Below are 72,089 nucleotides of genomic sequence, written 5' to 3' on the forward strand. Positions count from 1 at the left end.
CTACCCCAAGGAAACGAAAGGTGAGTACTTCTTTGATCCAAGTGAGAATAAAGTGTTTGTATCGACAAATGCTACCTTCTTAGAAGAAGACCACATGAGGGATCATAAACCACAAAGAAAAATTGTTTTAATTGAAATTTCTAATGAATCTACTGAGACTTCAACTAGGGTTGTTGAAGGGGCTGATACATCAACAAGAGTTGTTGACATTGGTTCATCTAGTCATTCACATCCATCTCAAGAGTTGATATTGCCTCGATATAGTGGGAGGGTTATGAACCCACCTGTACGCTACATGAGTTTAACAGAAGCCCAAGACATCATAACTAATGATAGTGTTGGGGATCCATTATCTTATAAGCAAGCAATAGAAGAGGTTGACAAGGATGAATGGATTAAAGCCATGAAAGAAGAAATGGAGTCTATGTACTTCAATTCTATTTGAGAGCTTGTAGATCAACCTCACGGGATAAAACCTATAAGTTGTAAGTGGATCTACAAGAGGCAAAGAGGTGTAGATGGAAAGATATAGACCTTTGAAGATAGACTTGTGGCAAAAAGTTATACCCAGGTTGAGGGAGTATACTATGAAGAAACTTTCTTACCTAGTGTTATGTCAAAGTCATCAGAATTATTTTGTCCATAGCCATATATTTTGACTATAAAACATGACAAATGGACATCAAGACTGCCTTTTTTAATGGTAATCTTGAATAGATTATCTACATGAATCAACCAGAAAGATTCATTGAGCAAGATCAAGAGCAAAAAGTTTGCAAGCTTAATCGATCCATTTATGAACTGAAACAAGCATCTCGATCTTGGAATATAAAATTTGATACTGATATCAAATCTTATGATTTTGGTCAGAATGTTGATGAGCCTTGTGTTTACAAGAAAATCATCAACAACTCAGTAGCTTTCCTCGTACTGTATGTGGATGATATCCTACTCATCGGGAATGATGTAGGTCTTCTGACTGATGTAAAGAAATGGTTAGCTGCTCAATTCCAAATGAAAGATTTGAGAGAGACGCAATTTGTTCTAGGGATCCAGATCATCAAGGATCGTAAGAACAAAAGGTTGACTCTGTCTTAAGCATCGTATATTAACAAGATGCTTGTCAGATATTCGATGCACAATTCCAAGAAAGGTTTATTATCTTTCAGGCATAGAATTGTATTATCTAAAGAGCGGTGCCCTAAGAATCTTCAAGAGGTTGAGGCAATGAGACGAATTTCCTATGCATTGGTTGTTGGTAGTTTAAAACCTATTATTTTTTGTTTTGTTGTTTTTCTTTTTTTATTTAAATGGAATTCAAAATATTCTAAAAGGCCAATTGCTCGGTTCCCGACAACGACGCCAATTTTTTTGGTGTAAAGTAGGTGTCATTAATTCTATCTACACAAAACAAATGAAATTTATAAAACTCTAACTACAACTAGAAATAACATATAGTAATAGGGGAAGTAAGAGGTCAATCCTAGGAGAACCGCAATTAATTGGCCTAAAAATAGACTAGTTGAATTCCAAAATGCAAAAGATTAAATGGGAGATTTCTTGTTTTAAGAACTAAAAACTAACCAAGCAAAAAGACAAGAATTGATATAGAAAATTTATTGATGAGAGAAATAAGGGCGAGATTGTGAGATAAGATTCAACAGAAATGGAATCTTGGGGATTTTATGTAACTAGGCAATTCTATCATTGACTTAATAAGAAATCATGCAATTAGATTATTCAATAGTTCATTAACAATAAGTTCCTAATGCCCTAATTAGCTAATTTCACAATTAACCCAAATCTAGGTCTTAATTGCTTCCTAAAGACATTTCACAATTAATCCCTAAATCGCATTAAACTCATGGGCTTTCTTAACTATTCCAATCTTGAAATCAAAAGATTGAAAATTCAAGATTGATTACATGAATATTCTGAATTAATAGCTTCTTTAAAGAAAAGAAGAAAAGAAGTCTACATTTTCTATCAAGACTACTAATTCTTGCAATTACAATTACAATTTTGTTATAGAACCATGTAATTTTTGCATACAAAAATTGATTAATCTTGAGTCCCCAATTCAATCTTAATCAAGTTTATTCTAAATCTCAGCAAGAAGATTCAAAAGAAAGTAATTACATGAAAGAAAATTCAAGAAAAGCCTAAAGAAAAATGCCTAATTACATAGTTCCCCAAGAAAAAGATTTACTACTCATGGAGGATGAAATTCTTTAAGCAATCCATTGATAGTTGCATATCGATACAAGTATGAGTACAAATCAACTTAATCTCACAGAAAATTTATAAGAATCACTCTTGGAAATCGAAGTATCTCTCTAAAGAAAATGGGTTTCTCTTCTTCTAAGTTTTCTCTCCAGAGAAAGATGGATTTTCTAAAAAAAAAAATGATCTCTCTATTCTGAACGATGTTTTGTTGTAGAACTGAACTCATTTATACCAGCAGCAAAGCGTCATGAGGCACGCAGACGAATCGCGTCAAAATTCGGAAAGAAGAATGAACGCATCGAGTTTTCTATTTCATACTCAATCCTCGATGCTCGATGGTCAATACTCGATGCTCGACTCTAGATGTCATTTACTTGATAGCTTTAACTTGATGAAAAATGAATAAGAAGAAACTTGATGACTCGATAGTTGATGGCTCAATGATATTTACTGGTACTCAATGGCTTGATCGACAGTCTTTATCCGATGGTATTTGACAGTATTCTGCTAAATACTCGATGGTCAATGATCCAACAACCTTACTCGATGCTCTCTTGGGTGTTTACTCGATTCTCTTCAATTTGTTGATTTTCTTGGTCATTTTTTTTTAATCTTTTTGGCATAATTTTCTTGTAATGACTCTAAAATGCTTCGGGGATCGTTTAATCCTACAAAATTATCTATTAAAGCAAATAATCAACACAATTTTGGGGGAATTAACATAGAAATTATACATCCTTTAAAAACCTAACAGTTCACATCCAAAGGAATGGAGGATTGCAACTGAAATTCGTGATTCAAAGGTACTTCAAAGGTTAGTGTTGAAACTCTATTTTTAGTTTATGAGCATGCTTAATTTGAAGCCAAAATTAATGAATTATAATGCTTAATGATCCTATTTTCTTCCGCTGCTTGTTTCTGTAATCCAACATGTACCACATTCGTCCTAATTGTTTCAATCCATATAATGACCTCTATGACTATATTGAATACAATTCCTGGAAATTTGATTTATATGTTTCAGGTACCTTAAATCCTTATGGGATTCTCATAGAAATATCATTATCAAGAGATCCATATAAGTATATCATGAATACATCTAGAAGATATATGTCCAGATTTTCATACACTAGCAGACCAATTAAATATCTTAATATAATTGCATCCACCACCGGAGAATATATGTCCTCACAACCAATATCAAGTCTTGAAAAATCTTATGCAACTAGTTTTGCTTTATATCTTATGACCTCATTATTTTCATTTATTTTCCTCACAAATGCCTATTTGTATCCGCACAGGTTTGACATCTTCTGATGTTTGAACTACTGTCCAAAAACCTGACATTTTGAATATGAGTTTAATTCTACCTCGATTGCTTCTTTCTACTGAAGCCAACATCAACATTCGTCAATAGATTTTGGTTCAGAATCCTCATTTATAGAAATAATATCAAGAGCAACATTATACGCAAAAATTTTGGTAATAACTACATTAGTTTGGTTTCATTTTTTTCTTGTCATGACATAGTTTATTGAAGTCTCGTTATTATCTTTAGGTATTTCACCTTCCTTATGAGTCATGTCATGAATTTCTTCATAAAGATTTATATCCTCAACCAAGTCTTCTTGACTATTAATTATTTTTCTTTTTCGAGGATTTTTATCTTTAGAACCCACTGGTCTATCACACTTCTGACGTGTTCTAGACTTATTAGTGACAACTTGCTGTGTTGAGATATCAATTTTCGATGGAACATTTGCAGCTGGTATATGTGATTTAGTTACTTTCTTTGCATCTTCAAATGCATCTGGTAATTGATTTGCTATATTGTGCAAATGAATTATCTTTTGAACTTCAAGTTCACGTGGATCTGTATGGGGATCGAAATGAAACAATAACGGCGCATTCCATGCAATTTCTTTTTTCCAACTTTTTATTGCCTCCCCCTAACGTTGGAAAATTTGTCTCATTAAAATGACAATAAGCAAATCGTGCAGTAAATACATCATCCATCAGGGGTTCAAGATATTTAATAATTGATGGGAAATCATATTTAATATATATTCCTAACCTCCTTTCAGGACTCATCTTAAATGCATTGTGGTGGAGCAATTGGAACATATACTGCACATACAAAAATTCTCAGATGGAAAATATTTGGCTCATGGTCATAAGCTAATTGTAATGTCGAGTACTTATGATAAGTTATTGGCCTAATGCGTATAAGTGACACTGCATGCAAAATAGCATGTCCTCATATAGATGTAGGAAGCTTAGCTCTCATAAACAATAATCTAGCAATTAACTACAAATGTTTTTATGAATGATTCTGCTAAACCATTTTGTGTATGAACATAAGCTATAAGATGTTCAACACTTAATCTAATTGACATACAATAATTATCAAAAGCTTGTGATGAAAATTCACCGGTATTATCAAGACAAATGGTCTTAATTGTATAATTAGAAAATTGTGCTCTTAACTTAATTATTTGAGCAAGTAATCTTGCAAATGCAAGATTTCGACTTGATAATAAGCACACGTATGACCATCTATTGGATGCAATTATTAATACCATAAACTACTAAATGGTTCACTTGGTGGGTTAATAGGTCCACATATATTATCATGAATTTGTTTTTAAAATGCAGGTGATTCCATTCCCACTTTGGATGGTGATGGTTTAATTGTTAATTTGCTTTGAGAGCAAGCATGACATGATAATTCATTAGATTGAAGAATCTCTTGGCTCTTCAATGGATGTCCATTTGAATTCTCAATAATTCTCCTCATCATTATAGATCTTAGATGACCTAATCTATCATATTGTAAATATGTATTAATTCATGAACTTCACGTTCATTGTTGCAGATATTTCGATTACTTGTATATGAGTATAATATAATCTAGAAGATAAAAAAGGCATCTCTTCTGATAAACGTAGATATGATATAAAAGATACTCCATATTATTCTTTCTATCAGTCTTAATATGATAACCATTGCAACGTATATCTTTAAAACCAAGTAGATTTCTCTTTGATTGATTAGAAAATAATATATTGTCAATTGTAAATTGTGTTCCTCTAGAAAAAAAAATGATATTTGCTTTTCCAAAGCCTTCAATCAGGTTTGTAGAATCTGATATTGTTGTCTTTTGCTTCCAGCATCGTCAGTTTGGAAAAATATTTTATATTTGTAAGTATTGTATGTGTAGTTGCACTATCTGCCAGACATACATCTTCTTTATTTATTTTTTAGTCACCCAACATATGAAAATGATCCAGATTTCTTTGTTAAAAGAAAATAATTATAATAAGAAAAATAACATTCGAAATATACAAAGGTTAACATCTACTAAAAGGGAAAAAAACATGGAAATGAATAAAAAACCAACATTAGGTCTAGATATTTTCAAAGTCAAAGGAAACACTGATGTTCCATCAATTTTATCGATTTTCTCTTCAGAAAATTCGAAGAAGTCTGCCACATCCAAATTTATCATATGGGATGGGTCAAATATGTCATTATTTTAGTATGCAAAATTTACTTCCACATTTTTTTCCTTTTTCCTTCAGAGATGCTTGATAGAGATCAACTAAGTATTTTGACGTACGACAGGTACTTGACCAATACCCAATCATTCCGCATCAAAAGCATTTATTTTCAACAATTTTTAAACTCTTATCTTGTGGAGTTTTTCCTTTGTGATCATCCTTTTGTGTGGTTCTTTTAAAATTTTAATTATTAGAATGACCACCCTGAAAATAATAATTATTTCTTCTTCTGCCACGATCACAAACTCGACCACGACCACAACCTCGACAAACGATTATTATTAAAATCCATAACATTCATTTTAGGGAATGGTGTTGTTCCAGTTGGTCGAGATTCATGATTTTTCACCCACGATTATTAAAATTTACAACATTCACTTTAGGGAATGTTGTTGCTCTAGTTGGCTTCAAATGAGTACAAAATACTTTAAAAATATTTCTCTCGATATTACTACTACAAAAACATATCTGAAATGTAGAAAAATGTCTTCTCAACATATTGATTTAAAATTTTAGAGCCTCAAGTGCATTCATTTACACGACGAGGTTTAAGAAGAAAAATTGTTTTCTAATGATCACATTTTTATGACATCCAAGTGTATTTTGGCATCAAACACTAATAATAAATAATTATTACCATGAATATCAAATGCTACAAATTCTAATTTTATAATATTTTTCATAGTAACATTATTACAAAATATTATATTTATATTAGAAATTCAATATATATCAAATATGTAAAACAACATTTAATTTATTAATTATAATAAATATGGAAAAATCGATATACCTGTAGGACTTACCTTTAGCGGAAAGAACAACAGAAGCACACGTTGATAACGTGTTGTGAACTTGAGAAGCACAACCGAAACACGGATATTAATAAAATATAATATAAATATATGGAATAAATTAATATTAAAATAAATTAAACCAAAATATATAAAATAAAATAAATAAAATAACAAATTATGATTTCTCTTCTTTCTTCAAATTTTTTGGAATTTGTGTGTCTTTCAAAACGCACCAAAAGTCCAATTTGAGGAATAGGGAGTGGACTACATAGTGTAACGTTGAGACACATTGTCAATAAATATTAAACATAATCATCTAATGGTATCTATTATCCTTTAATATTTATAATAGATACGTAATTTTCTCGAATTTATGTAAAACACTTTCTAAAGAAGAGTCAAAATTCCATCCATTTGTTAAAAAAACTCCCCTGATTGAAGAGAAAGGCGACAAAGTTCCATTGATAGCCATTTGGAAAAAGCTTGAATTTCATAGTTCAGCGCCGACTTTGAAAAGCTTTCTTCAATCCATCGAAAAATCCTGTATGAAGTTTCGGATTGAAGAAGGAATTCTCAAATTCTGGTGCAAAATTACAGTATGATTCATGGTTCCAATCATCATAATGCAGCAACAATCTTCTTCTGCAGTTTCCCCTCACCATATCACTCCTCCGCCTTCCTCTCTTAGGTCACCATCATCCACACCTCCCGCCGCCCACTCGCCACTGCCTCTCTCTTCTCTCACCACTCACGTCTCCAATTCCCACCGGGAGCCGCTGCCTCCTCCCCCATCCGACCATGTTGCCGGACCAGTGTTGCAATCCGCCGGTGATTCTGCTGTAACCATGGCTTGCCCTCTGGCCAGGGTTCGCTTGTCTGATATTGCCCCTTACGACGGCGCGCCTGGAGGCTCTTATGTGAGGGCGGTTGAGGCTTTGTCCGGATCTTTGACGAGGTATAATGCGGCTGTGATTGAATTGGAGAATGAAGCTGCTGCTCTCACTCGTTGCGGGCTTGAAGCGGCTAGGTTGTTTTTCAAGAGTAGGGCGCAGGGTGGTGGAAAGGGGCGAGGTGTTTATACGTATAGAGCTGGAAGGTGGTTTGTTTGTACTCTCTTTTTACTATATTAATTGATTAGTTCTCATTTTTAAGCCAGTGATATCTCGATACTTCCTGTGATCTACCTTCAAGGAACTGTTTGTGGAACTAGGAAAATATTCGTGCTGATTTATGCAGCTTTACATGAGCTCAAATAGACTGATTAGTCAACTAGTTTACTGTAATTAAAGGGAAAGTTCTTAACAAAGTGGCTAGCTGGTTGTGGCTTCCATCAGCTGGATTCTAGCTTGAGATTAATTTGAACAAAGAAAAATCAATTTTGTTACATCTCCCTTGAATTGCACACTTTACATAGAGTGAAATTGGCAATCTTGCCAAATATTAATGATAGGGTTCGAAAGAGAAGCCCGTTTCATGCTTTATCTCCAAATTGGTATGTGATGTGCTATGCGAAAGATTAGTCTCACTCACTTATTCTTATCATGCTCCTTTGCCTACAACGACTAGTCCATCTTGCAAAAAGTATCCTATTCATGCGGGCAGTGCCATCGACATAACTTTTATTTTTTGAGGTTATGGTTTGAAGGAAACCATGTATCTTCAAGATTTAGGAGAGGTAAGAATATTTGCATCAAGGATAATAAGAAAATAAAAGACACCACTTTCTGGAAAGAAAGAATTAAATGGGCAAGGAAAATTCTAACTTGCTGTCTTGGGCAATAAATTATTTAACAAACTTCCAGCTGAGGTATGATCAATCTTCCTCTTACATGTCAGGTTGCAGGTTGAAGTCTTTCCTACATTTTGGACTCTGACACTTGATATTGGGCATCCATCTTTTTGAACAATTCTGTCCTTTGAAAGAGAAGTTCCTGTTGCCCTTTGAGATTGGCTCCATTGAGTCTTAATGGGTCTACTCCTTGCTCCATGCTAGCTTCAATACCATTTGGTATGCTCCTTTAGTCTTTAGATACTTCGAGGGATCTACCTTGAAGAAAATGTTTATTGAACCATTCAGCTTCTCACAAGATTAAATAAATTTATTAACCTACTTACAATGATAAATCCAGGAGAAAAACTTAAAAAATTGGTTAGTTGATTTGTGACTTTCTGCTGTTGGGTTCTAGCTTGATAAATTCAATTAATTTGAAGAAAAGGAAAACATAGACATATCAATATCAAAGTACTTCTTTCCTAACTATCGTCCCTTCCCTAACAAGTGGATCCCAAATTGAGGAATCAATGGCACCTTTAGGAATCCGTGGAAGGCAATTGCATTTGGTTCTAGGAGATCTCTAGTTTTGTGAGGTTCTCAATCAAGGATGGTTTGTCTATTTGTCTATAGGAGGGTTATTTGTTAGAGGATAGCCCCTTTGCCATCTTTATCCCCATCTCTATCAATTGTGCAATTTTGGTTTAGAGAATTACTTCTATCCTTGCTTTTTTAGAGAATTACTTCTATCCTTGCTTTTTTAGAGAATTACGTTTCATTCATTTTTGGTTTTCGTTGCCTTTGTCTTGCTGCAAGTTTTTGGATATCACTTTGATCTATGGTGGCTAAATTTTGTCCCAACCTGAGGGTTTGGGATCTTCGTTTTTGGTCTTCTAATCCTTTTGGGGAGTTAACACCATTGATCGTATCCATGGGTCATCTTCTGTTTTACTGGGCCTTAATGGTGCAGCTTGTGTGCGATGGATTTGGAAAGTTGTGGATAGTTTATACATTTTTTTAGAGGCGTTTAGTTGGTGCATGTAAGGCTTTGTTGGAAGAGATCTTATTCTATCCTCCATTTTGAGATAGAGGCATTACTTTTTGGCATGCGGGCTTCTTTGTGATTTATGGCATATCTGACTTGAGAGGGAAAGAACAGTTTTTAGTGATGTGGAGAGCTATTGGAAGGAGGTTTGGGTTATGGCTAGGTTCAATGCCTCCCATCAAGTCTCGGTTACTAATGATTTTTGTGATAAACCTTTCTCTCTCATTATTTTGAATTGGAGTCCATTTTTGTAATTATTTAAGCTGGTTTGATAAACCATTTGGTGTTTGAAAAGTTTGCTTGTTTTCTTACAGCTTATTTACCATGATTTTCATCTTTCCTAACTGAGCACCTAGCCAAATTCCAAAAACATAAACAAGTTTTTTTGTTTTTAGTTTTCAAAACTTGGCTTAATTTTTTAAAATACTCCTGGAAAGGAGATTACAAAACAAATGAATCAATAGGTGAAAGTGATATTTTTAAACTTCATTTTGAAAAACAAAATGATTATTGAAGGGCTTTTGGTGTGTGAGCTTTTCTATTTTGTTCTCGACTCACTCTTTCTTGAGCTTTTTTTTTTTAAAATTTTTTTTTATTGTGTATGTGTATCCTTTCGTTTCACCTCAATAAAACTTAAAATTATGATGTCTGCTTGCCATGATATTAAGTATCCTATGAGTTTTTCAACCGAATAAACCCTAATTTAATAGGGTCAGACAGTTGTCTATTGATATTAGACTATTAGTTGTAATGGGCTTAACTCATTGAGACACTCATGATTATTAAGAACATAAAAGTTCAAGTTTTGTTTGTTTGTTTTTGTTTTTGTTTTTTTTTTTTTGGAATGGAAACAAGACTTCGTCGTTGATATAATGAAAAGAGTCAAAAGCTCCAAGTACAATGAAATAAATAAAGAAAGAATACAATATAGAAATCGGAATAACAAGAACAAATAGGGAAAGACTAATCCTTGAAATCAAAAGAAACTAATATACAAGCACCTAAAGAACAAAAATTCCAAAACCAGCAGAATAGTTGGCAAAGAACGAAGCTTGAGCCAAGAGTGACGAAGAATTTTGAAAGCAGATGAAAGCGGATGATGCTTGAAACTGAAAGCATAACCAAAATGACTAGAAAAATGCCAACGTAGGAGCCTTCTCTTAAACAAAGCCAGACATAGTTCTTAAACAACCATGGACAAAAGACTTGGGAAGAAAAGCCGCAAAAGGTTTTGACAAGCATTACTAGTATAAGTCCCTTAGAAAGCACAACCAACCGGACCTTCCAATTTGAAATTTCTGATAGACACATTGAGACCACTCGAACTCGACTTTAACTAGAGAATAAAACGTGAAACGGCAACCAAAACCATATTAAATTCCTTCAAAACAACGGATAAACACCAACCATCTGGAGATGCCACCAAACCTCTTGTGAACTATGGCAAGATCTTTAATGAAGACTAAACTAAATAACAGCCTAAAAAAAAGCACAATCATCTAAAAACAAAGCTTAACCAAGAACGATACCACAAGCATCAATTATTGAATGCAAATGCTGTGAAGTTACACTCTTATCAAGAGGAGTAAATAAAGGAACTTCAACCTTACCAATCGAATGAGCTTTCATTTATTGAAATAATTGACAAATATCGTTACCAAACCCATCAACTGTCTCTTCTTCATCTCGTAATTCCTCTGTTTTAGATTTTTCAAGCTCTTCACTGTTAACACTTGCTAATGAATCCCCATCCAATTCCCCATCTGAGTCATGTTTTTTGTGACGATAGTTTCTTGGAATACTAGTTGGGAGTCCTCTCACAAAATTTATGTTTTAGCTAGGGATTTTAAAATCCGAATGAGAAAACGAAAGATGAGTTGAAGAAGAGTTGTCAAACCTTTCCGGAGCCCTGGGAGTTGAACTTTGACACAACATTCCTCAAGTAGAACCGAGTTCACAATCGTAGACCAAGAGTTTAGGAGCGAAGTCTTTTTTCCGACAAAATGCTTGGGAAATGGCTTGAGCAAGTTTGAATGCTTCTTTGGTTTCAACAGTTGAGAGTCATGCACTGGGGGAGAAGAATCAAAATTACTTTTGCAGTGGAATAGGGAAGAAGGGACTACTGATTGAAGAGGGTCGTCGTCACTTGAAATTCTAGGAGAGAGACTATTAGTGCAAGCATTTACTTTTTTTTTTCATTGAAGAAGGAACCAGTAGCTTTATCCTTTAAAAGTGAGACTTCATTGGTTGGGGCAACGAACGAATTTGAAACAACTTCAGGCATGGGGCTGAAGTTCTTGGAAAGTGAAAGGCTGAGACAACAACATTCTTGGGGAAAAAACCATTTGAAAATCTTTTGAAGGGATATCAAGGGTCTTTTTTTGGCAAACGACTGTATCCCCAACGACCTTCTCACTCTTCAACAAATAATGCTTTGCGTTCACATCAGACTTAGAAGAATTCCCGATTGTCTTCTTTAATGGCAATGAAATGGAATTTGCTTCAAGTGAAACCAATTGACTAACTTCCGTCGACTTTTGCAACGAGAAATTTCCCCCTTTTATGTTGGAACTAATGGATTTCTTGAATAATTTAAGGATAGCCAAGATGGTAATAGAAAATCCAAATCAGGATCTAAAGATTCAAACTCTAATCCTTCATCCTATAAACTTGATTCAATCGGACTTAATCTATTGGGTTAGAAAAATCCTTAACAAATAAGTCACCTTTCACCCTTGAGGGAGGATCAATTAATTCAATGTCTCCAAAATTCAGAAAAATAGATCTATGCTTCTCGTCCGCAATTTCTATGGTTGATGGCATGAAAGCACATAATTTTTTTTTAACTTGAATCTTAGCTTCAAAAATGTTAAGAAGGTTCAAAGTATCTATTGCAATATCTTCCAGACCTCCAAAATAGGCTCCAATAGCTTCAAAAGTTTGCCTACACCAATAGTCTAATTGGAGATCCTTGATTGAGATCCATTCCCCGTAAACTTTCGAATAGGATGGCCAGCTATGCGCAAACTTGTTCCACTTATCAAACTCAGATGAACGAACCACAAATCTGCCATTTGCCCGATTCCTCAATCAATTCCTCAAGAGTTCCTTGGTCCAATTTTAGTGAGGCATTTTCCGCAAACAGAGGATTGACAATGACATCAGATTGAACGTAATCTTGTAATGTTTTAGCTATTTTCAACCCGTCATTGCTCAAACAATCTGGAAACTATCCACAAATTGCTAAAATCTTCTTGAAAAACGTTGAAGTTCTTTAGCACCCAATAATGGATCTTACATTGTTTATCGGATACTAAAACAGGGCCTTGCTTCATACGTGGAAATGCTGCTGATTCCATGTTCTGTTTCTTTGACGGGAAAACAGAGCTTTGTTGAACATTCGAAGTCTTCATAATATCCACATAGTATTCTCCGTGGTTTGGCAAAACAATATTTGTTGACTCCCTTCTCGGAATAAAAGGCTTCGTAGAAGCTTCAGAATTTTTTTGAAATTCCAGGAGCATTATTGCAAAAGAATACCATCCTTGCATCGATTCTCCGGAAGGAATATGAATAAAATATCTACCCCAAAAGATGGCCAAACAACGCATCTCATAATCCATCTTGAGGAGCTGTGGAACTTAGACAGAACTTAGACAATCTTCTAGCACCGAACCATCACAATTGTTCCTCACAAAGAAGCGTGAAGCAGAACCCTTGATCATATCTAAAATATTTTCCACAAACCAACTGAGCTGAGATTTCGAAAGGAGAAGGAGCTTGTTGATTTCCAAGCCTTCCACGTAAAAAGAACCAGAATTGTGCCAAATGCACAAATAGAACCCATTCACTTTACAACTTTTCACATCCATACTTTAGAGAAGAATGTTTGACAAGAAAGATGATCAGGTAGAAATGAAGCTGACCGGAGCTACTGATCAGAGGAGGAGAAGAGAAGGGAGAGGGGAGAGAGGAGAGAGCATACTTGCCTATTTTCTTTCCACCCTTTTTTTCCCCTCTTTTGGTGGTTACTTCAAGTTTTGTTTTAGTCCCTAAAATTTCACACTTGATCTATTTTGGTTGGTATACTTTCAAATATTTTGTTTTGGTTCTCAGAATTTAAGAAAAATCTCCTTTTTCTTTGTCAATAAATTTTCATATCGCATTTATAAAAAAAATATAAGACATCATTTTCAATAGCTAATGTGAAATTCCTACTTAGAAGTTGCTTGATTACAGTAAATTTTATCATTTTGTTAGGATGGTAGAATGATTCAGAGGGGTTTCCTTTCCTATAATTCTCTTTTTCTTGTTTTGTGTGACCTCACTTCCCCCTAGATTCCCTCTTCATTCCTTGCTTTGGAAAGTGAAAATCCCAAAAAAAAAAAAAAAAAATCAAATTCTTTGCTTGGGAATGTTCACACTTTGGACCATTTTTAGAGGCACTCATCCTTTTTTGTTGGGGCCACATTGGTGCATTCTCCACGGAAGTGCAGACGAGGCTCCCAATCATGATGTTTGGGGATACCTGTTTGCTTCTCTAATTCTTGATTACTTTTTTTGGAGTTGTTTAGGGTTTCTTTGGCTCACAGTAGATACTGTTGTTCTATGATTCATGAGATTCTTTTGCCTCTACCTTTTTCAAGATAAAAGGGCAAATCCTTTCGAGTTTTTTTTTTTCTTTTCTTTTTTGTGGTTTTTAGGGCATATGGCTTTAGAGGAATGGAGAAATCAAGCTATCTATCATCCCTTGCTAGGTTTAATGCTTCTTCTTGGACTTCAATAACTATAGAATTTTGTAGTAACTCGCTAGGCCCCAAATTTGCTTCTTTTGTTAAAGCTTGTGGTCTAAAGTTCCGGGCAATTCCTTCTAGTTATTTGGGAGCTACGGTTTAAGGGTGTTTGCCTTGTTTGTTTAGAGTTATTTGCATTTTTAGGAATTGTTCGAGGTGTTTGAGTTTTTTTAAGTCCCATTTGCATTGGGGTCTCATCTCACTCTCATAAGGGGTTTTTTCAGAGATTTTTGATCATTTGTGTTATTTTTTTTTTTGGTTTGTCGTTTCTCTGTGTTTCGCCTGGTTTGTCTTGGTTGGGTGTGTCCCTTAGTTTCTTTAGGGACTCTCTCTAAGTTTGTTGAAGGTTTTCTCCTTTTTGGGCTGTGTTATTCATTAGTTTTGTTGTCTCCTATTTTGTCTTCTATTTGGAGATATTTTGTTTTGGAGCAGTAGTCTCTTTTCATTATATCAATGAAATTTTGTTTCTGTTTTCAAAAAATAATTACTCGCTAGGCCTTATTGGTTATCCTTATGGATTAAGGTCCTTTATTGTATAGTTAGGATTTGGCTTCTTAGTTCGGACTTTTTTAGTGTGCCCTTCTTGTTTTCTTTTATATTTCTCCCTGAAAGCTAAAGGGTCGAATGCTTGTCATAGATTGTAAGTTAAGAATTTGAATGGGTTGAATTGGCTTTTCAACCTATAATGGGAAGTTTTACTACTGTACTTTTGTCATAGATGATAAGTAAAAATATTACATTTAAAAATATTCTGACTCATGTGGTGAAGCTATATTCGAAACCAGTGTAGAGTTCAGCATAGGTATGTAGGATACCACCTAACAACATGCAGGATACCACCTAACAAGAATATTTAAAGAAATTCAAAGAGCACCAAGATAGTCATGAGGTGAGTACTGGCAAAACCTGTGGTGCATGGGATGCTCATTCATGAGAATGTGCTTATGGTCTAGAAGCTTGTAGTCAAGGTGCTCATTGCTACTAAAGAATAGTTGTATTTTTATTTCATTAGTAACAAACGGAACTTTTCATTGAAGAAATAAAAAGAGTTTAATGTTCAAAAGTTACAAACCCCACAAGAAAGTGACGAAATAAAATGACACAAAAAAAAAATAATAATAAAAGCATTCAAATTTAAACAGTGTCTTGTAAACAATATTTTAAGCTTACAATCCAGCAGAATTCAAAACGATATAATCAATAAAAATTCTTTCTTTCAAGAACTCCTTTTCCTTTTCATCCATAATTCTAAAAGACCTTTGACCCTTCCTTTTGTATTTGTTTCTTTGTACTTTGAGCTTTTGGTTTTTTTTATTATATCAATGAAAAAGTTTAGTTTCCATTTTTTTCAAGAAAAAAGGAAAAGAAAAAAGAGGTTTGACCCATGAATCCATAATGAGCTTGGTTTAGGAGACAATGGATCCCAATAAGAAGCTGTGGAACAATATTCTTAAGAACTTTGGAAAACACCCTTGAAACGTTAAATATAGAAAGCAACTTGAACCAGCATCTTGAAGAATATGAGCTGCCAAAGATTTTAAACATGGTTAATGTGATTAAGGTCTTTCCCATTTGCATAACATAGAGGGCAAAACTGAAGGCGTAAGAAAGCAGGGAGTTTCCTTTGAAGAACTTCTGAAGTATTAATGATGCCAAAGAACATAATCCAAATGAGAATGTAGATTCTCTTGGGACTTTAGTTTTCCAAATAACCTTATAAATCTCATTATTTGACAGAGCAGAAGATGCTGCCAACTGTCTTGATAGAATTCACAGTAAACATGCCTGAAGAATTTGAAATGATAAATCCATTTTCTTGAGTCTTCGAGTGAACCAATCTTAGTAGTAGTGATGTAAGAAGAATAGGGGTTAATTAGGTAATTAGGTAATATTTTTGGTTAATTCCCTTTTTACCCCCACTTGTAATAAAACTCTATAAATAGGAACCTTCCCCTCTTGTATCAAACACATTATTCATTCTAATAAAAGATCAACAATCTTGATTCTTGGAGAGAATTCTCCTTTTATCTCCTTTAGGCTACATCAATTGGTATCAGAGCGACCGTCTGGGCCAAGATTGACTGCGGCCAGTGGAAGACCGGGAAACTCTTGGCGACGTTGATCACAAGAGGGAGCTTCGTGAGTTGTGCTCGTTGCCAAACAACACACATCTAATTAGGGGGAACCCTTGAAATTCCAGGAAAGAAAGAAGAAACCAAAGGTTTTTCAAGATTTTGCAAGAATGGACTATTACCGGCCAAAAGAGGTGTCCAAGAAAAAATACAACAATTACCGGCCAAAGAAGGCGTCCAAGAAAAAATACAACAATTGGTATGGGCAAGAAAATCAAATTTACTTAAAAAAAGAGTGTTGGAATTCTGACTAAAGTGATTTCGAAGAAGAATTTCAACATACTAATTTTTCCCATGCTCGATTTTCTCAAAGAACCTAGCATTATCCACATTGGAAATTTGATTCTAGTAATTCCGATGATGTATCAAGAGCAGTTTGGGATGAAATAAGAAGGCGACAATATCGGAAAAGGACCCAAAGATCCAATCAAACCCATTTTTCAAGATATCAACGTAAAGATTGGGAGTTAGATGAATTAAAGAATCATCAAGAATAGATTTTTTTACAGCCCAAGAAAAACGTTCAAGACTCAAAATTACTCTTTTGGTTATGAAACACGATCAAGAAAGGTTGATTCAAGAGAATTAATGGATGAGTTCTATACCCATCATGAGATTAAAACATATTCAAGAATCCAACAAAATGACTACTTAGATCATATAGCATAGGACATTGGAGGAAATAAAGAAAACAACAAAAGAAATCCAACGTTCATTGGAGAAAATGACTCAATATATTGATCAACTATCAATTCATTTACAAGAGTTCAAGAACGGATTGATTTCATATACCAAAGAAAAAACAAAAGAATCATGATTGGAAAATGTTCAAATAAAAAATCTTGAAGATAAAATTGAAGAAAAACAAGAATTTGAAGATGTTGATTTGGAAATAGTTTCAAATGAAGAAGAAAAAACCAATCAAGAAGATGAAAAAGAGGTATGAAACACCGAGCAAAAATCAAACAAGAACAATGACACACTGATTGCGGTGAAAATGGATCACCAAACTGTCAAAGAACTTGAAGCGAATGATAAAGAAAACATGATTCTTGAACGATTTTCCTTGGAAGGTGATTTTTTAGTGATTGGTCCTTTGAATACGGTTTTGATTGAGCTTGAAGGAAATATATTTTTTGGGTTTATGGCCGATGGAGAAGTTCATCTTTTGGTGGCAACATTGAATTTTTTGTCTCGAATTTATCCCTTTGATCATAATATTTTTGTTCACAATGTAGGAGGTTGGTTTGGTCATACTCCGTTGAACAAGTTTATTTTGTTCCTTGTTTTCTTCATAAATTTTTTCTTTTTAAAACTCAAGGACGAGTTTTCTTTTTGGAGGGATAAAATGATGTAATAAGAATAGGGGTTAATTGGGTAATTAGGTAATATTCTTGGTTAATTCCCTTTTTGCCCCCACTTGTAATAAAACTCTATAAATAGGAACCTTCCCCTCTTGTATCAAACACATTATTGATTATAATAAAAGATCAACAATCTTGATTCCTTGAGAGAATTCTCCTTTTATCTCCTTTAGGCTACATTAAGTAGAAAGAATTCCTGGCAAAGATTGCAATGCAATTATATCATCATCTTTTAATAACCTTCTAAAAAGATCATGAGATGTGGAGCATCTCAATAATCTGAAACCGATCTATTAGATGACAAGAAGTTGAGGAAAGCCTAGCTTTAAGGTAGAATCACCCATCCAAGTATCTTGCCAAAATAATTTTCTTTGCCATTTTCCAACTTAAAATGTTCAAAGGATTCCATGCCCTCAAGAATATGAGAGTTTTGGTGATTTTGCTTTGATAGTTATTTTGGTTTCTTGTATTGCAATTTGTGTGATGGAGGTCTCGCTCTTTTGTGATAGATTGTTGTTAGTTATTCTATGCATGTTAAATTATATTTTGATATTTTTGTTACAGAGCGGTGGAAGATTGGGATTCTTGTCCTCCATGTATGGCTGATATTTTTAGATGCATGGGTAAAGCATCTCGGGCTGCCTTATGCGCAATAGCTAGGCATCTTCGTTTGAGAAGCGAGTAAGAATGCTGTGGACAGTCATGTTTACTTTTGGTTTTAGCTATGTTGGACTTATGTACCTATCTATACAAACAAATCAATACTTTGCAGTGTTTTCAATAATTTGCTCGATGACACTCCACTTCCTGCTACTGATGTATCCTCATCAGTGCTGGTTGCAATGCACTTGCATAACAGCTCTTTGCACAATTGCAAGGGCTCTGTTGGAGGAGGAAAGTCAGCAATGAATGTTGAAGTTGAGAAGGGGTTATTGACATTGTTTTCCTCGGACAATCCTGGTTTACAGGTTTACTTCAATGACCTTGATAACTCCATCTTTTTTAGATATTGACGTTCAAAGTTAATGTCTAACACTGTAAATATATTGCATTAAAGCTTTATGGTATTGTCTAGAGCCTTCTTAATGACATATACATTATCTTTCTCACGGCAGGTTTGTGATCCCAATGGTCGCTGGTACCTAGCAGACGCTATGTTGGCTCCGGCAGATCTGTTACTAATTACGGGCAAGGCACTTAGCCATGCGACAGCTGGCCTTCGGCCTGCTGCATCATATAGATCTGCTCCTGATCATTCCTTGGGCTCAAATTATGTTGGGAGGTATATAATTTCGTAGAAGTTCATACATTTATATTTTTCATATTCTAGTATAATCTATTCTGCATGAGCAAACCCTTTTTATTGTTGCTTGGATTGAATTACTTTGTTCAGCGTTGTGGTTGTAGGACTTCCCTTGCATTTAGACTCATGCCCCAGACCAATGCCATATTAGACTGTTCTCCCATTGCAGCAGCTGGTCATGTTGTTCCCCAAAGATATGGTCCAGTCTCTGTTAGCCAATTCATGGATGATCTTTCTGCTGAGGAAGATGTATTATGTACTCATCTGGATAAGGATAACAATTGTGTAAGTCTTGTAATCTCTTTTTTTGCAGGAGCACTGTTAAACTTGGATTTCTTGTCATGACAAGCCATTGCTGAGATTCATAGTATGAATAGCTTCGGTGCAGATTTTAACACTATTTTCGTCTTCCCCCTTTCCTTTCCTTTACTGATATTGAATTCACTCAATTGATGATTTCCTCTATGTGGTATTTGGTCTGCTCAATTCATAGTATGATTTCCTCTGTTTTATTTTATTTTCTCGCTATAAGTTAATATTAGTTGGAAACCTATTATATAGCTCTACATCGTACTCTTGTCCTCCACTTTTGTTGTGAGTTGGTTAAAAACTTAAAAGTTTGTGGGCAGGTGGGATGTGCTGTGATTTATCTTTTTAATAAGCCTCTTTTCCAAATTCGTTTCCTCTTCAAATGTGTTCAATTGGCATGTTTTTAATTTTTCTTCAGACCATTTTTTCTCGTTGTAATTTGGTTCTAGCCTTGTATTGGCAAGTTTGTTGTTTTTTCAATTTTTGTTTCTATTATATACTTTGAGCATTAAACTCTTTCATTATTTTAATGAAAATCTTGTTTCCGTTTCAAAAAAAAAAAGTAGTTTCTTGGAATGCAAGATGTTTGGGGGGTAAGGAGAGGAGATTAGTGAAGGAGGTTGTTCTGCTGGAAAACCTTGATATCGTCATTCTTGTGGAATCTAAACAGGGGAATTGTTGTAGGGAGTTGGTTCAAAGTATTTGGGGTAGAAGATTGGTGGATTGAGTGTGTTTGGTGGCTCAAGGTACCTCGAAAGGTATTATTATGATGTGGGATAGTTTGGTCGTCATGTCGTTAGAAGTGCTTAGGGGGCTTTTTAGTGTACGGTTGGGCGTTTGAGGTGTACGATCCCCCTAGCAAAGAGGAAGGAAGGATTTTTGTAAAGAATTAGGGGGGCTCTTTAACTTGAAGGAGACTTCAATGTGATCCGTAGCCCTCAGGAGAAGGCAATGGGGAAAGATTGATGAGATCTATGAAAATCATTGATGTAGCATAGGAGATAAAAGGAGAGAAATCTCCAATAATAAAATCAAAGTCTTTATTTTGAATCAAAAATTGCCAATACAATAAGACAATATCTCTATTTTTTAGAGAATTGGAAAGTAAATTAATCCTAATTTTAATTAATTAAAGAAACTAATCCTAATCCTAATTAGTCAAAGAAACTAATTCTAATCCTAATAAACCAAGGAAACTAATCATAATTCTAATTGATCATGGAAACTAATCCTAATCCTAATCAATTAAGGATTTGACCATAATACCCTAACTTATCCCAATCCTACTTCATCAATCTTTTAACAAGTTGATAGAAGAGTGTTCTCTTTACGATCCCCCTTTGGTTAACAGGAGATTCACTTAATCCAATAGCAGGTTCAGAAGTCACATTGATAGATTTTTACTTTCGAAAGTGTGGATGGAAGTATTCCGTAATGTGAGGCAATTCATAGGCCCTAGGATCACTTTTGACCACTGCCTTCTATGTCTGGTCTCGAGTTTGGTCAATTGGGGCCATGCTCCATTCTGGTTCGAGGCTGTCCCATCCCTCTTTTAAGACCTCCTTTTCCTCTGATGGCAAAGAGAGGCGAAAGGAAGAGGGGAAGAGTTCATTCGAGGAAAAACTCCTTGAAAAAGGGTCTTTCAAGTCTTGGAATAAGGAGGTTTTCAGGGATGTTGAGTTAAAAAGCAAAAGGTTTTGGGGAGGCTCAAGATTTTGGACAATTTGGAAGAGGATATTTGGTTGGGTGATAGACCCCTTCAATATTAGTGTGGTTCGGCCTAGAGCTTTTTGTTTTTATGTTTGAGGAGTTGTGTCATTTGCACTTTATTAAAACGGGCCAGCCTTTGCGGTTAGCAAACATTTGCACTTTGCATTGGAATCTACAAGGAGAGAGGAACAATAAAGTGTGTTTTAAGGCATGTAGCAGTCTAGGGAAGTTCTTTCCTTGTTAGGTTCATACCTCCCTCTAGGCTTTGGTGTGTGAGGACTTTTGTAGTTATCCTTCAAGTCTCATCTTCTTTGGCTTTAGTTTCTCAAAATGATTTTGGAGGAAGTAATTCTCAATATTCAATCTTCAATGGGTTTTATGTAATATCTTCAATGGTTTGATCGGTATGAGATTGCTCGTGTCAAAGCTTCTTCATGGTGCTCTCTTTCTAGACTCTTTGTTGATTATTCTATCCAATACATTTGTTTAAATTGGAATGCATTTACTCTTCTTCTATTAGCTAGTTTTTGGATTAGTCTTATATTCTTGCCATCTTCTAGTAAGTTTCATATTTTGTTAGTCTTTTTTTTCCCCTATATTGTACTTTGAGCATCAGACTCATTCCATTATTTCAATGAGAAGTCTTATTTTTGTTAATAAATAATAAAAAAAAGAAATAAAAACACTTTTACGTCTCATCTTTCTTAACTTGGACTTGCTCTTTAGCTTGGCTCGCTTTTTGGTTTTTTCCCCTACATGCCCCTTGTATTTTTTTCATCTTTTTTTTTTATGAAATATGCCAATAAAAAATGAAATAAGACATTATAAATTGTTTGAGTTGAATGTTCCTTCTCTCGAGGAAATTAGAAGAGTGGTTTTTGGCTTCAATAGAAATTAGACCAAAAGCATTGATGGTTTCACCATGGCTTTCTTCTTGAATAATTGGGATTATATTCAAAACTACCTCAGGAAGGTTCTCAGCGATTTGTATGAGAGGTATCTAGATAAGTCCCTGAATGAAGCCTTCATTTGTCTTTATTCTCGGGGAGAGGGTGTGAAGAGTAAAGGATTCCATACGCATTATTTTACATGTGTCTATAAGATCCTCGCTAAGGTACTCGTTGATGGTTAAGGAAAATCCTTACCACCTTAGATTTTCAAGAGGCCTTAATTGTTGGAAGGCAAATTTTGGATCAAACTCTCATAGTCACGACCTTACTTGAATAGGATCTATTCTATAGGTTGTACATCTGTGTTCTTGAGTTCTAAGGATCAAACCCTCGTAGTCTAGGAAAGCACGGCCACTTCATTTTTGATGGAGTGTCCATGTTAAGACACATGTTCAACACCGACACACTCAAACACGTGCCAAACACACCATTTTGCATGTCTTGTTTTTTTTTTTTTTTTAAATCATCGAACATCGGGGGATATGCTCAAACATGCCAAAAAAAAGCTCTATATTCTATTCCTTTTCCCTTCGGAGCTTTCTTTTTTTTTTTTTTTCACCAAACGACCTCTATTGGGCCATTAGATGTTGGAGGGCGTCGGTTGGTTGTTAGAATGGTGACAACTTGCGGCAATAGTGGCGGATGAGTGGTGAAGGGAGGGAGGACTGAACGAAACTAGGGAGGAGAGTAAAATAGGGGAGAGAGAGGAAGGGAGTGTCCATGTTTTTTTTTTTAAAAGGAAACAAGCCTCTTTATTAGAAAAATATAACGAGACAATGCTCAAGGTACAAGAGAATTATACAAAGAGCACGAAAACAAAAAGGATCAAGAGACGCACTTGGGCATCTCGACTAGATTGACATCCCCTTAGTGCCCTCATCATGTCCATATAGGAACAACAAGACCATAGATATAAAAGAAAAACGATACAAGGATAATCCAAAACTAAAGCCTGGCTGAAACTTGAAACAAAGGAATAAAAACCAAAACTTCTAATGAGCTGTGGAGATGAATGCCTGCCAATTCAAACATAAATCTTGTAAAGAGAAATCTTCAAAAAGAACTACTTAAGGAGCACCATGCTGAAGCATTTCTTTGCGTTGAGTCATATTGATCCGTCCAACTTGTTTCTTTATCATGGAAGATTCTTTGATTTCTTTCAAACCATAATTCTGCGAGTAGAGCCTTAATCATATTAATCCAAATTAACCTCGATCGCTTCTTAAGAGAAGGAACCATTAAAAGTTGCTGGACATTACTTCTAAAATTGTCTCCGAACACCCCAACGAAGTTAAAGTTGGAGAAAAAATTCCACCAACAGCTTGCTGAATATGAACAATTGAAAAAGAGATGTTGCAAGTCCTCCCTGCCTTTTCACATAAAGGACAAATAGAAGGCGACAGACAAGCCAAGTGGAGATTTCTTTGCATGACTTAGGAGCAGTTTAGAAGCCCAAATAGCATTATCCAAATCTGAATGTTAACTCTCCTCGGACTTTAGTCTTCCATAAAACCTTGAAAAGACGTTTATCCACAGGGGACGAAGGGGAGAGGTGAGTGGTGAGAGATTTAATTGTGAAAATACCTGAAGCTTCCAAAGACCAAGATCTTGAATCAGGGCTGTCCAAAACTGTCTTGCCAGCAATAACAAGGCCTGAAAATCTAATATTTCCTCATCTTTAAGCAAGCGACGAAAAACAATGGACCAAGAGTTCAATGAATGATCCCAATGAGAAGCTATGGAACCCTTTGGCAACAAAGAGATCCCATACAAGCTTGGATAATGAGTAGACAGTGGGATTGAATCAATCCAAGGATCGGTCCAAAAAGCGATTCTAATACCATCCCCAAGATTAAAAGAAGCCAAAGACTCCACTTTTAACCAGCTTCTCGAGATGCTAATCCATGGGCTTCTCAAGCTATTCCCAAACTTCCCCGTTGAGTGCCAATTGAAAGGGCCTTTTCCATGGACGCTAGCAATCACCCGTCTCCATAAGGAATTTTCCTCCACCGTAAAACGCCAACCCCATTTTGCAAGCAGAGCCGAATTCTTAATTTTTAGCCCCCCCAAGCCAAGACCTCCATCACTTAAGGACCGTGTGACAATGCCCCATTTCACCAGATGGTTTTCTTTGCTTCCTTTGTGCCCTTTCCAAAAGAAATTTCGCATTATCCTTTCTAATGTAGATATCACTTTTTCTAGCATTGCAAATAAGGATATATAATACGATGGAAGATTGGAAAGAACTGAGTTGCATAAAGTTGCCCTTCCTCCTCTTGACAGGTTAAATCTTTTCCATTTATCTAGTCTTTTATGAACCTTATCTATCACTAGCTGCCAAAAAGAGGCTTGCTTTGGATAACCCCCTAGTGGCAAACCTAGATAATTAAAAGGCAGCATTTCAGCCTTACAAGTGAGCAAACCAGCCATTTGTAGCAGTTCTCCTTCATCTATGTTGACTCCACTTCAGACTGATTTTTCCCAATTCATCTTCTGCCCTGAGCACCATTCAAAAAGACTAATGGCCTCTTTCAGTTTTAATAGCATTCCGTTATCATATTTGCAAAATATGTGGGTGTTGTCTGCAAATTGGAGTAGTGGAACATGAATCTTCTCCTTTCCAACCACAAAGCCTTCAAATAGACCATTTCCATACAACTTGTCAAGAATAGCACCCAACACTTCACTGACTAGAAGGAAAAGAAAAAGAGATAAAGGATCACCTTGTCTAATCACTCTAGACGTGAGAATATGACCTCGTGGTCTTCCATGGTATTTGGTCAAAGAATGGAGTGTCCATGTTAAGACACATGTTCGACACTGACACACTCAAACACGTGCCAAACACACCATTTTGCATGTCTTGTTTTTGTTTTTGTTTTTTTTTAATCATCTAACATCGGGGGATACGCTCAGACACGCCAAAAAAAAGCTCTATTTCTATTCCTTTTCCCTTTGGAGCTTTCTTGTTTTTTTTTTCACCAAACAACCTCTATTGGGTCATTAGATGTTGGAGGGTGTCGGTTGTTAGAATGGTGACATATAGCGATAATAGTGGCGGATCAGTGGTGAAGGGAGGGAAGACTGAAGGAAACTGGGGAGGAGAGTAGAATAGGAGAGAGAGAGAGAGAGGAGAACAAAATCGAGGAGGTGGAAGAGAAGAACGGTGGCTGAAGGGAGAATGACAATGAGATGCTGGGGTTTTTTTGTTTTAATGTGTTGGGCCTTTAAATGTGAGTTTTATGGGTTGTTAGGCTGTTGTCTTTATTTAGTTTTAGTGGGCAGTAATTTATTGGGTTTCTTGCATCATTTACATTTTAAACTAAATTAAGCTTTTTTTCCCCCTTTTTTCTTTTTATTTTGAAGCAACTTAATAAACTGCATATTTGTAGTTACTTTTCATTCACATTCTTTTATAAATATAAAAGTATTTTAGATTTTATCTTTTAATATTATTTAAATAATAATAATAAATAATAAATAAATAATGTCTTTGTGTCCTACATTTTCAGAAATTAGCGTGTCCCCGTGTCAATGTCGTGTCCTGTCCATGTCCCATGTCCTTGCTTCATAGCTTGTAGTTTATGAGGGTATTGAGTACGGAAGTCGTAAGCGAAAGGGGGTTGTTTTCAAGATTGAGTTTGAGAAAACTTACGACCATGTTGATTGCTATTCTTTCGGAGATTTGGTTAGAAACGAATCGGAGGATTTTTTATCATAAGGCTCTGACATGGTTGATTCAGTGGGAGTCTGCTTGTCCCAAGGCTTCTTCACGGTGTTTCTCATCCAAGCATTTCATTGATTATTCCTTTCAAGATCTTTATTTGAATTGGAACATTTTTATCTTTCCATCTTAATTGTCTTTGTATTTTTCTTTTGTTATCATTTCTTTGTAATTCATTAGTAGTTTTGTTTCCTTTTCAAAAAGGATAGGGTCTTAGTGAAAAAGGCTTTTAATTCTCCCACCTCTAGGAGTGCTTTTTCATTTTTCTTGAATATCGCTTGCCTCTTATTTTGTTTGATTGTTTCACACATATCTTGGTCTGTAAAGTTTTTGTAATTATTTTGTTTGATTGGAGCTCCTTCTTTTGTGTGGCTCATTTTGTTGTATTTCCCTCGTATTCTATCATTTATTTTCATTGAAAGCCTGGTTTCTTATTAGAGGGAAAGAAACTATTTACATTAAAATATTCTAAATTTGGGTCCTATCCAGATATACTTTAATATTTTTTGTTAATCCTACTGCGAGAAGTTGTAGAATGCATTAGCAAGAGTCAAACAGGAGAATGAATAGTGACTGAATAATGATATTTTGAAGAATTATAATACTAATTTGTTGGTTTATATGATATTTTTGAAAAATAATTTCAATTTTTACCATGACATTCAAGCCTAGTTAAGCCCATGTGCCTAGTGGCACTATATTATTGAATTTTGTAGTTTACATGATGACAATATTTACTTTTTTGTTAAAATGTTCTTTTTAATCTGCAGATAGCTCGAAATGATCAAAATAAGGAAGCCTCGCTAAGAAGTGTTCTCTCAGATCCATTATCGTGAGTCACTTTCTGATGGTGCTTGCATTTTCTTTTCCTCCTAGCTTTTCTGTAATTTTTTTGGACATCCAAAATTTGAGCTAACCTTTTAACCTTTCATTGGAGGTTGATGTCTTTGGAAAGCAAATCTATTATACTTTGTGGTATCACATCCTACGCCCTACAGCATTTGATCTTTCAATATTCTTCAGATATCAACCTAAATTTGGGAGTTAGGGAAGGATCTGGACTCATTGCCTAGGAATTCTTCATATATATAAATATAAACTTTTGGAGTTTTAAAGGGAGAAATTTGGTATTTCAGAAAGGTTTTAACATAAAAGACCTTCTTGTTTCTCGCAACAATATATTTAGAACAACAGAGCTTACCATATGATCTATTGAATCAGCCCTTGATACTACAGAAATTTCTCTACATGGAGTTTGTAGTATAGAAATTACTACTTTTTTGGGTGACCTTTTTGTATATCAGGTATTCTTTCTTTTGATGATTCATAAAAAGGAGGTTATGGAAATTAGTCCAACTTCTGTTTGTACCAATTGAAAATCTGATAGGGGCATTTGGGACAAGGGGTGGAGTTATGAACTCCATGGAGTTATGAATTTTGGGAAATTGTGAACTCCTGGAGACTACAGTGTAAGGAATTAATAAGGTATAAAATTGATGTTTTTTTAGCAGTGGGATTCACAAACTCTTTGGTCAAATGTGGAGTGGAGTTCTTACTTCCCAACTCCTTGTCCCAAATGCCCATGTATGGACTTCCTAAGCTTCTCTCTCTCGCTCTCTCTCCTTTTCTTTTCTTGTGTGTGTATGTTTCCTTTCAAGTTCTAGGTCTTTCTTCTATTTAAATTTGACCATGGTATTATTGCAAAGTAAGAAAGAAAAGAATTATTCAATAAACTCATAGATTTATTCAATAATATTCTACATTTACCCTTATGGTATTAGAGCAGGCGCTCCTATATTCAAACTCTTGCAATGTTATTTCTTCCCCAATGTATATTGATTCCCACTTGTTTGGTCTTCTACATTTTTCCAACCCACAAGTGAGGGGAGTATTAAAGTGTTGGTATAATATTAAATTTACTTTCATCCATCAACTTAAGCTTTTGGGTCAATCAGTAATTTAACATGGTATCATCGAAAAAAAACCTAACTTTTGCCGTCATCGCGCTTGACTGCCTCAGCCCACTCGACTACGCCATTGTAGGTTGGTGATTCATCATGGATGATGCAAGAAGGGCCCCATCCTCATTCAGTTTTGCAATTCTTCGACCAAGAACCATGTGCATGCCACCCCAATCATTCGTGACCACGTCTCTGTTGCCATCGACTAGAATTTCACACTGTCCACTTGCTCCAACCGTTGCCAATCACGGCTGTCCAATCACCTCTAGCTCAGTTCACGGTTGTTCAGTTGGTTCAGTTCACATCCGGTCATTTTCAATTTATCTTCTATCTTTTGGTTGTGGCTGTTGAAATATACTCTTTTTTGGATTTACATTCCGGTTAGTGTCTTTTCAAGTTCTCAATGCACACTGTGTCAAACAAGTCATTGATGACCAACTTCCTTTTTGGTCCCAAAGTGTCGAGGTGTGTATGTGAGGAACCAAGGTAGTATGGGCTACCTTTGTCCACACATCGATTAGAATGGAAGTCATTCTAACAACGATATCAGAGCCAAGCCACTTAAGTACCACATTAGTCATCCCATTCTAACCAATGTGGGACAAAGATAGTCCATACCACCTTGGTTCCTAACAACACCCGATCCCTAGAAAGCTGACGTCCCAGAGGCTAGACCGACGATGCTTCACTTGGAAAAACCCAGTCAGAACCCTCTGCCGGTGCTCTTCTTCGGAACGTCGACAATCGGCTCTGATACCATTGTTAGGTAATTAAGCACACCATAAAAGCCAATTATTGAGGTGAGAGAGTCAAGCCACTTAAGTATCACATTAGTCATCTCATTCAACCGAATTGAGACAAAGGTAGTTGATGCTACCTTGGTTCCTAACGATACCCCATCCCTAGAAAGTCGACATCCCGATGACTAAACTGACGGTACTTCACTAGAAAACACCGGCCAGAACCATCTGTTGGTGCTCCTCTTCGGAACATCGACAACTGACTCTGATGCCTACTTAAGCATCTTGGAGAAACACACTCCAAAAGTCAACTATTAAGATGAGAGAGTTAGGCCATTTAAGCACCACATTGGTCATCCCATTTTAACCTATGTGCGACAAAAGTAGCCTATACTATCTTGGTTCCTAACAGTGTATTTGTGGACAAGGGAAGACGGGATACATCAACGGAGACAAAAAGGCACCTGCCAAGGCTGATTTGTTGTGACTTGGTTAATCAATTCCATGACTAAGGAAATATCTTCCGACTATATTCCCTGACTAAGGAAATATCTACCGTGAAAGACTTATGGGAGAATGTTAACTAGATGTATTTCAATCGAGCAGCCAATCATGAATCCTTGAGTTGAATCTCAAACTAGGTAATATTCAACAAGGTAAAAGCCGACCAGTATTTAGTAGGATTTGGATCTCTTTGATAATTATGAATGAGAATCAACAAATGATGAAGTGCACTATATAAAGGTCAGGGAGGAAGATTAATGGTTGGGTGATATAATCCTCTTTTGTTTTGCTTTTTCCTGATTATTCCATCTGTCATCTTGGTAGAATGTTTCGGTGGTGCTCGTTTTGGCTCAACTCGCCCGTGCTTCCGTTGCTTGTATCTAATAGGGAAATAGGTGATATTGTTTGTCTTCTTTCTTTGTTGGGGGATTTTCAATGTTCAACTGGAAGAAGGAGATTCAATTTGGGTGTCCTAGCCCTTCGGAGGGCTTTTCCTTTCATTCATTCTTTCTTTGTCTTGTCAACCCATCTCCCTTGAGAGAGTTGGTTTTCGCCTTAGTGTGGAGGATGAAATTTCTCAAGAAGGTGAAGTTTTTTGTCAGGTAGGTTCTTCATGGTAGGATGAATACTTTGGAATGGGTGCCAAGGAAGATGCCTAACTTCATAGGTTGTGTTGCTGCATTCTTCGCAAATGACCTGTAGAGGACCTCAATCATATTCCTTGGAGTTGTGACTTTGCATATATTGTGTGGACTTGCTTCTTTGATGAGTTTGGTCTTGATTTGGCTAGACAATGTGGTTGCATCTAAATGATCGGGGAGTCCCTTATTCACTCTTTCTTTAGGGGCTATTTGGCCCAAGGAGTTAAGGGAGTAGGAGTTGGGAGTTGAGTTGTGAAGTTCACTCCTTGTTTGGTCAAGTAGTTCGTGGGCCCCTCGACCACGATTAAAAAACATTAATTTTATGCCTAATTAACTCCTGATACTATGGATCCTAGAAGTTCACAACTTCTTAGACTTCACAACTCTACTCTTTGTCCTAAACGTCTCTTAAATGAATAGGGAGAAAGGAAAGTTTTCATGGCAAGGAAGGCGGTGAAAGGAATAATAGACCTTTAAAGGGAAGAAGCTTACCTTCTTTTTTTTTTTGTTTGGTCCTTTGCTATGTTCCATGTTGCCTTGTGGGCTTCAGTTATGAAACCTTCTTCTAATTATTTGCTTAGTTTTATCTTGCTTGATTGGAGGTTGATTTTTTAAGTAGCCTCCTCTTTATATGGGTTTTCTTCTTCTTCTACTTCTTTTTTTGATATGCTCTGGTATGCTTTCGTTTTTTTTTTTTTTTTTTTTTCATGAAAGTGTTGTTATTTATTATTGAAATAGATAAGTAAATAAATAAACAAACCCTTTATGTTTTGATGTTTTTCCACTTTCTCCTTTTCTCCATTCCCAGAGGTGCATTCCTTGAGGATGCGATGTTTGTTTCATGTGGACATTCATTTGGTGGTCTCATGCTGAGGAGGGTCATTGAGACGGTAAGAGCATACTTCTCCTCCTTCCATCCTTTTTTTTTTTTTTCTCTTTCGGCATTTCCATTCTTCTTTGCATATTCAGGATATGTGATTGATCTTCCTCAGTTCTCAAATAGATTTAAAAAACATGTCACCAATATTTAGTCTCTATGCTACTACTGTGAACTAAATGAAGAATATCTAAAATTAATTTATTTTTTAAAAAAGGGATTAATTTAGGGAAGCCTATTTGATACCTCTTGAAAAATACTTTTTCGTCCCTAGATTTTAGTTCTAGTTTTTATTTGGTCCTTAGGTTTCAAAATGTTACACATTTAGTCTTAAGTCTTGATTTTGGTTTTAATTTAGTCCCCCAAGTTTCAAAATGTTACTATTTACCCTTGAGATTTGAGTTTTATTTCAATTTGGTCCCTAGGTTTCAAGATTTTATATTTCTAACCTAAATTTTCCATTAAATACTCATTTTCAATCATTGACGTCAATGTCTGTTGATTAATTTAAAATAATTATGGAGTAAAATTTTGAATTTATTTCTAAAGTGATGAAAAATGGTGAAACTTAATTAATTATAATTATTTTAATTATTTTAGATATATTAACATAATTAACAATATGAGTATTTAGTGAAAAATTATGGTTAAAAGTTTAAATCTTGAAACTTAGGGACCAAATTGAAACAAAATCAAATGTAAGGGTAAAATTGTAACATTATGAAACCTAGGGACTAATTCAAACCTAACTAAAAACTTTAGAACTAAATGTGTACCATTTTGAAACCTAGGGGACCAAATAGAAACTAGACCCAAGATCTAAGGTGGTAATTTTCCCTTTTTATTATTATTCTTTTAGCTAAACCAAAATCTCATTATGGTTAAAGTATATTCCTGATGTGAGATTTGATATTATCGAATGGATTTCTAATATCAAGGTACTAATAAATACAATTGGTAACTTGAACTTTTGTTTGCTTGACAGTCAAGGTGCACCATTTGCAACTCAGAAATCGATGCTGGGTCTTTGATTCCTAATCTAGGTATCTTTGTTTACATTATATTTTTGTAATATTTCATAGTTTTATGTATGTGTGTGTGTTTTTATGAATATATATTATGTAGAAATTGGAGGAATAGAAATATTAATCTCCTTTTCTCTTATTTAATATGTGCAGATTAGGTCTTCTTATATAGGAGAAAGACCTTTTACAAATATGGAAAGAATAAAGACAACAAAGGAAAAAATAAACGTAAAGACAATAAAGGAAAAAATATTCATATACAAATGTAGAAATTCTAACACTCCCCCTCAAGCTGGTTTGAAGATGTCTTCCATAGCCAGCTTGTCAATCAATCTGTCAAATTGTTTCTTTGGAAGCCCTTTAGTTTGCACATTAGCAATTTGCTCTAATGTAGGAAGGTAAGGAATACATATTGTTCCTGCTTCAATTTTTTCTTTAATAAAATGCTTATCAACCTCAATATGTTTTGTTCTATCGTGTAGAATTGAATTATGGGCAATAGAAATTGCAGCTTTATTGTCACAATAAATCCGTATAGGCATACTCAAAGAAATCTTCAACTCTTCAAGTATCCTTTTGATCCATATGCTCTCACAAATTCCATGAGCCAAGGCTCTAAACTCTGTTTCAATACTACTTTTGGCCACCACATTTTGTTTTTTACTCCTCCAAGTAACCAAATTTCCTCTAACAAAGGAACAATAACCAGAGGTAGATCTTCTATCTGTAGTACTTCCAGCCCAATTTGCATCAATATAGACTTCTATTTGGAAGTGAGAATAATATCTAGATCAGTTAAGCCTGCTTCATCATCACCTGTGAGAATAATATCATATACATAAACAATCAAAATTGAGATTTTATTATCCTCTGAATGTTTATAAAATAATGTATGATCTGCTTGACTTTGAAGAAATCTATAATTGGACACAACTTTTCCAAAACTCTCAAACCAAGCTCTTGGAGACTGTTTAAGACTATAGAGAGATTTTTTTAATCTACAAATTTTACTACAACCAATCTCTTTCTCAAAACCTGGTGGTAGGCTCATAAAGACCTCTTCCTCAATATAACCATTTAGAAAAGCATTTTTCACATCAAGTTGGTTAAACAGCCATTCTAAATTAACTGCAAGAGACAAAAGAACTCTAATAGAGTTGATCTTTGCAACCGGGGTAAGTGTTTCCTAATAATCAACTCCATATGTCTGAGTGAATTCTTTAGTTACCAGTCTGGCCTTGTATCTTTCAACACTACCATCAGTATGACACTTTATGGTAGACACCCATTTACACCCCACTGGTTTCTTATTCTTAGGTAATTCTACTATTTTCTAAGTTCCATTTATTTTAAAGCATTCATCTCCTCCATAACTGCTAATTTCCAATTTGGATCATCTAAAGCCTCATGTATATTCTTTGGGACAAACAAGTCATCAATCCTTGATGTGAAAGATCTATGATTATTTGACAATTTTTTATATGACATAAAGTTTGCAATAGGATAATTGGTACAATTGTGAATACCTTTTCTAAGGGCAATGGGAACATTGAGATGAGACACTACTGGAAAAGTATTTTGAGTAGTTGAAGGAGTAGGAATAGAAGAAGAATTACCAGTTTCTGTCGTCGGGGTCTCAGATTGGTCGTGTGAAGGATCAACTATCTTGTCTTGGTTCCTTTGATTGAATTTTCTTCTAGTATAAAACTTAAACTCAGGCACTCGATCAATATGATCATTTTGTAGTATTTCTCCCTCTAATTGAGAAGTTTCTAGACTTGGCATCATAGATCTAGTAACATCTGTACGATTAGGATTGGAGAAAGGAATACAAATATCCCAAAAATTTTCTTCCAAATTTGACTTATCCCCCTGAAAAGAATTTTGAGGAAAATAGGGTTGATTTTCTAAAAAAGATACATCTATTCTCACAAACAGTTTTTTTTGTCAAAGGATCAAAACATTTATAACCTTTTTTATTTAAAGAATAACTCACAAAAATGCATTTAACAGCCCTATGATCAAGTTTGGACCGGAATTGATCTGGTATGTGAACATACTACCCAAAAACTTTGAGGGGTGAGTTGACACACAAAAAATATTAAGTAAAAGCAAAAAATGCTCTCCCCTCTCTCCTCCCCCCTCGTCCCTCCTTCCCTAGCCTTCTCCCTTACTGATCCTAATCCCCCCACCCTCCTCCTCCCTCACCGATGCTAAGCCTCTCCGATCAGTCACTTTGCCTCTTCTTTCCCTTGCTCTATCTATTTTCCAGTGCCCTCCAAAAAGTTTCTTACCCCCGATTCAGACCTCATGGAAATAAAAAGTTGCAAAATAGAACACTTTTTCTGTATGTGGAAAGTGCTCAATGGAGTATACATAGAAGATATGGAAAAAAGATGAAAGATACTATTCTCTTATCCATTGTTACAATGGCTAAATGAAGGACTAAAGCAGCTGCTGAATGGACCAACGTTTGAATTCTTCCTTCTAAAGGAAAGAGTGGATCAGAATGTCATCCATCTCTCCAAATTTCATGATAACAGGGGATGGTTCATGGAATGCGCGGTCTGGCCATGGACAGGAGGTAGAAAAAACATACACATCCCTTATGGTGATGGTACAACTGGATGGCAAGACTTCAGCGATATGGTAAGTGAATTCTTAACCTCCTTACCCTCTTTTGACCCTTCCCAGGTTGCATCCCCTGTTTCAGAGGTTATTAATCCATAAAAAAAGAAACCAGTTATAGAAGAAAAAACAGAAGGCATACCCTGCAGCCTACCTCAAACTCGAAGCTGAAGCATCTCAAGCAAACTTTCTGGGTCCAGAAAAACCAAGAGGTATTCAAAGAAGACTTTAACCAGCTTTGGATCATCTCCAAACTCTTTGCTTTTAATGAGTTGAAGGAAATAGAAGAAAACCTGAAACAAGTCTTCCATACACCAGTTATCATCAATCCTCTATTTGAAGACAAAGCCTTAATCAAGCTAAGCCAAGGGAAGCTAGAAGATCTGATTGAAGCACCTGGAAAGGGCCTTATCATCTTTTATTTGAAAGATGGAATAAAGAAAAGCATGGCAGACCTACTACAATAGTGAAAGGATTTAGGGGTTGGATCTCAATAAACAACCTACCTTTGGATTATTGGTGCATAGCCACATTTGAAGCTATAGGAGCATATTTCGGAGGACTTGAAAGTGTAGCAAGTGATACTCTTAATTTCATCAATTGTGCTGAAGCAAGAATTAAAGTAAGAAGGAATAGTTGTGGTTTCATACCAGCAACCATAGAAATAAAAGATGAAAAGCATGGAAACATTTTTCTAAATTTTGGCGATATACAATGTGATGAGCTTGTCTAACATCGCAAAGGAGATCTTCTCAACCAGTTATCCAATCCAATTGATATTTATCGAGTTCAACAAGCCATGAAAGACGAAGGGGTAGAATTTGAAGAGCTTGAATCAGATTGGTCCTTTCTTCTTTCCTCAAACTCTAAGCCGAATTTTGCAAGAAATCCATATGCAGCCTTATTAAGGAGCCCCGTTCAACAAAATTTGAAGCACCAGCCACACTCATTTTGCAAGAAAATAGCAGAAGAATTCGAAGACACTTCAAAACCCTAAAGAAGTTTTAAATATTTCAAAAACCCGCGAAGGAAATTATCAAAAAGAAGGCCAAAAGTCACCTCGACTTAAGAGTGAGACGTCTTTTCCTCTCCCTTTTCAGAAGATCCCGAATTTGTCAGAGGAAGTAGAAGAGTTCACTCCCTTTTTACAACAAAAAAAAATCATTAAAACAGCCGGTTGGAGAAATGGTAGATAAAGAATCTGAACAGCCACATTTATTGAGGAAAGAGAAGGAACCTATGGAATTAATACACATCGAATCCCCCCTTGTTCAGCAGAAAAGTAAAAAAAAAAACGGCTCTCTCTCATTTAATAGGAGCCGTTACACTCTCTCTCCTTCATTTGACAATTTAAACCTCAAAAAAGCAGTTACAACAGGGGAAATTTCAACAAAGAAATTCGATTTTGAAGCTATCTCTGCAGTCAATCCCTCTTCAGTCAGCCCTACACAAGTTACATCCCTTCAACACCATAAAGAAGATATTGACTTTGAGGCTCCAACAATCTCAGAAAAGGGGTCACATCTTTTCAAACCTTACCCCAATCATTTTGTGCGATGAAATAAGTCAGCTATCAAGTCATGGTCCTCCATTTCTAATTCAGATTTAATTGAAGACTGTTGCATAAGACTACAATTCCCAGACTTCAAATCAAAAAGGTCAGAAAGTTGTTCTTTCATTCAGCTTCCTTTGAATCAGCTATCTTTCATTGCTTTAGACCCAAGTTCCTCTCTTTTACAAGACTTTCCACTTCATGGACTCTCCCATGATTTTGAAAATACATCAATAACAAGTGTAAGCAGTGAAGAAATTGAAAAAGATATCCAGGAAGTTGAACAATTCTCAGCAAAAGATCTCTTTGGTGATGGGGATACTTTAAAATTCTCTTCCAAACAGAGGAAATTCAGGGGATTGAAAAGAAAATTCCATCGTTTTCAACAGAAATTAACAAAGACTGCATACCTCAAGAGCTCAATTCTCTAATTGAAAACTGTGAACTTACTTTTGGGTAATCAATATCTAGAGCTCTTTAAACCTCAATAGCAATATGAAGATTATCTCATGGAACATCAGAGGACTTGGAGACAAGGAAAAAAAGATTGGCAATCAAAAAACTTTTGAAAAAAATAAACCCTGATATAGTTCTTCTCCAAGAAACAAAGAAAGACAGCTTTGATCTACCTTTTATTAAAAGCTTATGGAGCTCTAAAGAAGTAGGTTGGGCTTTTGTGGAAGCTTCGGGAAGGGCAGGAAGTATTCTATCTATGTGGGATGAAGCTAAAATTTCAGTTTCAGAAATTTCAAAAGCATCATACTCTTTGACTTTAAAATGTCAAACAATTTGTAGAAAAAGCTGTTGGATAACAAATGTGTATGGTCCGAATTGCTACAGAGAAAGGGACAGACCTTGGGCTGAATTATCTTCCATATTAGAATCTTGCGATAAGCCATGGTGCCTCGGAGGGGACTTTAATTGCATCCGAAGAAGACAGGAAAGACTTCCAATAGGAAGATCTACCAGAGAAATAACAAAATTCAATAATTTTATTTGAGAATCAAGTTTAATTGAAATCTGTATGTCTAACGGAAAATTCTCTTGGTCAAGAGAAGGAGTAATGCCATCAAGATCCCTCATCGACAGATTTTTTGTTTCTCAAAATTGGGATGAATTCTTTGAAAATTCAAGAGTATCAAGACAAGCTCGAACCACTTCCGATCAATTTTTCTCTTCTTTTTGAAGCTGGTGCATTTGAGTGGGGTCCTTCCCCTTTTAGATTCTGCAATAGTTGGCTAAAAAATAAGGAATGCTGTAGGATAATTGAAAATTCTTTGTTGATAAAAGGGCAGCAAGATTGGGCTGGGTTTACTTTATATTCCAGACTAAGAAGAGTAAAACAGAGTGTTAAAAAGTGGCTGACAGAGCATGAAAAATAACAGAAAATCAGAGAAGAAACCTTGCTGAAAGAAATCAGTGAAAGAGACCTCCAAGCCGACAGCTTTGAGAACTTTTTAGTAGAAGAAGATATGAGATTATCCTTAAAGGTTGACCTAATATCTCTTTACCAAATAGAAGAAAGAGACCTAATCCAAAAAAGCAAACTGAATTGGCTTCTTTTGGGTGATGAGAAAAATTCCTTTTTTCATCGTTTCCTTGCAGCTAAAAAAAGGAAGAATCTTATTGCTGAACTATTCAACGACCAAGGATTGCCAACCAAATCTTTCAGAGAGATTGAAACTATTATATTGGATTTCTTCTCCAATTTATACACAAAGGACTCAGATACTTGTTCAGTTCCTTTAAATTTGGCTTGGTCAAAAGTCTCAACTGAAAGATAACACTCATTTGATTACAAGATTCAACATAGCAGAAATTAAAAGTTCTATTCAAGCTTTAGGTAAAAACAAGGCTCCTGGACCAGATGGCTTCACAGTAGAGTTTGTTCTGCATTTCTGGAATTTGTTGAAGGATGGTTTTAGAGATGTCTTCGAGGAATTTTACCTCAACGATAAACTCAACTCTTGTATTAAGGAGAATTTCATTTTCTTGATTCAAAAGAAGGAGGAAGCAGTAAGGATAAGAGACTTTTGACCTATAAGCCTTTCTACTATTATTTATAAGATAATAGCTAAGGTGCTTGCGGAAAGGCTCAAGGTGATCATGCCATGTTTAATAAATTCCACTCAAAGCGCCTTTATTGAAGGAAGACAAATCTTGGATCCAATTCTTATAGCCAACGAGGCCGTTGAGGAGTATAGAGCTAAAAAGAAGTAAGGTTGGATACTAAAGCTTGATTTGGAAAAAGCCTTTGATAGAGTTGATTGGGAGTTTCTTGAAAAAGTACTCCATGAAAAAGGTTTCCACTCAAAATGGATATCTTGGATTATGGGTTGTATATCTAATCCTAAATTCTCCATATTCATCAATGGAAGGCCTAGAGGAAGAATATTGGCATCAAGAGGAATTAGACAAGGAGACCCCCTTTCTCCTTTTCTTTTCCTTTTAATTAGTGAAGTACTTTCAACCTTGATCAAAATAATTCATGAAAAAGGTTTGTACGAAGGTTTTGTGGTAGGAAAAGATAATATCCATATCTCAATTCTCCAATTTGCAGACGACACTCTCTTATTTTGTAGAAACGACGATGGAATGTTAGAGATTCTCTGGAAAACTCTTACATTATATGAATGGTGCTCCGGTCAAAAAATAAATTGGGAAAAGTCAGCCATATGTGGAATTAATATTGAAGAATCCAAGCAAGAAGCCGTGGCATCAAGGTTAGGCTGTAAATCTGTACAGCTGGCTTTTTTATACTTAGGCCTTCCTTTGGGCAGTTATCCAAAGAAATTAGACTTTTGGCAGCCGGTATTAGACAAGTTTCAAGGTAAACTCGATAAATGGAGAAGGTACAACCTCTCAAGAGGTGGTAGAGCAACTCTATGCAACTCAGTGCTTTCAAATCTACCGACCTATTATATGTCTTCTTTCTTAATGCCAGAAAAGGTCATTTCTTCGATGGAAAGAATCATGAGAAATTTCTTAAATCATTTGGTAAAATGGGAGATTGTATCAAAAAAAGTTGAAGATGGGGGGCTGGCACTAGGAGGTTTAAAAAACAGAAATTTGGCTCTTCTTGCCAAATGGGGATGGCGTTCTTTCCATGAAAATTCTTCTCTATGGGCACAAGTAATAAGGAGTATTCATGGCAGAAGTTGGTGATTGGCACACTCTGGGAAAGTCCTTTTGTAGCCTCCGAAGTCCTTGGATTAACATATCAAAAAGCTGGTTGAAAGTAGAAGCCTTGGCTGTCCTAAAACTGGGAAATGGTAGCAGATTTTCTTTTTGGCACGACTCTTGGGCTGGTAATTCACCCCTTAAACTCTGTTTTCCCTCTTTATTTAGAGTTGCTTCCAACCAAAATGGTTCTATAATGGACCATTGGGATTCACAATCACTCTCTTGGTCTTTACCCTTCAGAAGACTTTTGAAAGAAGAAGAAATACATGAATTTCAGACATTGCTTTCCTTGATTTCCAGCATAAAGCCTTCTTCCAAACCTAACTCTCGATCTTGGTCTTTAGAAACAAGTGGTTCATTCACGGTAAAATCATTGTCTAACCATCTTGCCTTTGCCTCATCTATTGACACCCACCTTTTAAAAGCTTTGTGGAAGACCAATAGCCCTCGAAGAGTGAACATTACAATTTGGATCTTGCTGTTTGGATCCTTAAACAGTGCTTCAGTTCTGCTACACAAGCTGCCCTCCCATTTTATTTCTCCGAATCAATGTGTTTTATGTAAATCAGCAGGGGAAGACTTACAACACTTGTTCTTTGACTGTTCCTTCGCAAGAAATTGTTGGTTAGTCCTTTTAAATCATTCAACATCAGTTGGGTGTTCGACTTTACTTGTAAACAGAATGTTCAGCAGTTACTCACTGGTTCTATCCTCAAAAAAGCCCCATATCTGATTTGGTGCAATGCAGTAAAAGCAATATTAGTTGAAATTTGGTTCGAAAGAAATCAAAGAATCTTTCAAGATAAAGAACACACTTGGTTCTTCCGCTATGAGGCTGTCAAACTTAATGCTTCTCAATGGTGTTCTCTTTCAAAGCACTTTGAAGCCTACTCACTTCAAGACATATATTTGAATTGGCAAGCATTCATCTTCCAGTTTGAACATGGTTTAAGGAGGAGGATCAGCACTACCCAATTTTGAAGACTCAAGTAGCTAGATTTATTTTATGATTCTCTTGTTTCCCTCTTGGTCTGTATTTTGGCCATAAAAAAGAGTGCATTTTCTCTATTTTCTCATTGTTTTGTAAGCTTTATATTTTCCGTCTTTGTCTAAGTTCTATGGATATGATGAGGACGCTAAAGGGGTGTCAACCTAGTTGAGATGTCCGGGTGCGTCTCCTGATCCCGTATCTTGTATCGATCCTATTCAAGTACACATCTCTTGTACTCAAATTCACCAAAAAACTCATTAAAGTATTCAGTTCCATTATCAAAGTGTAACAGATTTTGGTTTGAAATTGAATTTCAATCATATTGTAGAAATGTTTAAAAATGTCTTTCACCTCAGATTTTCCAGCATTAAATAAACCTAAGATAAACGAGTATGATCATCAATAAAAGTAAAAAACCATCATTTTCCACTATGAGTCGTAATTTTAGGACCCCAAATATCGGTATGAATCAAATAAAAAGATTTCGAAGCCTTGTAAGGTTTTGGAAAATATGTGGACTAATGATTCTTTGTGGAAATGCAACTTTCACAATCAAGAGATGAACAATCAATTCCCTTAAATAAATCTGGAAATAAATATTTCAGATAAGGAAAACTGGGATGCCCTAGTCTATGATGCCACAACATAATTTGTTCTTTAATAGAGAGAGAACTAATACTACTAAGACCTTGAGTTATTTTATTGCTAAAAGAACCTTCATCAAAGTAGTAGAGACCATCAAGCATCCTAGCACTCCCAATCATCCTCCCTGAATTCTGATCCTGAAAAATACAATGAGATTCAAAGAATGTAACACAACAATTAGAATCTTTGGAAAGTTTAGAAACGGATAAAAGATTACAGGTTAATTTTGGAACATGTAAGACAGACCAGAGAGAAATATTTTCAGTCAATTTAATAGTTCCTTTTCCTGCAACGGAAGAAAAACTACCATTGGCAATCTAATTTCATTGCAATATAGTAGAGAGTACGAATTAAAAGAAAACGAAGAACTAGTCATGTGATCTGAAGCACTAGAATCAATAATCCACGGAGATGAGTTACTACACGAGAATGTCTTGGGACCTGTGTGAGTCAAAGAAACACATGAATTATTAGATGAAAAATTGGTGGTTGACAGTTGTAGGATTTGATGAATTTGCTCTTGTAACATGGTAAAAGATTTAGCAAATAGTAGAAATCCACCTAAAAAAGAAAGAGTTTTTACACCAAATCCAAGAGAAGCAAACCCAAACTAAATGAATCAGATTTTAAATAAACTAGTAGACCAAGCTAGACCAAATGCTGAACCAAATCAGATGTTGAACCAAGCCAGACCAATTGTTGGAAGAGGAACAGGCTGGTGCACTGGGCGGCGACTGGCACAACTTCAAATCTGACGGCTAGGCACCACCGGCGACGCGAGTTTCAACGACGGTGGCTGGCACTAGTTGTTTGAAGAAGAAAAACTAGGCATTGCATCAATCGGAAGGCAGCAATGGAGGACTCGGTGGCATGCAACAGATCTTGACGTCGAACAGAGCAGCTCGGTGGTGTGGGGTAGATCTATCGGAGTTGGACGGTTGGGGCGGCGTGGAACGACATCGCACTACAATTGGACCCGAGCGTGCGAATGGAGACTCGCCAGCGAACACAAATAGGAACGACGGCGAAAAGTGATGGCTCCTCCCCCACGCATGAAGGCCGGCGACTGAAGGTGAGACAAAAGAGAGATTTCGAGGAAGGGGGAGGGTTGCGTGTGCATGAAGGAGAAAAGGGAAAGGCCCTCTTTTCTTTTTAATTTCTATTTTATTTAGGGTTTTTAAGACTTCCCTGTCTCTGATACCATGTAGAAATTGGAGGAATAGAAATATTAATCTCCTTTTCTCTTATTCAGTATGTGCAGATTAAGTCTTCTTATATATGAGAAAGACCTTTTACAAATATGGAAAGAATAAAGACAATAAAGGAAAAAAATAAACGTAAAGACAATAAAGGAAAAAATATTCATATACAAATATAGAAATTCCAACATATTAGGTTAACCATTTCATTCTAATTAATTTTTGTTTCCTATTCTAGGTATATTAGGTTAAATACCTTTGAATTATGAGGTAGGTTTCAATGGTAATAGCCCTAGACTTTGAAAAGTTTGAAACTCATGAACTATGAAATTTGTTCCAAATTTGTTCCCCAAAAAAAAATCTTTTTTCATTAAAATAAAGCATGAACACATGGCAGCTGAGGTGTAATGACGTACATGATATAACTTAAAACTATTTAGAATACTTGAATTGTTGTTACCATTTATTTCTTCACAAAAAATATCATTAAAATCATTTACATAATCAATTGCTACACATTAGTTGCAAAATTTATATGGATGATATTATAAATGATGACACTTGTTTTCCAATTTTTACACATTAGTCATTTCCTCAATTTCTATCTTATTTTAGCAAAAGAACACCGTATTGGTATTTTTTGGAACAAATTTTTCAGTTCAAAGATCAAATGAAGTTTTTCAAAGTTGATGGGCACAAGTGAAACATACCAAAAGTTCAAGGATATTTTGTATAATTTGACCTATATTTTATTATTATCATTGTTCATCGCCAGCATCATTATTATTATTATAAAAATAAAATAAAATAAAAAGACTGGTTTTTGTTCTTTTAGAAGAGACTGGTTTTTGTTCTTTTAGAAGAGACTGGGTTTTATCTTGAAGCTTCTATTTGGGATTATTTAGTGACCATTTTGGTTACACCCAAATGGAGAAATATCGAGGAAAAATTGGTCAAATCATTTACTTTTTATGGTTTGAAGTCTTATAAAAGAACTCTACCAAAAAATAATCAAAGATCAAATAAATAATTCAGTGTTGTACCAATCAAAAGAATATCTGATTTTTGTTTTTCAAATGTTTGTGTAATTGTTTTTGACGTGATCATGTCTAGTTTATTTTCATGTTTTTGATGACTTCGTAATTTTTGAAATTCTCACACTGAAATATAGTGTTGGGCAAATTAAGAGGTATAAGGCATATGTAACACATAATCCAAACATTTGAAACTTGGATTTGATCAAATGGTTGAGTGTGAAATCTTCTGAGACCGTTTAACTCGCATGAATAACCGGTTTAGTTGATTAGAAGTAAGTTAGTGAGTACAATAAAAAGGAATAAAGGTATCAGGTATCTTGCAGTTTATAGTAAGGACAATGTTAAGTCTTTTGTGGTTTCCTTTTATATCAATTATCAATCGACTATCCTTTCTTCTTTCTTCTTATTTTTTTTTTTGGTAAGACAGCCATCCTTTCTTTTCAAAACCCTAGTTATTTATATTATCTTCTACATTTATGAGAAGTGTTATTCTTCTCTTCTAAAAAAATGTTATAGAAGTGTAATTCTGTCTGCAGCACTTAGAGCTGCAGCTTCAGCTGTGAAGCATGAAGATGATAGGAGGCTATTCCACAATGCTGCTTTGAGGAAGCGTCGGAAAGAAATGGGCGACCAGATGGATCCAATTAGAAGATTAAACCGGGTATTTTTATTGATGGGAAGTAGGATCTTGTGACGTCGATAAGAGGATTGGCTTTGACTTAAAGAATTATCCATGCAAGATAGTTAACTAATTCTAAAGCACTATGGAGGAAATTGCATCTTTTCGTCTAATTATATATGTCTAAACAGTTTATATATTTTGCAACCATATTCCATCGTGCATATTGAGAAATAGTTTAGCACATCAATTTATATGCCGTTTAGATATATTAAGATCTGCTCTGGTTAGCAAGAACTTGATTGCAAAGATGAAATGTGATCAAAGACGTTAAAAATTTGAACAATCTGAAAAACTCGTGTTTAACAATTGTTACAAACTTACAGTCTACGACAAGGTTTAGAAATCAATTGATTTAGGTTTGTTTTTCTTTTTTTTGCCACCTTAAATTATGTCTGTTGCAATTTGAAAAGAATTCCTCAAGTTCCAGGCTACTTGGCATTCCAAATAATCTTTATGAGTTGTCTTCAAGCTTTTACATACAAGATATTGCTTGAAGTTGTAGCTTTTGCAATTTATGAAGAACCAATAAAACCTATCTCCAGGAAAATGGTGATATCACCATCGATGATGGCATCCATCGAGGAGTGCAGTATCCTTTTGCAGAAAATGAAAAGGTTCTAATTAAGGTGAGCAATTTTCTGATCATATTCTGACTATTTCTTTTCTTTTTTTATTTTACTTGATGAAGTTTAGAATTTGAGAAGCATTCTGGTATACATTTTAGGGAAACAGGAGAACACCAGAAAAATTTGTTGGGAAAGAAGCAGTCATCACTTCCCAGTGTCTCAATGGCTGGTTAGTACACATTCTACATACTAACAAACTAATACTTCGTGCATGTTTGGGTGTGATTTTGAATTAGATAAAATTACTTTTGTAATGTTCAAAATCACTCTGAAACACATATTTAATCTCTCAAGATCAATTCCATGTTTAATTTCACACTTGTAAACACAATTTTCCTACTAGTAAAATTGATTTTAAATTATTAAAAGCAATTTGGGTGATTTTAACCCTTTAGAATCACTCTCAAACATAACTTATATTTTAATCATGGTCTTCTCAGGACATTTTACTCATAATTTTCCTCCTTAAATCTTCAGGTATTTGCTAAAAATCATTGGGACTGGAGAGAATGTTCGGTTGCAATACCGCTCTCTTAGGAAGATCTTGAACACGACACCAGCTAACGAGGATAGTTGTCCCTCGCAGCCACTTCAGCATGGTTGCCCATAAAAATCTCTCTTTCTCTGGTTGTTTATGATCATTAATCCAGAGCAACAGGTAAAATTATAATCATGGTTTTGGTCAGTGAAAAGTTGTGGATTTGTTTGGCAGGTGATATATTTATTATCTTGGTTATTGTTGCATCAGAACAGCAGCTGTTAATCTTAGGTTTCTCTTACAGGCTTGTAAAAAAATTCCTTGAAAATGTATCTAGTTTTTTTTTTCCCTCTTAATTATAGGCCCAAGAAAACCTCTATATGTATCATTTTCATTATGCTTGAGATGATTGTGAGATAAATTATATGCAAATTGAGACTCGAGACATGAACTGTGGGCAGAGAACACTTGACATCTCCAATTAATCAGGAACCATTGAACTTGAAAGTGATATTTCCAATAGGAAAAACTTTGGGAATTGCTTTCTCAATATTAAGGTATTCAATGGTTAGCACTTTTAAGACTAATTATTAAGTGTATAGTAAAAAAAATTGGCAAATATAGCCTAACCTATCAATGGTAGATTCTATCGATAATAGATTTTTTTATCAATGACAGACTATATCATTGATATGCTCATATTAGCGATATATAGTCTATCAATGATAAACTAAGAACTGGATTTTTGTTATATTTGTAATTTTTTTGTATTGTACTATATTTTGCAAGGTCTCTTGCTATAGAAATAATAGGAATAATAGTAGAATATTAGTATGGTTATTAGTTAGAGCATATAGTAATTAGTAAGCTTATTTGAACTTTTTATAGGTATAAATAAATGGAATTGGTTGAGAGGAGGGGATGAAGTATTTTACGGGATTTCCATAATTGGAAAATTTGGGAGAGTAGTCCTCTTGAAAGGCTAGTGGTTATCTTTGTTACGTAGCATACTTCAATACATTTTCATATATTTTTTCATACATTTTCATATATTCTTTATTCTTGTTAGAAAGTTTCCTCACGTCTCTTTAAGATTGTTCCGTTTTTGGATTTTTTTTAATTTATTTTTATTTTTATTTTGTTCTTTTTGGATTTAGGCAGTATGATTTTCTCAAACTTGAGCTTCATAAGCCCTCTACGCATAAGGGATAAATAAGACCAGGCTTGGCAAAAATATATAGTTGCTCCGCCGGCAAGAGAATCCAAGTGCACTTCAGTTTCTATACTAACTTGCATAGTTTTAGAATGAATTCATTTTTGTAATAAAATTCTAACAGTCACATTTATTCCAATGAAAATATAATAAATTAACATGAAAAATGGTCTTTTTGTGTTATTTACTTGTGTTCTATACTTGTTGGAGTCTACTGTCAAATCTGTAATAAAAAAGTACAAATTGATCAACAAACAAAGGATGTTGGATTAGAAATTAAGTTCTATCGTTTCCACTACTGTTATAATTGCCATTGTTGTTACTATTCGAAACAAAAAATTATGAACTTTGACACTATTTGATCTTTGGAGGTAGAGGGAACGGTAATGATAACAGTAAATGTGGTCAAATTCATAATTCTAAATACACGTGATAAAAAAAAATCTAATTACATTTACGGTTCTAGCCCAAAATTCTATTAAGATTACACCAATTTTCATTACAAATTGATAAACGTGGCTAATTAGCATTTATAATTCTATTCTTACCGGTTCAAATGTTTAAATTGGCGATTAACGAGCAAATCACATTTAGGGTGTGTTTACCTATCCGTTTGCGATTTAGAGTGCAATCGTAATTGAATTGTATTGTAAATGGAATGCGCTGCAATGGTAATCAAATTGCGTTTCATGGTGTTCACTAACGTGTAGTTTAATCGTAATTAAAAAAAAAATCATTGGTGGTGTTTACTTTTCTCTATAATTGAGAATACAATTTGAATTATTACCATAATGCTTTTTATATTTTAAAATGATTTTGCTATGCGCTATTTATTTTTTTCTATTCATTTTTTTTATTATATTTAGTAATTAAAATTTTATATTTTAACAAAATTTAATACCTAAACCAAAAAATCTAGGACTTACAAAAAAAAATAGTAATTATCTTAAATTTCATTTATCTAATTCAAATTTTAATTTGGTTGTAGAATTATTTTTTTCAAATTAATCTTGATATATATATATATATATATATATAAACAAACTTCATTTTTAATTATCTAAAATATATATAATGAATAATATATTTTTTAGTCTTTAAAAAAATAACAATAATCTCTCTCCACCATCTTAAGCCAGAACGAAAAGTACATAGTGCATTTGGTTTTGGCTCAAAGCAAGAATTGGGGCGAAAGTGAGATCAAGCTTGAACAAGAGTGAGACGGAGAGGGGAATTAATCAACGAAACCGTTGATCAATTGGAACTCACTTCGAGACTGGAAGCCCAAACTTCATGGATTTTTATGGGTTTGTTGATGGTACTAGATGGTCTTATAAGGAGTATAATATAGGGATGAAAAAGGAAGAAAGAGGGATTCATGGAAAGTGGGAGGATAGAGAGAAAAAATGGATATAAATTTTGATAGGTTTGGGTTTCAGGGTGATGGCAAAATAGACAAACTTATTTACAAATATAGCAAAACCTAAAAAGAATTACAAAAATGGCAAAAAGTTTTTTCAGTCCATATAAAAGGTTCAAAACACCTCCAATTCTTCTGAAAGTCAATCTCCCTACTATTATTATTTGGGATAGAAAACTATCAATATCTATTCATGATAGACAACGAATCACTGTCACTGATAGACAGCTATAGAACATTGTCAATGTCTAAGTATATCAATAATTTTGCTATGCATTACAATTCCCCTTAGGTTTTTTTGGTTTAGATTGCAAAGGAGAGTGTGTTCCTAGTTTTTTTCGGAAATGTGAGAATAAAGAGTGTGAATTTATTATAAAAACAAAATAAGGGAAAATGAGAGAGTGTGAGGGGGATGCGAGAGGGAGAGCCAAAAAAATATTAACAAAATATTAAAGTAGAAGGTAAATTATGCGAAGTGGAAAAAAAAATGGTGCGAGTCCATTGTAATCTACAATCGTAATAAGAATACCACTATGAGGGGCTTAATCCAATTACATATCAGTAATAAAAAATGATGGTACCACAATTGTTTTCCATTGTAGATTTAGATAAACATCTTCAAATGTAATTCAATGGTACCTACCTCCCTAACTTGCATTTCATTGTTACATTTTAAGATAGGTAAAAATGCTCTTAGTTTAGAAGTATTTGGAAGGATTCCTTGGAAAGATTGATGATGAAATCTTTTTGTTAATGATTTGGTAGCTATTTTTTCTACAAACAAACAAAATCAAATTGTAAAACTACTGACTCCAATAACAAATTTGTTTTTAAAATTTATGCTTGTTTATTTACCTTTTCTTTTTGCTAACAAAAATGTTTAAAATTAGAGTTAAATTTTAAAAACAAAAATAATTTTTTGAAAACCATAAAAGTAGTTTTGAGAACTTGCTTTGTTTTAGATTAGACTAAAATTTCAAGTGTTTTCTAATTTTTTTTAAACATCGTAAGGAAAATGTATAAAAAGCACAATTTTCATAACCCAAAACCTAAATACAAAATAGCTATCTGTTTATAGATTTAATTCTTAAAACACAAACTAAAATAAAAAAAAAGAAGAAAAAGAAAAAGAAAAACAGCCCAAACTAAATAATATTGGTAACCAAACACAGCCCAAGAAATTAGTTTTCTTTTATCTCTTTTTTTGAACTTCAACCTTCTAAGCACCACTTTCATTCAAATGTTACTTTGTTTTGCTTTCTACCAATATACTTAAAAGCCAAATTGATTCTGAAAACTAGAAAAATAATTTTCAAAGACTTGCTTTTGTTTTAAAATTTTGATTTCTTCAAGAATAGTGAAAACTAAATCTGAAAGAAACGAACGTAAATTTCAAAAACTAAAAATTAAACCGGCCTAATCCATTACATTTCACTGGATATAGATGTTAAATTGTTACAAAGTCAAGACATAGAGGCCCAAAATTATATTTTAACCATGTCAGGCACCTACACATCTTAGCCATCTGAAATCACTGGCAATGGTTTATAATTAAAGTGCCATAAAGAAAAAGGTCAAAACTCCGGCCGCCATGCCCCTTGTAGGTGACAAAACTTCAATAAGGGCGAAACTTTCTAGCAGCTCTCAATTGTTGTATCCGTTTCTTGTCTAGCTCAAATTTACTTTGCAACATCAGAACCTCTGCAACAAATAAGATATCAACTCACCCTTCTGTTTTTTCACCAACAAAAATTCATGGTACAATAAATTCACTAATGACATATCAGAAGCTCAATGAAAACAATGGCTAACACATTGCACAACAGAGAAAAAAAAATATGTTAAAAATGAATTGAGGGATTAGGCAATGACACAGCAGACACAATCCTTGTTCCAGTCATCACTTGAATTATTTTCTCCAGAAACAATAAAAAGCTGGTCATAAAATCTATAAGCATTTTAGGAGTAGATTATCTGGTGATTGGAAAGCACTTGTTAAGTAGTTTTTCCTTGGGCGGAGGTTCCCTCTACCCTGCCCTTAGCTGTCTTTTATTACCATTCTGTTTTTTCGTCTCTCCTATAAATATATATTTATATATAAAATCATTACAGGAGTAAAATGGTTCATACCATTCCTCTGTGCTTCTCTTCTTTGGAATCGATAGAAATCCAACCCAACTTCCTTCCGCTTCTTTTTGGACATTTTATCACCTACAGAATTTTGCGCTACCGAACCAACAGTGACCCCACTTTCAGCATCCGTGGTCTTCTTCCTCCCCTTCTGATGTACAACCACTGTCCATCCCCCCTCAGCAGCTTGAGCTTCCCTTTCCTTCTTTTCCTGTGTCAACAAAATGGAACATTCATGAAGTTAACCACCCACATCTGATGCAGGATTCGACATTTATGATCATCCATGGAAAACCATTTTAATGTCAATAACGAACAAGACGGACTCGTTGCAGATAACCAATAGTTAAGTAACTTCAACTGTTCATCATCTTGAATGTATTTTGGTACATTTCACCCTAAAATGAAGTATAGCTCTAAATCACATAATCAAAACTGATGAAATCAGTTTCAGAGGCTTCTTCTCCATAACGAACGAGAATGTATGGTTCAAGTTTTGTCATTGTTTGAGGGGGCATATTACCTGTTCTAGCTGTGCTTCATGTGCAGTTATATAATCATCTATACGTTGTTGCAGTACATTCAAGCCCGGTCTATTTTCGTGATATTCTGTAATCCATTCTGTAGATCATAAAGTTCTCAATGAGAAAATTCATAAAATCCAACAAAATATGATACAAGCTCCTCATAAACATAACACAGAACACGCCAATGGTTCGAGTAAAATGATTTAGCAACAAGTAAAAGAAAACTTTTCACAGGCATCAGGAGAGGTAGAGCCATTACAATTGAGGCAGTAAGAAGAAAGAATGATAACAAATTTTGACACTAAGCAGGAAGGCTGTTCAGGCATCAGGAGAGGTAGAGCCATTACGATTGAGGCAGTAAGAAGAAAGAATGATAACAAATTTTGACACTAAGCAGGAAGACTGAACAGCATTGAGATAAAATGATATCGTATGCTCAAAATTCTTACTTTTCATTCCCTTTGAAGTGTCATCATCTCCGGAAGAGATTTGATAGACATCATTTTCATCATCATCATGTGATTCTGTCGACTTTATGGCATCTAGAGAACTAGAATCCTTTTTTTTCTTTTTGGAAGATTTCTTGGCCTTGCCTACAAGAAAATTTCTGTTTGTAAATCAGTTCAAGAGAAATTCTAGTAATAGAACATGTATCAGTTAAACTCCATTCATATTCTTTATACCTTTCAAGAATGCACCATCGTCCTGAAAGGGCTGACAAGCTTCCAGCTGCATAGCTGCTCTTCCATTTTCTAATGAGTTTTCACAATCCTTAGACAATTTGCGGTTCTTTTTATTTTTCCTATCTTTCTTTAGTTTATCTGCAAAGAATATTACCAGTTATGTCTCTATAGACTCCCAAGGTATCGTGTACAGCAACAGTAACATTAACCAAGCCACAAAAGTGGTTGAAGCAGATTTACATACCAGACTTCTTGGGATTTTCAGCATCTTCTCCCTCCACATCAAACTGATCGGAATCTGCTGGAACCACACTTAAGCCTTAAATAGCAGGAAGCAAGTTAAACAAGTTAAGAAGATGTATGATAGGGACAAAAAAGAAATAGGGAAAGAAAATACTGAAGAGTTAAGGGAGAAAATTACTAAGAATTCCTCAAAGATTTTACAAGCAAGCAATCATTGAGAACAAAAGGCAATTGGAAAATAAGTTATTTAAGAGAGAAACTCAAAACAAGGAGCTATATACACAAGAAACTAACTAAAAAACAGAAACGTCAACATAAATAAATAAATAAAGGACGGGATTGGGTAGGGGCTCTGTAAACGAGAAGAAAAATAATAAAACAGAATAATTAAATAACTCCTTAATTACGTAACCCAAGAGACACAGAACTTATCCCAGTCTCATCCCTTGAATAATTATGCTATTCATTTCATTTCATGCCAAATATGGCATAACGAAACAAGAATGTAAACACCAAAGAATCCCCTAGACTTGAAGATGCACTAAGCAATGTCACTCAAGATGAGACAACAATGTTGTGCAGAATATCCTCAAAAGCACTAGTACACAAAATACACAATTAAATCCCTAAGAGAAAGTAAGACATCTTCTTGACCAACTTTTTTCTAGGACTTTCATGAAACAAAATGAAAGAATATATATAAGGGCATTTTTATTATTTGAAAGAGAAAAACCTCAACCCTAAAAAGGAGTCCACACACTACCTTAGAAACAAACTCCAATTCGAAAGAATAAGACCTCTTTCAACACTTTCATACCACCCCCCCCCCCCCCCCCTCCCCCCGCGCTCACACACCAACCTCATGCACAAGTTGTTGAAGCGCACAAATCTGCTACTAACAAGAGGAAGGTCCGAAAGTAAATCTTGATTCCTGTTCCAACCAGACCAATTCAAGCCTATAAGATTTCCAAATTTTTCCAAAAAAGCTTCTCTCTCCATATCTCGCAACCCCATGGACTCTAGATGTAACATCCCAAGTTGCAAGTAAATTTCAATTAATTATCTTGGATTTTATCTCTCCCTTCAATTTTGGTTTCTGGAGCCAAAATTGAGATAACCCTCAAAAGGATTCATAGCAACAACAAACGGTAAAAAAGTAAACGCAAGTTATCAAAAGATCTAAAATATACCAAGTAATCTAATAAAACAACATTTTATTTTCACAAGGACGTAAAGAGTTGCAATACTAAACTTAGGAAGTCGGCATACCATTATGTGCTTCTAAAGCATTTATTGCCTTGAGATTGAGTAGATCTTTCTCGTTGAAAGGCATTTGTTGAAGTCTCCTCTTTGATGACTTTTTCCGCTTCTTTTCTTTGTCAGCTTCAATGGCTATAATACCTGAAAGAACAAAGAAATAGAAATCAGTAACTATATGAGGAGGCCAATAACATTAAAGCCCTTCAGTAAGTTGGATGCAAACAGAGCATGAGGATAAATTAGCCAATCCCATTACCCATTGGGGTAAATACTACAAGAGGAACAAACATGACACCCGGGGCTGAAGGAAAGAAGAAACAGATGGTAATGGAGTCCATAAGATGTTCTTTAACTTTTGTTCTAGTCTATTCCAAGATAACAGGAGTAAAGCGAAAATAAGCAATAGAGTAGCTCAACTGGTCAACGTATTCTCGACCAAGAGGTCAACCCCCTGCTTCATATGTTGTTGAACCCAAAAAGCATATAGTAAACAAGGTAGCAAGCAAAAACAAACCCTTTTCAACCGCATGTTCAGTGTTACTCTCGCGAAGCTTTTTGTCTTTGTCGCGCTTCTTCATCCGTCCGTCCATCTCACTCTGTTCGCCAGAACCATAACCAAGGAATAAATTAATTATTAGAAGAAAAAAAACCAACAATTCTTTGACTTGGCTAAACTATTTTAATTCTAAAATCTGTGACTTTTTATTAGGGAAAATGGTATAGAATAGGGAGAAGTAGATGGAGATTGGGAGAATACCAATACCAAAACAGAAAAGAAAAATCAGTCCAAACCTGCTAGGAGAGAAGCTGCGGCGGAACAAGCTAAAGAAAGAAGACGTTGGTGGCTGTGACGGCGGCGGCGTCACTGAGATGCTGAAACAGAAGAGGAACCGTGGAGAAGAAGAAGAAAGTGGAGCACGTGAGAAGGAGAGGAAGAAAGGGTTTAGGGTTTCCAATCTCTTTTATTTATTTTTATTTTGCTAAGTTGTACGGTGGATACTAATGGCTAAGTTGTACTATCGACATCAAAGGTTCGATTTTCCCACCCCACACTTTAATTATAATACCTTTGCAGAAATTAAAAAAAAAAATCTATATTTGCCCTTTCTTGAAAACATGTTTGCTCTTTTACCATTTTTACTCATTCTTATCATAATATTAAATGCTTCTCCTCTCCTCTATTTTCTCTGTCTCTTTTGCTCTCACTTTTCAACAACCAAAAACCTAAATTTCAATGCAACACCAATATTCCATACCATTATCTGTCAACATTTATTCTCTACAAACATTGTACCACTAGGATTCAATATTATTAATATCAAGCATGGGGTAAGTAAGATCCCTTCTCAATTCTCCACTTTTAGTCGAACACTCTCAATATTCGTATTGCTCTCTCACGTTTAGCCGAGCACTTTCATGGTATATTCTATTGGCCAGCGATCGCCGACTTCATAGGGCTGATCATTTACTATGTTATTTGTGATCACTTAGTATGTTATCAATGATCGTTTACTATGCTATTAGCGATAGTTTTCCACGTGATAGTTTGTTATGTGCTCAGTGATTGTTTACCATTTTCTTATCGAATCATATCCAATTTTCTTATGGACCGCGTACATTTTATTGTTATTCCAATTGCAAAGCAAACTTGATTGTATCTATTTGGCATATTATAGAAAAATGACGTCACTTCGCATCTTTGTACGCTATGCTGGAGAAAGATTCCATGAAAGGATCAAAGAATAAAAATGATATAGATCATAGTGAACTAGAGAGTCTTCTGCACCAATGACTAAATATCGATCCGGCTAGGTTTAAAATACACATAAAAAATTGTTATAATCTATTGGTCCCAACTTTCCCAATTGATATTGTTGATGATAAATATACTAGTTTTTTTTTTTTTTTGGAAAGCATTGATGCATCTCGGATGTCGTTGTTTGTATCAGTGATGTCAAATGATACTCATGGAATAAAAACCAGAAGGGCAATCCGACCATTTCAACCATTCCAACGAATTAGAACTTCTATTTTCCAATAGATTCAAGATATAGTATCCCACCATATCTATACTTGATGAGAACATCAAATCGGATAATTTGGGGGATGACAAGAATGATCTATAGGTTGCATGCAATGTCCAGTCGAGATGTACAACACATCATGTATATGAACAATCTGGTGGACCATAGCTAGACTCAACACCATTTTTTCATATAATATATATGTATGTATGTATATATATATATGCATGTATATGTATATATGTATGTATGTATATGTGTGTATACATATATACATATACATATATGTGGATTTTAGTTTTCTTAAATTAAAAAAAATCAAATAGATTGCAAAATTGAAAAAAAAAAATTGACCGTTGGGTCAAATGTTAAAGATAAAAAAAATTCTTTAAAGTTACCAAAAAAAATTCTTTATACATACATACATACATATATATATATATATATATATATATGTAATCTGAATGTTCAAATTAACAAGATTAATCATCGTACTGTTGATTGGTTATATCTAAGGGACACAGAAATATATCAGTAATCCGAATAGTGCAGTTGTCAGTCTTTAGTGAAGTGTACGGCAGTTAACGGATGGTGGATACCATGATTAAAGAGTTTAGTCAGTTATTCACGTACCGTTAGAGCTTCAAGCTACAGGTCCATAAGGTCCCTTTGGTAGCTCAATGGATTCATCAGTTTTTGGGTTCGTTTGAAATGTTCAAATTAACAAGAGGAAATTTGATTATATATGATATAATTAAATTAGTTCAATTATATATGATATAATTGATTTGATGTATTTGATACATTATTTGATTAGAGAAATTAATATAAATATGATTTATATTAAATGTCATAAAAGAGAAAAAGAACTATAGTTTATATGTTGCATATGATGCAATATTAAAACTATAGGTTACAAATATAAAATGATAAGTTAATTATTGTATTTATTTATAATATATTAATTATGAGATAATTAATAATTTATTTTCTCCAATAACCACCTTAGTGGGTGGTTTTACACATTTATGGCTAACTGTGGGATAAAGTTGAAAAATAGTTTTTCATTTTTTCATTCCACACGACACACACATCAAGTGATTGTTTTCATATTTGAGAGAGTAAACGATAGTTATCGAGTTTTCTATACGATAGAACTCGCTTTCTATACGATCGAGTATCAAATCTATACGATAGACTTCTTCTTCTAAATGATTGGTTATCGCGTACTCGATCATCTAGTTCCTCCATCCCTCTACCCAAATCTATACAGAGCCCACAACTTCTAGATTCTCACACTGAGAATACCAAGGTAATCGAGTGGTGGTGTCCTATTCTGTTCGAGGATCGAGGATCAAGTTGTACTCACTGGTGATTGAGGATTTTCCAAAGGCTGGGTGATAGATCAAGGAAATACTAGAAGAAAGGGTTATTCAAAGGTATTATACTCGATCCTTTGTATTTCATTTAAGAAACATGTTGTAATTTAGTGTTTGATGCATAACTGTTCCTGTTTGATTGTAAATGTTTATGTTATTTTGCAATGGAGTTTGGAACGATCTGCTTCCGCTCATTGGTTCTCTAGTTTTAGAGTTTCTTCAGTTTGGTCTATGATGAGTTACGCTTCTTTACCTGACTCATTTTGGGGTTATGCAGTAGAGATTGCAACATACATCCTGAACTGCGTTCCATTCAAAAGTGTTGCCAGAACACCTTTAGAGTTATGGAATGGTCGTAAAAGCTAGTTTACATTATTTTAGAATATTGAGTTGCCCAACACATGTGCATGAGGCTAATCCTAAGAAATTGGAACCACTTTCAAGATTGTGTCTATTTGTAGGCTACCCCAAAGGAACGAGAAGTGGTTACTTCTTTGATCTTAAAGAAAACAAAGTGTTTGTATCGATAAATGCTACTTTTCTTGAAGAATACCACATAAGGGAGCAAAAGCCCATAAGAAGATTGTGTTGAATGAAATTTCCAAAGAAACTACTGAATCTTCAATAAGAGTTGTTGAAGAACCTAGTACCTCAACAAGAGTTGTTGAAGTAGGATCATCTAGTAGGTCGAATCCACCTCAAATGTTGAGGGAACCTCGATGTAGTGGGAGGGTTGCGAACCCACTTGTTCGCTATATGGGTTTAACATAAATTCTGGCTGTGGTAGCTGATGCCAAAGTTAAGGATTCATTGTCTTACAAGAAGGCAATGAAGGATATTGACAAAGATGAATGGATCAAAGTGATGGATCTCGAAATGGAGTCTATGTACTTCAATTCCGTATGGAATCTTGTAGATCAACCTGATGAGGTTAACCTATAGGTGGTAAATAGGTCTACAAGAGGAAACAGGGTGCTGATGGGAAGGTGCAAACCTTGAAGGCTAGATTAGTGGCAAAGGGTTATACCCAGGTTGAAGGAGTTGACTATGAGGAGACTTTCTCACCTGTTGCCATGCTTAAGTCTATTCAGATCCTCCTGTCCATTACCTCATATTATGACTATGAGATTTGGAAAATAGATGTCAAGACTGCTTTTCTAAATGGAAATCTTAAGGAAACCATTTACATGGTACAGTCCGAGGGATTCATAACCCAAGGTCAAGCAAAATGTTTGCAAGCTTAATTAGTCCATTTATAGACTGAAGCAAGCTTCTCGATCTTGGAACATAAGGTTTGATACTATGATTAAATCTTATGGCTTTGATCAAAACGTTGATGAGCCTTGTGTATACAAGAAGATCATCAGCAGTTCAATAGTTTTTCTACTGCTATATATAGATGATATTCTACTCATTAGGAATGATGTAGGTTTACTGACTGAAGTTAAGAACTGGCTAGCGACCAAATTCCAGATGAAAGATTTGAGAGAGACTCAATTTGTTTTGGGTATTCAAATCTTTAGAGATCGAAAGAACAAAATGCTAGCTCTGTCTCAAGCATTCTATATTGATAAGATACTTGTCAAATATTCGATGTAGAACTCCAAGAGGGGCTTATTGCCTTTGAGGCACGAAGTTACATTGTCTATAGAATAGTGTCCTAAGACATGTCAAAAGGTTGAGGAGATGAGATGGATCCCCTATACATCGGCTGTGGGTAGCTTGATGTATGTGATGTTATATACTAGACCTAACATCTACTATGCATTGGGGATAGTCAGTATATATCAATCTAATCCAGGATTAGATCATTGGACTGCAGTTAAAAACATCCTCAAGTATCTACGGAGAATGAGGGACTACATGCTCATATATGGTTATAAGGATTTGATCCTTACGGGATACACGAACTTTGATTTTTAGACTGATAAGGATTCTAGGAAATCCACATCAGGATTGGTGTTCACTCTTAACAGAAGGGATCGTAGTATGAAGAAACACCAAGCAAGGGTACATCGCTGACTCCACCATGGAAACTGAGTATGTAGTGGCTTATGAAGCTGCTAAATAAGTTGTTTGGCTGAGGAATTATTGACTGATCTAGAAGTTGTTCCAGACATGTTAAAGCTCATCACACTTTATTGTGATAATAGTGGTGCTATGGCTAATTCCCGAGAGCCTAGAAGTCACAAGCGCAACAAGCATATAGAGCAGAAGTATCATCTCATTCGAGAGATTATGCATCGAGGAGACGTGAATATCACGCAGATAGCTTTGGAGCACAACATTGTTGATCCGTTTACAAAGGCTCTCACGACTAAGGTGTTTGAAGGTCACCTACAGAGTATGGGTCTATGGGATAGGCCACGTCTAGACTAGAGCAAGTGGAAGATTTGTACTGGGCGCATGTTATGCCCTAGTTTATTATTTGTGTACTTTGTATTTTGACTATATTGTACACCCCACTAGCTTTAGGTCAAATGGGAGATTGTTGGGGTTGATGTCCTAAATCTCATGGGGTCCTATAGTTTGTAAATATTATCGAACAAACTCATTGTCTGTTTAATAAAATATATGATATTTTATTCAAACTCATTGTCTATTTAATAAAATATATGATATTTTAGTTGCATTAACCACAAACCAATAAACTAACATCCAAGGTTATTATTGTAACTTAAACATGTATGTAGAGACATACGGGTGGATCACGTTTAAGTGATAATCTAAATGGTCTGTAGTAGATGGACAAGGTACCCATGATAACCTAAATGGTCTGTAGTAGATGGATAAGGCTGGGTACCTTATCTTTGTGATACTACGAATATGACTCGCTTTGTAGGCGTTACAATTGTTGTAAAGTGCTATAAATGATTTGATCCTAATCAGTCATGTATAGACATGTGAGTGGGGATATTCTATACAAAGGAGTTTATATAAGATCGGACTACGGAATGTTTAGTCTCATTATATAACACCGTTCATAATAGAGACTTACATTTCATAAGGATGACCATAAGTAACATGACCTGAATCCTGAGTGAGTTGTTAACTCCTGCCTATGAGGGCGATTCTTTGATTTGTATAGGTGAGAGTGACCAGATCACCGACTCGACAAGCCTACCATTTTGGGGATTCATCTGATTAGGAAGCTGGGAACACAGCTACACAAGAAGAAATTCACTCCTTCCCTGAGGTTGGGGTAAGTAGATAAATTGCTCCCTTAAAGATTGATTCCGAGTCTTGAACAGTGTGGCACCACACTCTCTCCTAGCCGGAGAGAGGTTTAGTCATAGTTGGACTATGATCTATTGTTCATTAGAGGGATTGGTGGTACTTAAGGAGTTAGATGTAACTAAAGGGGCAAAACGGTAATTTTTGCCTAGCTGTACTTACGAGCAATTTGGGAAGGGTCATTATACTGTTGATTGGTTATATTCAATGGACACAAAAATATATTTGTAGTGTGAAGAATGCAGTTGTCGGTAGTGGAGTGTCTGATAGTTAATGGATGGTGAATAATTTAATTAAAGAGTTTAATTAATTATTCATGTACTAGTGGAGCTTCAAGCTATAGGTCCATGAGGTCCCTTGGTAGCTGGATAGGATTAATTGAGAATCAGTTTTTGGATTAATTTAAATTGTTCAAATTAGTAGAGGGATTTAATTATATATGATATAATTAACTTGTTTTAATAGTTGGTTTTTACCTAAAACACGTGTTTGTAAATAGTAGAACTTATTCTGAAAAAATTCAATAAAGTTGTTATTGAATATATTGTATTTTAAAATTCCAATAAACCAAAGTCCTTTGACTATTATATGAGTACTTAAACTTTATGTGGAGACATACAAGTGGATTAGGTTCGAGTAAATAGTCAAAATGATCTATAGTATATGAATAAGGTTGGGTACCTTATTTTGGTAACACTATTTGATTCGGCCTACTCTGTAGTTGTTACAAAGAGTTGTAAAGTGCTACGTACGAAGTGATCCTAATTCGTACATGTTGGGAAAATGAGGAGTGGGGGTGTTCTGTGCAAATGAGTTTTGTGCAAGATCGACTATGATACCAGTCACTCTTACTTTATAATGTTGTTTACTGTTTAAGACTGACTATTCAAAGTGATGACCCAGGTAACTTGACCTTAGTTCTGAGCTCACTTTGAACTCCTGTTTGTTCGAGATTATCCTTTGATCTGCAAAAGGTGGGAGTAGACTAGCTGGCTCTGTTCAATAAGCTTACCATTTTGAGGATAAGATTAGATGAATAACTGGGAACATAGGATGGAAGATGGAATTCACTCCTACCCGATTAGGGTTAGTAGAGAGGTTGTTCCCTTCAAGTGTTAATTCTGGGTCTTGAATAAGAGGCCTCGCTCTCTCATTGGCCTAGAGGGATTTGATTTGATGATTGGATCACAAATCAATTGTTCATTAGGGGATCAGTGGAACTTAAGAAACAAGAGGTAATTTCGGGAGTAAAACAGAAATTCGACCCAGCCATTATTACGAGCAACTTGTGAAGGGTTAACTTACAAATCATGGTTATATCAAGTGGACATAATATATCTACAGTGAGGGGAGTTCAGCTATGGACTTTAGTGGGATTACCCATTAGTTAACAAATGGGGGTTAGATTGTCTAATGAGTTCAGCCGATTAATCTTGGATCGTTGGAACCCATGATTTGTAGGTCTGCAAGGTCCCCTACTAGCTCGTAAATGGATTAGCTCTAGAATAGCGTGATAAGTTAATTTGAAGTATTCAAATTAGAATTAAATGAAATTGGAGAAATAATATTTAAATATGATTTAAATATTTTAAGATGGAATTGTGTAAAAATTAATTTAATATTTGATATTAAATTAATTAGAATTATTTAAAATGTTTAAATAATTATTTATTAATTTTATTTGAAAAATAATTTATGAAATTAATTTTGTAAAATTAATAATATTTTTAATTTTATTAAATAAAATTAATTTATAAAATAGATTTGATAAAATTGAAAAAGAAGAGAAAAAAATACAAAAGTTGGAAAATTGATTTTCCATTGTCTTCATGTACTAGCTCACTAACAACCCACTTTAAGTCTTCATTAACTCCAAGCATGAGCTGCATCTCATGCAGCAAATCTCTTTGCATGAATGCATGCAATATATTGAAGAGATTGGAGTGTTTTGAAGAAAATGCAACCGAACAATTTTTCTAAAAAATTCGTTAGAGAAGAAGTTGTTCTTCTGCTGGGTTGCTGCTGTGAGTTTCTCCAAATTTCCTTAATTTCAACTTATTTTGAGTCACACTACTCAATCTAGAGCACCAAGAGGATAGTAGGGAAGATCCTGGGGTGGTCTACAACAAGATTCAAAGGAGATATGCAGCTGAATTCGAGCTTAGAGGAAGTTCTTCAAAGGAATGTCATGAAACCCATTTATTTTTGTTGAAGTGTGATTTCTTTTCTGCCAAAATTAATGAATTAGAATGCTTATGGATCCTATTAACTTCCGCTGTGCATTGGTACCTTCCAACATTAATTATATATGATATAATTATTATAATGTATTTCATACATTATAGCTTTAGTGAGAGGAAATAAATATTTGAATAAGATTCAAGTATAAATTCTATGAATTTGATTCATAGTTGTTAAATTTAATATAAATGTGATTTATATTAAATGTCATATAAGAGAGAAAAGAAACTATAGGTTATATTGTATGTGATATAATATTAAAACTATAGGTTATATGTTATATTTGATATAATATATAATTTAATATATATATTATATGATAAGTTAGTTATCATATTTATATATATATATATATATATATATATATATATATTAAAATTTATTTTTTTTAATAAAAATAAAGAAGGGAGTTACAACTCCCTTCCCCCTCTTTTCTCTCCACCCACGTAAGTGAGTAGTTGATATATTTGGCATATTGAAAAAGAGTTTTTCTTTTTCTTGCTTGGCAGAGTCGATTTTAACATAGTGAGAAAAACAAAAGAGTTCTGTGTGAGTTTGAGTTGTTGGTGAACATTCTCAAACCTTCCTCCTTACCACAAAAATTCCTTCATTCCAAAATAGCCAGAGCCTACCACTCCCGGATTCTCTACCTGAGAATACCGAGGAAGTTTTTGTGGTTGTGTTCATTTTTGTTCGAAGTTTTCTTGAAGAAATTCTTCAAGTCATTCGTGTGTTGTTCGAAGGAATATTGAAGAAAAGTCTTCAAAGGTAAAGTTTCTAAAACTTTTTTGATAGCATATTGTAATTTATATATAAATGCATATCTTATTTCTTGTTTTACTGTAAAATTTATATTCAATGATAAATGAGATTTGAGTCGATCTTGTTTTCGCTTACGGTTCTCTTTAGTTTGGGATCCTTTAGATAGTAAATATTATTAATTGACCATCATCAATAAAGAGTTATAAATGTTATTGTTTGTATTGTTGTCTATTTTGTCTAAATAACCCTAAATCTAATAAACTAACATCCAAGACTGCCTTATGAGTCTTGAACTATATGTGGAGACATACAAGGATCAATGTTCAAGATACAACCTAAAGGGTTTATAGTATAGGGATAAGGCTGGGTACCTTATTCTGGTAAAACTATGGATACGACCCACTTTGTATTTGATACAAAGGTAATGATCCAACACGTTCGTGTAGGTGACACGTGAGTGGGGGTATCCTATGCAATGAGTTTGCATAACACTGGACCACAAAATAGTAACCACTACATGTAATATCACATCCCCTCCCAAATTGTCCTCTTAATCTAGAAGGAAATGTGACAGCAGCAGTTATCAGCCCTTTTGTGGCACTTATTGCCTAACTTACATTCTTAACCTACTCAGAGAACCCTGGAAACTCATATACAACATACAACATGCTAAGGTTACTCAACCAACTTACACAAATCAGGATTCAGCACAAAACATTTTTACATCATATTAACAACATAGAGTTCAGTGGGTCCCAACACTTCTCACTAGTCCCTAACATGAGCAACACATATGTACATACATTAACAGAGTAAACACCTAAAACTTCTCTTCATAATTGGAGTCCTGAAGTGGCAGAGCAGTAGGGCAGCTAACTTTTGGGGAGATGACCACTACTTGGAGAAAAGAAAAACATTTGAAAGGAATAAGCTACTAGCCCAGTGAGTGACTATAAAAACATATACATCATGCTTAATACTGAAAACCCAAGCAAACTCATACTTAAAACTTTAAAAACATAGAATCTCTGAAATCATAAATCTTCATAATCCTTAGTTGAGAGAGAACCCTTTTGCTCAATCCCTTAACGTCAAACCTTAGTTGACATGGAGTAATCTCAACACAACCAACATCAACTTTACCTACATGCACGTGATAATAACTAAGTACCATCATACCTTAGGTACTATGGCCTGGATATCTTCTCAGTGTCCTTCAGTATCAGGTTCATTACTAAAGCATTCCCAGATACCTTTTCAAAGTCCTTCAATATTGGGTTGATAATAATCATCATATAACCCATACTTTGAAATAAAGCATACTTTGAAAGTATAAGCAATATAAATCATATGCTTAAACATCTTTTATTATTTAGCTTGAATTTAATAACACATGCTACTTGAACATTAAGAGTAGAAGTATTGAAATCATGCTTTCATAAAACATAAGCTAAACATGCATTAGAAAACTCATGGAAAACTAGTTTGCTTGGAAATCCCTTTTGTAAAGTCAACAACATAAGCACATATTAATAGCTTTTTCATAAACCATGCATTCACTAAAACACTTGAATTTTGTCACTCACAGCTGTTACGCGCATAATGTATGTTGTGCGATGATATGCGATACTACTTCTAGATGTATGCATTATTAATGAAATGCTTGTAGTATGATATGCGTTGTCACAAGTTTCCTTGCGTTGAAACCAAGTATAATTCCACCGAAAGTTTCTCGGAGTGGTCCGAGGTCAAACACAGGGATTGCGTAGTTAATGCGTTACGTTCGTGATATACACGACCGGGGTTTTTTCAATTAATAAAAAGTTGTGTTTATACAGGTATTTAAATTGCGATAAAGTAAAATCATGCGGTAAATTAAAGTTGCGATAATAAAATAAAATGCGATAAAAGTAAACCTAAGCTATTATGATACAAGATACAAGATACTGATACGTGATACTGAGTTTGAGACTGACTGTGAAGATTATACGAAGGGTCATGTTATGCGATGGCAAGTCTTTATGTATGAAACAGAAATAGAAAGGGTAATTAATATAAACATCGCAAGTTCATTAATTGTATTAAAGATATAACTACGGTTCCGCTTTCCCTTGGCGTACACCTCTCAGTGATCGGCTGCATTCCCACATCTCTGTGGTGAAACAGGGACGAACGTAATAAACGCAAGGTTGCTTCCCTCTCTAGAAGTAATTCTCGCTTTAGTTAACGCGTTCTTCCAACCTTCTCTCGACAAGAGGAATGGCATCTTCATTTCTACTCTCACAGGGGAAGATGCTTTCTAGCATGCTTTAGCTAAACATATTCATTTCTTTAGCACAAATTAATTTACTTGTTAATTCATGCTAATTACCAAGGGATTAAGAAGACATCATGGAGAAAGCAATAAATGGAGGAACAGAAATAGATAGAAAAATGGAGATGAAAATGATCATGACATTCAATACTAACTTTTAGCATCTGATACATGGTATGAATGATAGAGATTAAGAAGATGAATACTATTGATGATAAGAGATAGAAACAAATACAGAAGAGTGCCAACGTCTTAACACAGATCTAGATGGTGGATTTGCTTGTCGGCAAAATGGATTAAATGGAAGGAAGAGCTTCCCTCTCAGGCTTACTCGTCCGGTAGAAGTGACCTTGGTACAGAGCTTCACGGCGGGGATTGAAAGGATTTGCCCTGAGACTCACCTCTCGGCCTTGTCTCTTAGATCTTCCCAGATCTTCTTCGATTAACACTCAGACCAGTCTCTCTTTCTCAATATACAAATATCATAATATGCCCGTATCAAGTATATTTTCTGATGGAATTTCAGAGGCTATTTATAGGCTCAGCTTTAACTCTTTGACTTGTGGACCCCACTTTATTGTTATGGCAGCTTCGAAAATGGTGAAATGAATATTCCTTCTGTTATGCAATCAATCCCGTCAGAAATGCACAACGGTTAGTTATACATGTGTTTGAATCCTCCGCAATTGTGTTGCTCTCTTGCATCTTCGATCGTTTGCCCGCATGCGGTGTTTTTTTTATTACCGCATGCGGTTGAAGTTGAGTTGATCGCCAAGCTCTTGATCGATTGTCACATACGCCGTCATTGCGTTGATCGTCTATTCATTCCTAAATGATGGGCGCAATGCGACGTAGATGCGTTGTTCTTTTTATCTTGAGCCATGAACGCATACGGTGACTTAATTTCCTACAAAACAGACTTGAAATATTCTTTTCTACCATCACGATGGTGTCAGTGGGTGTATTGACGACAAATTATAATTCTCGCATTTCTTAGCTAATTTCCATATAATTGACGCAACTTTCCTCTCTTTTAACCGCAATATCTAAATAAAGCAGTATAAATAACTTGTATTTCTACAAGTTATCACATCCCCAAATTTAGATATATGTTTGTCCTCAAGCATATCTTCTACTAAGGTACTAATGCTCAATTCCTATCCTAAATTTTTGCGTCGATTGGTTGCTCCGAATGCTCCACTTAGGCACATTACTTAACAACACAATTTCCTTCTATCCTTGCTAATTCATAACAAAGCCCTTCTTTATTCTTCTATACAACAAATTTCTGCTCAAAAATGCTTTTCTCGTTTTAAAAAGAATGTTTACCTCTTCTTGTCAAAACAACTTGATGTGTCTGGATGTGGTGGTTAAACTTTGCGTCATTTATTAGAGACTATTGATCATGGTTACACCCTTCGTTTTGTTCTGTTCCCACGGGTGTCATGTGAACATCCAACTACGGTTGTATTCCAATCTAAACTTTAACTCATGATTTTCAGAGGATTTGTCTCTTGCATTCTTTTATTTTTTCTTATGCATTTTTCTCTTTTCATATTGCGTTGTTCTTGGAAACCCACCTTCGTTTTGGCTTGCTCCCACGGGTGTCATGCGAACATCCAACTACGAGCAGACTCCTTTCACAACTTAACTCTTATCAGGTTGGAATTGTTTTTGAGGTTTTCCTTGCGCTGACATTAGAGTTTATATGATTTTTTTTTTGAAAATGAAAAATGAACGCATTTTTCTTAATGACCGCGTACTCTTGATCTCATCTGCTCAAACCTTCCCCCACCCCCAAATTTAGATATGCGTAAAGTCCTCATTGCATTGTTTGGACAAAATAGACAAACACTTAGACAAAATTTCAAAAAGAAGGTTTGAGCAGAATTTTGAAGGATAAAAGGTAAAGCATTGCTAAGCTACGAATTAACTAAGTGTTAGTTAGAAAATACAAAGTATGAGAAATGTTCCTAAGTGTATGCATATTATACATCATGGCAGCGCAATGAATAACGAAAAAAGAAATATTAAGAATATCACAAAGTTGACAAAGGATGATAAAGAAGAGGCACAGGCATATAGAGTGAATTGCTACTATGGGTGTATGTCCTATGAAGTTGGAAAACAACTTTGGTTAATGTCACTAGCTCCCTTATGAGCCTAACACACTTAAACAAACTTAATATTTAACTTAAAACATCGTTTCCCAACTCAAGGCATACCTCCTCTATGCTTTCAAGGCTTAGAAAATTTCTTGGGTGATGATGCTATACCATGCAGACACCACCAACACTATACGTCAACGCATGCCTTATGTGATCATGCCTCACCTATGTGCCATTTCATGTTACCACAACACAACCGCGCGCTACCACGCACACTCAACACAACACTTGCACTTCAATGCCTCACGCGTATGCTCACTCAGCCCTCATTCACAACCTAGCACATACCTTGCGCTCACTGGCCCTTGTGCGCGCCTGCTGCCTACCCGATTGAGCTGCCTGCTTGCTCAACGGTTGCAACTGCTTGCTTATTCAAACCAAAAATCCCAAATTTAACTTTGAGCTCGAATAACTTGTTTTCTAGACTTTATCTCAAGTACAAACTTGTTTAAAAATGTCTTAACTTGATTACCTTAAAATTTGAGCTTCAAACTCCTTATGGTCTGCCCAAAAACTTCCAATCTTCACCCCTTGCTCAGATTCACCCCAGAGCCTGACCTTCCTAAGGAATTCTTCAGATTTCAACTTGATTCCTAAGGGGATTTCTTTCGACAGCCCTAGAGCTTCAACAAAACTCATCAACAATTCAAAGGACTCTGGAATCACTCCTTTAGTACAAGAGAAATGCCCAAACCGAGTTTATGAAGTGAACCTTCCCTTTTATAGAGAAAATTACATGCCTTCTTTTAACTTTAGACTGGCAACTCTCTCACTAAGTGGGTTTAACTCTCATAATCTCAATAGCAGGCCCACTACAAATGGTGATTAAGCTGAAAGCTTTCCCTTAATCATCAATGCAAGGCTCTTCACACTTTCATCATTGTATGATAGCGCTTGGACACATACACCTTACTCGGCCAGCACATGTCTCAGTGCCAGTTGCGCCCATCACACCTGGTCTCAAGGTCAGCACATGGCCTTAGTGCCAGTTGCGCCCATCACCTGGTCTTAAGGTCAATGCATGGCCTTACCTCGGCACCTACCTAGACAACCTTGCGATGGTGCGCATGCCTCTATGCCCATCTAACCTCAACATGGGCTTGGTTAGCACATAGCACATGTCCAATGCATGACCTTCTTCCCTCAACCAACACTTAGCCATATAGCCAGCGCCCCTCTTCATGCGTCTAGCACTCAAACTAACCTCAATGAAAGCACATGGTTGCCGCACACCCTTGGCAACAACCTTCAACGCAAGGTTTCCATACTTAGCCAAAATCCTCTTCTAACCAAGCATACCTACACCTTTCACTTAGCACCTGAGAGCCCATGATAATCAACACTTAGAGTCATTGTCCTTCTCTTCCTTAGCATCCTCAAGCCTTTCCTTACAAGCATAATATTAACTTACACTTAATTTTACTTTATATACTAATTAACATATTTAAGTAAAAAAAATAGGGTTTGGGGTTTACATGTAACACCGTCGACTAGTTTGATTTCTATTTCAATAGGATGACCTAGGTGACTTAGTCTTAATCTTGAGTATATTATGAACTCTTGTTCACGAGGGATTGTCCTTTGATTTACATGGATGAGGATGATCAGTTCACCAACCCAATATGCCTACCATTTTGGGGACAAGACCGATAGGGGAGTTGGGAACATAATAATACAAGATGAAATTCCTCCTTGATGGTAAGTAGATGAGTATTCCCTTAAGTGGTGTCTCTAGGACTTGAACAAAGGGTCTTACCCTCTCATTGGCCCGAAAGAGGTTTCTGTTTATTGGTTGGACCATAAACAGGTTGTTCATTAGAGAAGCACTAATACTTAAGGAGTTAAAAGTAACCTAAAAGTAAAACGGTAATTTGGCCCAGTTAGAGTTAAGAACACTCGTGAATGACTAACTTGCTATTATTGGTCTATATCCGTAGAAATAAAAATATATATGTAGTGAGAATAGTGTAGCTGCAGGTTTTTAGTGGACTGTGTTGATACTTCAAACACACTCGTTGACCGCATTCATGGGCAAAGTGTGCCAAAGTTTGTGTCTTGCAGGAAAACAGGGATCATCACATGCGCCAATCCTTCAAAAGAAATACTCAAACAATGCATGCCTTGGGATTTTTGACGTATATCCTGATCGTTGACCATGATGCAACGCTGACTTTATCACCTACCTCGACAAATTATAGCAACTAATCAAAGCAGAAGATTCAAGGCATACAAGCATAACTCTATAAATGAAGGCTTAGCACTTAAAGTAGACATAGCGGACAAGATCGAAAAAAGCCTAACTTTGCAAGGAATCTTCTATTCCAAAATTCCCAATCCCTATATAGAAGGCCACCGGAGAACCAACCTGAGAAGGAAGTTCACCACTCCATTCCACTCATCATATCAAGCCGACAACTTTTCACCATCAATCTTTTGTGTCAAGAGATTGACACTGATCGTGCATCCATTTCATTTAATATGTATTCTCGTGTTGTAAAACATCATTAGCTAAGACATCAGCTAATTTGTATCTGAACTGTTTACTATCTTAATATTATTACCATGTTCATCTTTATTCTTATCCATGTTCATCCATCTTTCATTTCTTTACTCATGAGTCACTAAACCCTTAAGGTAAGGGGGAAGGTTAATCTCATGGTTTAATCCACATATTAAGATGCTATCATGTTTGCTTAACATATTCGATAAAGTATACTCTCCAGTGAAAGCAAGGATGAGTATGATGATCAACGTCACGAAAGAGAAAGGTGATAGAACCTGTTAAGAAAAGCAAGAAGTATTTCTAGAGATAGAAATAACCTTGCATTCAAAACACTTCCTTTTCACATCATAGAAATATGACCAGTGAGGTAACCACCGAGAGGTGTGCTCTAATTGGAAGTAGGAACCATGTTAATCTCTTCAGTGTGGATTATTAATTTATAAACTGAAGGAAATTGAATTCGAGATTTCCATGAGCAACGGAAAAAAGATCATTCCAAATTACAATCATGAATGAACATTACAATTATAGTCGTAAACAAAACATGGAGTTATATAATCAATACAGAAATTACAACATGAATAACTACAAATGAACAAGGCAAAAGCTACAAAAATTTGTAGACTCGTCTCCACGCTCCTTGCTCACGAACGCTCGAACACAACAACCTCGAATGCTCGAACAACACGACCGTAACATTGCACGAATACTTCACGCTCGTCCTCAGCGATTGCCTTGGTCACGAACTCCCCAGCAACATGAACGGCCTCCACAGAACCTCGACGATGTCGAGTTGAGTATGACACCACCAAGAAGGTTACATTGGTATTCTCGGTGTGAGAATCCAAAAGGTGGGCTCTATTCGACTTTGGTTTGAGGCAGACGAAGGAGGAATGAACAATCGTGTACACGATTTGGCAAGTGGGAGAAGATAGAAACCTATCGCATAGGTCGATGCCCAATCATTTAGCTAAAGCTAAGTGATCATCTAGCACAAGCTAAGCGATCGTTTAGCTCAGTGTATGTCGCCTACAAAACACTACACGATTGATTACTAAAACACGTTGTCGCTTAGTAAATCAATATTTACTTGACAAGCATCCGTGAGTTTCTTTTGCGAGAGAAAACTTAAAACCATTTTTTGTCAAAAAAACTTTTTGTAAAAACTTACTAAAATTAGGAAAACAATTTTCCTTTTAACTCACGGTTACCATGAATCACCAATAACCACCCACTCAATTGGTTATTAAAGAAAAATAATTAATTATCCAATAATTAATATTATTATAAATATAAATGATAACCAACTTATCATACTATATTTATAACCTATAGTTTTAATATTTCATTTCATGAAACATACAAACCATAGTTCTTTTTCTATTCCATGTTACTTAATGTAAATCTCATTTACATCAATCCTCCATTAGATGTATCTCATACATCATATCAATTATATCATATATAATCAAAATACCTCTTGTCAATTTCAACATTTCAAATCATCACCAAGAACTGATCCTCAACTGAATCCATTGAACTACCAAGGAAACCTTATGAACCTGTAGCTCGAAGCTCCAACGATACGTGAATAACTGACTAAACTCTTTAGTCATGGGATCCAGTATCCGTTAACTGCCAAACACTCCACTAAAGACCGACAACTGAACAATCCTTACCACAGATATATTATGTGTCCATTTTAACCAATCAGCAGTGCGACAACCCTTCACAGATCGCTCGTAAGTACAGCTAGGCCAATAACTGTTATGCCCCTATAGTTACATCTAACTCCTTAAGTACCACTGATCCCTCTAATGAACATAAGTCATAGTCCTACTATGACTGAGTCTTCTCTTCCAAAGAGAAGCTGTGGCCACTATGTTCAAGCCCCGGAATCAGCCCTTAAGGGAGCAATCTCTCTACTTTTTCTGCTTCGAGAAAAGAGTGAATTCCATCTTATGGATTGAGTTCCCAGCTCCTAGATCAGACAAGTCCCTAAAAAGGTAGGCATGTTGAGTTGGCAATCTAACCACTCTCACCCATATTAATCAAAGAACCGCCCTCAAAGGTAGCAGTTCCCAAAACACTCAGGATTGAGGTCGTGTCACCTATGGTCATTTAAGATGCAAGTCTCTAGTATCATCGGCGTTATATACATCGTCTAATCATCTCGTGGTCCAGGTCTTATACAAACTCTTTGTATAGGACACCCCCACTCGCACGTCTCCATATGAATGGTCAGAATCTACCATCTGTAGAAGTTTACAACACTTGCAAACCTCTACAAAGCGGGTTGTATCTGTAGTGTCACCAGGATCAAGTATCCTACCTTAATCCTTATACTACAGACCTATTTAAGTTATCACTTAAGACATGATCCACTTGTATATCACATATACATGCTTAAGTTCACATAAGATAACCAAGGAGCTTTGTTTATTGGATAGAGTAAATGCCAGAATTAAATAACACTTATTTTATTCATTAAACAATGTGTATCTTTACCAAACAATGAGACTCCGGGAGAATTAGGACATCAATCCCAACAATCTCCCACTTATCCTAAAGACTTGGGAGACTAATGTACAATACAATATAAAAATGTACAATATACAATAAACTAGGGCATGCCCCAATATCATCTCCCACTTGCCCTAGATAAGATGTCGCATGTCCCGCAGACCTAGACTCTCCAGGTGACCCTTGAACACTTTAGCCGTGAGAGCCTTTGTAAAAGGATCAGCAACATTGTGCTCTGATGCGATCTTCGTGACTATCACATCCTCGTGATGCACAATCTCCCTGATCAGGTGATATTTTCGTTTGATGTGCTTACCTCGACGATGACTCCGAGGTTCCTTCGAATTTGCCACAACCCCGCTGTTATCACATAAAGAGTGATTGGCAAATCCATATTTGGAACAACTTCCAAATCTGAAAGGAACTTCCTCCGCCAAACAGCCTCCTTAGCTGCTTCACAAGTAGCTACGTATTCGACTTCCATAGTGGAGTCTGCGATGCATCTTTACTTGATGCTTCACCAGACTACAGCCCCTCCATTCAGAGTAAACACTGACCCCGATGTCGATTTGCAAGAATCTCGATTGGTCTGAAAGTTAGAGTCCGTGTATCCTGTAAGGATCAGATCCCTATCTCCATTTACAAGCATATAGTCCCTCGTTCTACGAAGATACGTGAGGATCATCTTGATTGTCGTCCAGTGATCAAATCCTGGATTGGACTAATACTGACTGACAATCCCTACTGCATAGTAAATGTTAGGTCTAGTACACAACATTGCATACATCAAGCTTCCTACAGTAGAAGCATAGGGAATCCGTCTCATCTTCTCAACCTCTTGAGGTGTCTTAGGACATTGATCCTTAGACAAAATGATTCCATGCCTGAAGGGTAATAAACCCCTCTTGGAATCATGCATTCTATACCTGATCAGCATTTTATCAATGTATGATGCCTGAGACAGGGGTAATCATTTGTTCTTATGATCCCGAATGATCTAGATCCCAATAAC

At 35.4% G+C, this 72,089-nt stretch overlaps 2 protein-coding genes across 5 annotated transcripts; one reads left to right on the forward strand and one right to left on the reverse strand.

Annotated features, from left to right (window-relative positions):
* Positions 1-6,950: 6,950 nt before the first annotated feature.
* LOC120081226 (RING/U-box superfamily protein) lies at positions 6,951-45,833 on the forward strand. Of its 3 annotated transcripts, none has more exons than XM_039035934.2 (13): positions 6,951-7,679; positions 18,253-18,369; positions 18,461-18,656; positions 18,804-18,970; positions 19,096-19,276; positions 26,455-26,516; positions 30,339-30,420; positions 31,393-31,450; positions 43,204-43,328; positions 43,892-43,975; positions 44,074-44,144; positions 44,453-44,633; positions 45,611-45,833. In XM_039035934.2, the coding sequence occupies exons 1-12, from the start codon at positions 7,189-7,191 to the stop codon at positions 44,583-44,585; spliced, it is 1,767 nt and encodes a 588-aa protein (XP_038891862.2). In that variant the 5' UTR covers positions 6,951-7,188; the 3' UTR covers positions 44,586-44,633; positions 45,611-45,833. The 3 variants fall into 3 exon arrangements, with proteins under 3 accessions (XP_038891862.2, XP_038891863.2, XP_038891861.2); XM_039035935.2 differs by having other exon boundaries at positions 45,615-45,833; XM_039035933.2 differs by lacking the exon at positions 45,611-45,833 and having other exon boundaries at positions 44,453-44,900.
* Positions 45,834-48,476: 2,643 nt separating this feature from the next.
* LOC120080904 (ribosomal RNA-processing 7 protein) lies at positions 48,477-52,911 on the reverse strand. 2 transcript variants are annotated; one of them, XM_039035579.2, is made up of 9 exons: positions 52,722-52,911; positions 52,444-52,525; positions 51,939-52,070; positions 50,671-50,745; positions 50,427-50,564; positions 50,193-50,336; positions 49,740-49,837; positions 49,217-49,427; positions 48,477-48,787 (listed from the first exon to the last, which is right to left on the reverse strand). In XM_039035579.2, exons 2-9 carry the CDS (start codon positions 52,517-52,519, stop codon positions 48,702-48,704), a joined length of 960 nt encoding a protein of 319 aa, XP_038891507.1. In that variant the 5' UTR covers positions 52,520-52,525; positions 52,722-52,911; the 3' UTR covers positions 48,477-48,701. The 2 variants fall into 2 exon arrangements, with proteins under 2 accessions (XP_038891507.1, XP_038891508.1); XM_039035580.2 differs by having other exon boundaries at positions 50,671-50,724; positions 52,722-52,897.
* Positions 52,912-72,089: the final 19,178 nt, after the last annotated feature.

Source organism: Benincasa hispida, chromosome 7 (assembly GCF_027475165.1).
Source record: "Benincasa hispida cultivar pf3 chromosome 7, pf3_genome.v1.1, whole genome shotgun sequence".
Lineage (NCBI taxonomy): Eukaryota > Viridiplantae > Streptophyta > Magnoliopsida > Cucurbitales > Cucurbitaceae > Benincasa > Benincasa hispida.

Coding starts and splice junctions, on each gene's coding strand:
- LOC120081226 (XM_039035934.2), top strand. CDS start 7,189: ATGGTTCCAATCATCATAATGCAGCAACAATCTTCTTCTGCAGTTTCC. Junction 7,680..18,252: donor TATACGTATAGAGCTGGAAG/GTGGTTTGTTTG, acceptor TTTTTGTTACAG/AGCGGTGGAAGATTGGGATT. Junction 43,329..43,891: donor CAATTAGAAGATTAAACCGG/GTATTTTTATTG, acceptor ACCTATCTCCAG/GAAAATGGTGATATCACCAT.
- LOC120080904 (XM_039035579.2), bottom strand. CDS start 52,519: ATGGACGGACGGATGAAGAAGCGCGACAAAGACAAAAAGCTTCGCGAG. Junction 50,746..51,938: donor TGCTTTAGAAGCACATAATG/GTATGCCGACTT, acceptor CTGCTATTTAAG/GCTTAAGTGTGGTTCCAGCA. Junction 49,838..50,192: donor CACTTCAAAGGGAATGAAAA/GTAAGAATTTTG, acceptor TATGATCTACAG/AATGGATTACAGAATATCAC.